This window comes from Haliotis rubra, unplaced genomic scaffold (assembly GCF_003918875.1).
Source record: "Haliotis rubra isolate DU_JTF1 unplaced genomic scaffold, ASM391887v1 Scf3, whole genome shotgun sequence".
NCBI lineage: Eukaryota > Metazoa > Mollusca > Gastropoda > Lepetellida > Haliotidae > Haliotis > Haliotis rubra.
In genome coordinates, this window is record NW_025766968.1 from 2,228,533 (window position 1) to 2,295,123 (window position 66,591).

Consider the following 66,591-nt stretch of genomic DNA (forward strand, 5'->3'; position numbering starts at 1 on the left):
TGTTCATCTACTGTGTTGCTGCCTTCAGTGCTGGAAGACCGCGTAAACACCTCAATTTTTAATTCGATTATTCTCTCGGCATGTAAAGGCCAGGGACGGAACGGATTTGATGTCTCATAGCCTCTTCTTTAAGAAACTTGCACGTTCGGTGGGAGCCCCCGAGCTGGCTAATCATGTTTCTGTTTGGCAAATTGTGGAGCTTTGAAACAAGACTATTGGGGAAATGGCAATATTGGCTTTAAGGTGATCATTATGGGAAATAGATGCGCTGGAGCTGTCAATAAAACGTGTAAAAATGTGCTTCTATTGATGAGGATTCCGATTCGTGCGTGTTTGTGATAATTAATTGGAACTGGCACAAAAGTACTTGCATTATTTATAGTACAACACCCCGGCAAGGGAGCCCTGATTCTCCACTATCAGTTGGATGTATTACAGACGGGTTTATCACATTCGGTGGAGATGCTAGACTGTTTACGATCTCTTTTCGTAATGTTAGTTACGTGTGTTTTTGTGTTAGTTTCTATCGGCGGAAGTGCTGTGTCGGCCATCTTTGATAAGAACGGATGTGCCTATACTTTCAGCGTTTGGCACCCGGATGAGGATATACTACGACAGGTGAAGGATTTACAGGTGCAATTTTCGAACTTCACAAATTACGCCGAAGCGCAGGTTTCACGGATTCAACGAAATGTGATCCACGAGATGAGAAAGTACGACAATTCTACGTCGCATCTGGAATCTGAACTCCTGCAGATGAAACTGGACGACATGCAAGCCAAGATGAAACACAACCATCTATCGGCGGAGGTAAATATTATGAGAAGGGATATGGAGGACATTAATCGCAAAGTTGACGATCTTGAGATGGATTATTTTAGCTTAAAAGCTCGTGGTCGGGAACCGAGAAACGATTCTGTGAGGAAGGGCCATCGATCAATGAGTAAAGATTTTATTGGCATGATGAAAAACAGTGTTGGTGACCTCAAGGCAGAATGGTTGTTGATGAAACGGGAGATGGACGACATCAGAGGGGAAAATTTGCAGTTGAAACATGGACAGAACAACTTGAAAAACGATACCTCGTCCTTACGGCAAGTGATGCGATCTTTATCTGGAGAGATCCAGGCTGTAGAGGGTCGGGACTGGAGGGTCCCACAAAGCTCACAGCAGGTCCAAAGTGAGATGTCTGGTCTTAAGAGGGACCTGAAACGAATTAAAGACGAACAAAGTGATATTAAATCTGAATCGACTGAAATGAGGAACGAAATAGCAACTTTACATACTAGTAACATCCGGGTACTAAAGGATCTTCACGAGCTGCAGCTCGATGGTACGAGATTCCGCGAGAAACTCGAGTCCCTGAGACGAGAGGAGAGACGTGGAGGAGAGACCGAAGTTACCCGAGAAAGACTGGAATCCAACCTCCCCAGCACTGACGATGTAGTCCCAAGAGGTAATTATTACTGCCCCAGATACCTCCCTGCATCTTAGTAGCACTGTAGTCGTAGAAATCTTCCCGTACGTCTTTTTGTATACTATGTCATTGAAGAGAATAACAGGGAAAAGTTGGTGGTAGACAAGTTAGTTTTCACTGTTAGTTTTCACCGTGGTTCGACATTGACCCCACTGAAAATCAAAGTGTACCCCCTACAGCATGAAAATTAATTCTGTCTGTCTGTCTGTCTGTTCTGTTCTGTCTGTCTGTTCTCTCTGTCTGTCGGTCTGTCGGTCTGCCGGTCTGTCTGTTTCTAAATACTAATTACTGTTGCATCTGATTCAGTAAATCCTTGCATTACCATCAAATTATACATTACAACAGAACATACATCTTTGGGAGGATTAGCCATTATTGAGTGCCATTTACGTCGCCTTCAGCTCTATTCGTGCCACTGTACCCTAACGGGCCCTGCACATTGTTCACCGAACACCACGCCCACCCTACACTGACCACTAACATATAACCATGACAAAGACAGGGAATGGAACCATGGTCATTTACATTCCCGCGGACGATTTAAGTTTAAAGTAGTCAGACTTCTCTTCCTAGGTCCATTTATTCGCGTGTCAAGTCACAGGGCGTCCAGTCATACATTCGTCTGTGCAGAGTTGCGTCCCTTTGACAATCCAGAAAGCTATGATCATGAGTTCGAATCCCGGTTTGCTCCCATTATGGTTTGTGGGCTTCTCGTGGGTTTCACAAAGGTGTTAAACGTCTGAAACCTGCGCCACGTCGGCCCTCAACCCACATTAAGCCGCCACGCCATGATACAACTGGATTACTGCTTAAAACGACGCGAAACCCAAATTACTGATGCACTCACTAATAAAGGAACACAATGTATTTGGATTTTATAACTGAAAGCTGAATAAGCCCTGGGTTTGAACACAAACCGCGTTCAAATTTCAACAACAATGATAAATCCCAGTTAATATTTTAAAAGGAATGTAAGTCAGGTAGGTAAAGTAGGGCGTACGACTAAAGCCAGTTGATTGTAACGTGACACCAGGCACTATACTGTCTCACGAACAACCTTTACAACATCGATCCTTCTCTTCATTATTGTGTCAGGACGGAGTGAGATCCATTAAAGGAACATATATATTCTGGACTGGCTCGGAGCCGTGTAAGATCATTTTGTTGGAGTTACAAGTACTGCTAATCTTTGTAACCAGACCGGTGGTAGAATATAGAATATAGTGTTTGACTGTCATGCCTGACTCGGGTTCGAATCCCGAATCCTGGGACAACTATACTACCCATCAAAGTTTAGACTCACTAGTGTAAATGTAGCCACTTTCTTCAGTCTACTGTTGTATACTAAATTTTGCAAAATATTCCATTCTGTTTAAAGGTATTGTTTACACATGAACTGATGTATTGTAAAACAAATTCGTAACGTTGAAAAGTTTATTGTCATGAGTTCAATAAATGATGAAACTCAGTGAAAATTGGTGAATTCTTAACATAACTTTACACCAAAACGCAGCTGTCTACATGCACGATATTTGCACATGCTTTTCTGCAATTTGATGCATGATCCTCGTGCAATTTATCTGCATAAGGTTTGCAGTTGGTTCCCCAAGTTAGTGGAGAAATTCATCTTCGATGTAACCTCATATATATACATAACCTTTGATGGGTAGTATATAGTGAGTGCTTTAAGTGAGTGTAAACTTTTGATGGATAGTATATTATCCATGCATCAATGTTAGGGTTGGCGGTTAGATGCGGTGCTTAGGACACTGTGGGTGGACAGGATGTGGATGTGTGGTAGTGGACACTGTGGGTGGACAGGATGTGGATGTGTGGTAGTGGACACTGTGGGTGGACAGGATGTGGATGTGTGCTAGTGGACAGTGTGGGAATGCAGATCAAACAGTTGGAAATGTCACGTTATGATTGTGGACTGGGTGTGAATATGAGTGAGAGAGATGTGCGTAGCGCACGCGGACAGGATGCGGATGTGTGTGTGTGTGGACAGGATGTGAGAGAGTGTTGGGATGTGTTATGGTTGTGTGTGTGTGTGTGTGTGTGTGTATGTGTGCGCGCGCGCGCGTGTGTGTGTGTGTAGTGTACACTTGCAGTGTGTTAGTGGCGAGTGTTGGGGGTACGTGTTATGGTTGTGGACTGTAAGGTCTGTGTGTGTATGTGTGGAAGGAGAGTGTTGGAATGTCGCGTGATTGTAAACTGTGCGTGCGTGCGTGCGTGCGTGCGTGCGTGCGTGCGTGTGTGTGTGTGTTGGAAGTGTTGTGATGTCGATATGTGAAGTGAAGTAGGTGTGTGTGTATATATCTAATAGTCGGCAGTGTGTGTGTGTAGTGGAAGCGTTGTGATGTCGATATGCGTCAGTGAACTCTGTGTGTGTGTGTGTGTGTGTATCTGATAGTCGGCAGTGTGTGTGTATGCGCTAGTCGGGAGTGTAGGTACACGTATGTGTGTGAAGCGGACAGCGTGTGTCTACCTACGTGTGTAAATATACTTACGTCAGTGTACTTGTCGTTTGCACGTGTTTACACATGTGTGTACATTTACATCAGGAAGACATTTGTACCATGTCCGGAGGAGATTCAAACGAAAATTTACACTGAATAATATCTAATTAATATGTCTTTCCATTTGGCAACAGGGAACAAATTAACAATACACGTATTCTGTATTCTGAAGTTGACGCTGTTTAATATGCAGCAATATCAACATTTATGTGGACATTCAGAGCTGGGCGGGGGAGACAGGGAGTTGACATATGTACATTTCAAACGTATGTTGTTTCTTTGCGAAGACTTCTGTAAGGTAACTCTTCTCCAAGGCTCCAGATAAAGGCCATATCGGCGTATGTACGGCTAAAAAATATTGCACGATACGATAGGAAATAATTTAGGAAACGTAGCAGATACGCACCACAGCAATGGTGTACGGTCTTAGAATCATTTACAGACGTATTTATCTGAAAAAGTATTGTTTTATTGTTTATTGACCTGTTTACACAAGACTAGCAATGTTGTGGTGCATATATGAAACCAAACACAAGATTACTGATACGCCATTAAATTCCATTCAGTACTCTAAATGTACTCTTAAGTTTTTCCAGTACTCCTGTATTGACAAAATAAGGAGTACGTACTCCTGATGTTGAAAAGTTATCTGGAGCCCTGACTTCTCAATAGATTTGTATTGGAAATCGAGAGTTTCATGTTGAAAGTCGTGAACGAACTAATGATAATGTGTTCCTTGCACTATTTACATACCTTAGATACACAACTTAGTTAATGTTTAAGTGAAGCATGGTAAAGTTATGTATACACATTACATACTGATATATGTGCAACATAATTTACTTATGTAAGTGAACACTGTGTGGTTGTGGAGGTGTGCAAGTGAACATAGTCTGTCTCACAGTCCCTGAACCACAGTATTTTCCCTACTGCCAAGCTCTCTCTGCAGTGCTAAAGCCCTAAATAAAGCAAGTCTGGATTTCCTCAGGTTCAGAATCTCTTGTCTCCTTTTCAATTTAAATGGGCTTGTTTGTTATTATCAAAATTATATATATTCAGAGATTAAGATTAGTCTAAAGTCAACACAGTGGGTTGTGTATGTGGGTGGGTGGGAGATGTGTTTTGACAGTGAGTTTGGAGACTGTGTGGGTGTGGACTGTGTGAGGGAGGAGGTTCCCACAGGTTTGGGTTCCCAGAATGGGGTGAGAATATGAAGATATGACCGTTGTCCGTGAGTTCGGAGACTGTGTGGGTGTGGACTGTTTGAGGGAGGAGGTTCCCACAGGTTTTCATTCCCAGAATGGGATAAGAATATAAAAATATGAACGTTGTCGGAGACTTGAATATAGGTGTAAGACAATGTTGTGCATGGTGTAAAATGGTGTCCAATCTATCACCCCCAGGAATAAACACCAATCACACATGCCTCCAACTGTCTGGCTGGTTTAAGATTTTAGACATGTAAAGTTCCTCCACGATGCTGCTAATCGGTGCTAGATGTACACAATCATCACGTGACGTTAACATCTTAAACACAGTGCGGACGTTATCTGAATAAAGGATAGGCATGTTTCCCATTGTTACTTGCCTTCTTGATGAACGCGTCCACACCTACTGACATAAATATTTAATGACCATCCTCCGTCTAACGTATGTTGTCAGACAAAACAACGGGCATTATGCTGTTTCTTAGAATTGTTTTCGATAGGTCATCAATATCATCGTAGATTTGAGTATTGGAGGTTGGTACTTTTATACGTGTTCTCGGTAAATATGTTGTTTACGAGGAGTCTAAAATATGCCAGATATTATTAATCTATTGAGTGTTTTTCTAAATGTGAATGATTACTAATATCCGTCATGGGAGAAGAGGCCATGTTAGCTAGGGCACGCATTTCGTTATTTTCGGGCGTGTCAGTCAGGGGTGATGGGTAGCCTAGTGGTTAAAGTGTTCGCGGCTCGTCACGCCGAAGACCGGGTTCGATTCCCCACATGGGTACAATGTGTGAAGCCCATTTCTGGTGTTCCTCGCTGTGATACTGCTGGAATATTTCTAAAAGCAGCGTAAAACTAAACTCACTCACTCAGGCGTGTCAGAATCCCAGTCTTACCCTGACTGTATTTCTAGGTTTGCCAGCATTATATCCGGGCTCATGGCTGTCACTAACGTGGTTTCACCAGTCCGGCATCACTTCATTCTTACCTTCCACTTCAAGATGTCATGCCGTGATATAACTTGAATACTTCTCCAAGTGGCATTGGGGCGGTAGGGTAGCCTGATGGTTAAAGCGTTAGCTCGTCACGCCGAAGACCTGGGTTCGATTCCCCACATGGGTACAATGTGTGAAGCTCATTTCTGGTGTCCCCCGCCGTGATATTGCAAAAAGCGGCGTAAAACCAAACTCACTCACTCCAAGTGGCATTACACCAATCCCACCTACCCCAGCTTCATACATCGATCTTATTCAAAGAAATAAAAAATATAGATTTTACGGCATACGACAGAGAAACCCATAAATTGTTTTTGCCGCAGCATATTACTCTTAAGACAGACATCATCCATCAACTTTGACACGTCGCCATTTCACTGAAATATTTCTGTGCGACGATAAATCCCGTTTTTACTCTCCTCACCTCACAAATTGATTGATCGAGTAGTGTGATCCGCTGATACTATATGGATATTGAGACAAACATGAGTTCGAATCCAAGATTAACTCAAAATCCGTCAAACTATACCCGCACTGGCGATAAACGTTTTCGCCATCATACTTCGTCAAGACGCAAAAGCTACATGGGCTTTCAAAAGAATCGCACTCGAAGCGACAGTCCTAAAAGAACAGAAAAAACCCCAGACTATCTTATTGTTTGCATGTGCATGTTTAGGGGCCTGTTATTGACAGGCAAAATTGTAAGGAGCGTAATTCATTACGACCGTCATAAATTGCTTTGTGGAGCCGGTCTATAGTTCTGACGTAGATGTACTGTTGAAGGCGCTTCTTATGATCGTATGTCGTAAAGTAGGCAATCTAATGCCGTGATTCATTGTGAAGAGTTGCTTCCCTTTATTGTGTCAGAGGCCTGCGTCATTTAGGGCTTTACTCTCTAATTTAACTGACAGGTCGTGATACTGGAATATTGTTTTATAGCGGTGTTAAACCCAACTCACTCACTCACCTACTCATGGGTTGCTTCGGGCTTTCCTAATACATTTCTTCACTGGGCTCAAGGCCAAGTTAACTCACTCACTCACTCTACTGGGAACGTGACGCCTCTCCATCGTTTCACAATTTAAACGTTTTCTGCTTTACAGTTAATAATTGAATAGTACACTACTACGCGAAGTGGGGGTACGGGTAGTATGTCTCACAGTCTCTGAACCACATTATTTTCCCTACTGCCAAGCCCTCTCTGCAATGCTAAAGCCCTAAATAAAGCAAGTCTAGATTTCCTCTAGTTCTGAATCTCTGGTCTCCCTAGGGCTCCTTTTCAATTTAAATGTTACTATCAAAATTATATATACATGTATTCAAAGACTAAGCCTTAGTCTAGGGCACGGGAGGCTCAATTGTTTAAGGCAATTCGCTGTGCATCAAAAACCTTGAGCGTTCGAATCTCGGTTGGCCCCGAAAATGTTTGACTGCATCATACCCCATTCGTAACTACTCGTGTCATTCTGGCAAGCCGGATGGCGTCTCGTACCCTTCCATTCGTAACTACTCGCCTCTTTCCGTGACCTACAAGAAGAGGGGTACGAGACGCCATCCGGCTTGCCGGAATGACACGAGTAGTTACGAATGGTACCCTTCTCGTGGCCATATTTACGACTGGGCCCTGTCTAAGCGCAAACGGGAATGGAGATTAAAATAGTCTAGTACTATTGCCAAGGAAAGATAACTCTGAATTTCCAAACATGGCTCCTAGAATATCCTATATCCCGTGGACAAAACAGCAATACAGTCATTCCCTTTGTAAATATGTTTCAGTGTTTAAAGTTTCTGATCCTTTAGCTCAAAGTTTATGTTTAAATTGTGCTTTGCATAGTTTAGCGAAGTTTCAAACTTCAAAGGTGCCGCCTTTTTCATGCTTCGAAATGCGTTTTACTACGCGCGATTTGATTGGTTTGCCACGATTCTTGGCAATAATGGCGTACGATAGGGGTACGAGTCTTCTTGTAGGTCACGGAAAGAGGCGAGTAGTTACGAATGCATCATAGCCGTGCTCCATTCGTAACTACTCAACCCTTCCGTGACCTACAAGAAGATCCGGCTTGCCGGAATGACACGAGTAGTTACGAATGACTCGTGCTCGTGGGTTTTACCAAAGTGGGGATCATTCAAAGCTGGCTCGCTCACTCACTCACTCACTCGACATACATAGCGACATGATACCGTCCCCATAGTCCCCACACATGTTCTTTCGGACACAATTAGCCATTGCCCCGTGGTAGGGGAAGTGGAAGGGCCACAGACGCGTCACGACCGCCTGAAGGAGGTATGGGACAGACGCTATAGTGGGGAATCTATTCTCACCAGCTCTCTTTGGAATTGGCTGACGGCAGTCTAATCATTCATATGGCGTTGTGACGGGTTCTAATTGTTACAGCGCCGTGAGATCCGTTCCAACACGGCGACTGCGACGGAGGGCGCTACATGTGCAGTTACTGGTCACGTGTCATGGCCACCAACAACCAAACCCCCAACCCCTCCCCGCGCGATAAAAAATCAATTACTATACCTGACCCAAGTAGATTAGATGTTAAAGGGGCACTGATCGCTGGCTTCAGCCTGGCTTTCTAACCCTGCCACCTAGGATATTAGCTGTCGGGAGCCGTTGAACTGGCTTTAACGCAAATTTGCGTGGCAAGAGACTGGGCTACCGTCTGCAAGGACAGCGTAACAAATTTTGAGAACATCGATAGTTTCGCAACACATTAGATCTAATATTTTGCGGTGAAGTTGGGATGGAGGAATTCCTTTCAGAGTAAGAACATTGTTTCCGCGACTGCTTACATACTTACAACATTTCCCTTTGTAAGATAACAGTTACTGTAACGGGTTAGGCGGCTGACTTTGTGTGCTGGCGATTAGGTGCCTGACTCTGAGGGTATGGGTTCGAATCCCGAATGACTCATTTGAATGACTCCATCCCTTAACATTTAACAAGCTATTGGAGCATGGGCGTGGCCTTGATGTTATACCGTTCGTTGGTTACGTTGAACTCGATTTCGATTCCCCTTATGGCAATAACGTGTGAAGCCCATTTTCCGTGTCCCCGTCCCGAAATTATAGGAATATTGCTAGCCTAACATTTAACATAGGTTAAATGAAATATTTTACAGAACAAAACTGCTATAAACCATACTCACTCACTCACTCACTCACAGACAGGGTACATTTTAACACCCATCATTCATACTTCGGACAATGCATTCCGGATTAACAGGGTTTCATTATATAGAGAGTCTATTGTACTGAATATTCCAGTATAGAGGCTTGATCTATGCATTTGGTATATGTATTTGGTAAATGTTTGACCAGTTAAACGCATTTGTGAGTGAGTGAGTATGGTTTTACGCCGCTTTTAGCAATATTCCAGCAATATCACGGTGGGGAACACCAGAAATGGGCTTCACACATTGTACCCATGTGGGGAATCGAACCCGGGCCTTCAGCGTGACGAGCGAACGCTTTAACCACTAGGCTACCCCACCGCCCTGAACGCATTTGTAATATGTTTTCATCTTAGGGGGTATCATGAGAACCAGGTATATTTGTTCAATGGATAAAAGAGAACCCATTATCATTGTTCATATCACATGATGTTTGTCACAGGAGAATAACAAGATTGTTGTTTTACATTATTTTGCAGATTTTATTATTAATAAGGTTATAAAATCAATGAGAATATACAAACAAGTATGTGGGCTGCATCAAACGACAAAGTATAATGCCACCAAAGTCACTCAAAAATCACCTCGATACATATTTTCTACTTCCATTCGTTTTCAATTTATTTTATAAACTATTTATACAGTGAAAGTGTATCCTTGAGATAAGCCAATATATTTCGATCGTATGTACCCTAGGAACACTACACCTGTCACTTACAATTGAGTGTATACGTTTCAAGAACAAGAATAATCAGAACCACTTGTGCTTACCAATTTATTGTCTTCAAATTATATACTCATGCCAATAATGGTTGTCACCCCACTCCCCACCCCAACCCCACACACACCCCCACCCCAACCCCACACACACCCACACCCCTCTCCAATGAAAAAAATTGAAGGGGGTGACAATCATTATTGCTAGTATTTATATATGTACCTATGTATGTATCTAAGTGTGTATATATGTCAACAATCTTTTCATATTTTTTATACGCTTTTTAAATATTGCTAATATTCTTTTTTAAGGTGTCATTGCGGCCTCTCGAGGCCTGGTGTTTGCATTTTATATGCTGTACTATGCTGTCCCATCATTTATAACACATGACACTATAATAAACTACTACTATATTATTGGCATGAGTATACATATCAGAAAATAACGCAACTTGTGACTTTGTCCCGATATTGTTAGTTTCAAAATACACAACACTAAGTCTCCCACATTCTATTTCGCATGTTCAATTTGCCATCACACACTCCCACAGTTCATAAATATCTAAAATGGAAGATTTTTTGCCAATTAAAAAACCCATTTGTAACCGTCTGGGTCTAATACAAAGCAACACATTATATATATTATGAATAGAAACCTTTACTTCTGAAAGAAAGAGATATTGGAAAGTTTGAAATGTCAAAACCACCACGTTCGTTAATGCACAAAACACCACTGGTAATTGCCCATGAATCTTTTATGATTTCCATATGCATTCCTGTCGAGAGCTTTCATCAGCGCTACAGTTCTGCGATACAATCACCGATAGTGTACAGTTAAAGCCGACTCTGACTGGCCAGTCATCCGTCTTGCTTAATCGGAGAGTGCGATGATCTTCCGCGCTAGATTACAGTGTTAAAATAATTGGGAACTGCATTGTCATCGATTTTGAAGGTTCTGCAACTTCGACAAGAACTTAATTACACCTTCTAAAATAAAACGTCAAATTAAGGTCTGATCTGGCACGTCTAATGATAATAAACGAGAAATCTGCTTCAGGCAATGTGTTTTTCGCTGACCATGCACTGAAGTGAAGCTGTGGAAGTGAACGAAAAGTATGTGGTTCTGATCCAACATCAACTGGACATGAGCTGACTAATAACATATATTGTTTCTGTCTGTGTGTGTTAAGGCAACTGATCGTTTAAAACAGTCGGTTTCCCAAGAGTTTGTAATTATATATAGTCACCATTCGATCAGCGGTCGGTTTCAGACGTAGGGCGGACGCAGCGTTCGGGAAGTAATAATGCTAAGATTAGTGCTCTTTTACGTGAATTGCGAAAATACTTTCAGTGTTTATATAGCCGACAGCACCAATTTATCAGCTTTCAGCGACGTTGTACTTGGAAGCTATTAACTAGCATTTGTTCTGCAAACAGAAATTGACAATGCTTACAATACACGGCAATATAATTATTTGTGTATATTTGCTCTTGGATCAGGAAAGAAGATTTAATTTAGATGATTTGCGCTAAGATGTGCCTAATCAAAATGTATTTCACTCAAACACAAACGTAAATTATCCGTAATTACTACATTAATGCCTTCAGGTTTTGCTTGGAATCAACCCAGGGTTTCGTCTTGTTATATTTCGTTAGACTGTGTATGAATTTTGTGTAATGTGTTGATTGAATCATGTTGTCGAAGTTAAAGGAGTATTTAGTGGAGAGTTGTGTACCTTGGATGTGTAAGGATTCCGAATCTTATTCCTGAGCATGTTTCTAAGCATCATACCTTTAGGGGGGGGGGGATCAACTCAACGTTCTAACGTATACATCAACAGCAACAACAAAGACAACAACTCACTCACTCACTCACTCACTGTTTTCCTTATTTGTAACCCGTGAAGCTACGGGTTCAGTAACCCAAGCTTGTCTATGAGGCGACTAACGGGATCGGGCGGTCAAGCTCGCTTACTTGGTTGACGCATGTCATTGTATCCTAATTGCGTAGATCGATGCTCACGGTGTTAATCACTGGATTGTCTGATTCAGACTCGATTATTTACAGACCGCCAAAATATAATTGGAATATTTAGTTGGCGTGCTTCATTATACAATTAACAAACAACATCTTGATTCGTATTTCTAAAGAACTTCTGTTTCTATGTCCCCAGATTGCCATGAAATTTACCAATCTGGGTACCGAACGAATGGACTCTATAAGATCCATGCGAAGGGCGCCCGACTGATGACAGCAGTGTACTGTGAAATGGTCAACAAGACTGGCTACCTTGTCCTTCAGCGTCGCATAGACGGGCTTCTCAACTTCAACAGACGCTGGCTGGAGTACAAACACGGCTTCGGCAACCCTTACGGCGAGTTCTACATCGGCAACGAGTTACTCCACCTTCTTACCAAACAGAAGCAGTACATCCTCAGAGTAGACATGTGGGACTGGGAAGGGAACAAGGCTTATGCTGAGTACAACGTCTTCGCCGTCGAGGGTGAGGCCAACCATTATCGTCTCCATGTCAACGGTTACCGTGGTGACGCAGGTGACTCGTTGAATTTACATGACAACATGGCCTTCAGCACAGAGGACGTGGACAACGACCTCCACGCCCGGCACTGTGCGGCGGAAAACAAGGGAGGATGGTGGTTCAACAGCTGTTACTCCAGCAATTTGAACGGCGTCTTCCACACGGCGTGGTACTCGCAGTCGCGCTCCAAGTATGCCGACGGCGTCGTGTGGTACACGTGGAAGGGGTCTGAGTTCTACTCCCTGAAACAGACAGAGATGAAGATACGACCTAAAGTACCCTAACTGAAGAACACCAAGAGATAGAAATGAAGGAAAAAACATAAGAAAAGGAAAAAGACTCACATCCGGCGTTTTAAACCGCCCGCAGCAATCATAACATAGGAAAATGTGTCTTTGTGTCGAGATATGTTGTGAGTAAGATTTCGAGAAAGGGATAATATAAGTTGTTTGAAATTCAAGTGGAAGAAAATACTTTGTTTTGGACGTGAGCCTTTGTAGAAGGTAAGCTTTATTTGTTGAAAAGAAACGACACTTAAGGGGTGGTTTTCTGTGACGTAGATCAATGGCGCTCAGAACTGTAAGAATTTACACCCGTCTTCATGAGAATATTGAAACTGTTGTTAAATTTGATTATGTCTGTTCAACCATATCCCATTTTTGTAACATTTTGTGAAGGGTCGGGGGTGAATTTTGCGTTAAAATAAATTGGTTAAATTAAAGACGGGGCTGAGAAAGGAATCTGCAAACACACGACCTCTACCATGTTTCAAATGTAAATTTGTGCTGAGAACAGAAAATTTATTGATTTTCAAAGATCAGATGTCAAAAATACCCATTCGTAATTGTGCATTATGCGAAAACATGTAGAATTATTATTTAAGTTCTGACTGATCGTCATATCATTTCATTTTTAAGATAATATCAATAACTTCAGATATTTCCAATTCAAAATATAACATAATATAAAAACAACTGAACGATATGGTTTTCTTTTCCCCTTATGTCAGGTAAAATTTAATTTTATTACTGTTTTCTTTTTTAACTTTAACATAATAGAATACAAACATGTATGCATTTACAAACATATACGATTGACATAATAGGTTTCTGTATATTGAGCTTCATATTCGCCTTCATATGCAGATGTACATCATTTGTTCAGTTTTTGTGGTATATAGAAAGATCAAGTAAAAGAGATTGTTTGGCTAAAGCGATTATTTGGAGCATTCGTGTTGTATAAGAGATATTGTCAAGGACCTTTTAAAGAACGAAAATATTGTGTATACGTATCTATACCAATCAATATTGATCTGTGGAAGATTTTGAAAGCTTACTCACGCTTTATAGAACCAGGAAAACACCGTGTCGGTCAGGTCTGTCCTTTTTGTATATTTAATTATACAGATTAATTGACAAGATTAATTACGTGTTACATAGAACGTGGCAAGTATTCCGGCTTGTTAACATAAGAAAAATAGGTCTCATTGAACGTTATTCCATGTATAAAGGCGATCTGTAAATAATCGACACAATCCAGTGATTGAAATCATGAGCATCAATACACGCAGTAGGATTCGATGACATGCATCAACCAAGTTAACGAGCTTGTCAACCTGATCCCGTTATTTGTCCCTTACAACAAGCGGTCGTAACCCATCTATAATGGAGTTCGATATAATTATTATATATGACACCGTATTAGTGTATTTGTAATCTGAACAAATGTTTATTGGTTTCATTGGTGAGGTGAGGTGAAATTGGGTTTAACGTCGTGCCTGGGAATATTTCGCTCATATGACGACGTGCATGCGTGTGTATGTGTATGTGTGGCTGCCTGTACTAGCCCAGACTGAAGCTGGTTTTATAGTGCTAGCCCACTGAGGTACCATGCCGCAGTGAAGCATGAATTCCCCACTCAGACACAAGCCGACTCAGACACAAGCCGACCAGTCCTTGCTGTACCCATTTATGCCGATCGTCAGGCAGGGACCAACAAGTAGCATATTTTAACGTCTTTTGGTATGACGCGGTCGGGGATCGAACCCGCGACCTTCCGCTCTCCGGGCGGACGCTCTAACCACTACACCACGGAGGCGGTCGGTTTCATTGGGAACATGTTAGAATAATGTGTGTTTTTTTCTGGTTTTACAAAGCTTACACCTCTCAACAGAATCTCGTGACACTCCAGGGACGGTGGGGTAGCCTGGTGGTTAAAGCGTTCGCTCGTCACGCCGCAGACCCGAGTTCGATTCCCCACATGGGTATAATGTGTGAAGCCCATTTCCGGTGCCCCCGCCGTGATATTGCTGGAATATTGCTAAGAGCGGCGTAAAACCATACTCACTCACTCTTGACACTCCTGTATGATACATAATGGTGTGTATACTTTATTTTGCCCGACACTGTACGAAACGCCGTTTGTAATCTACATAGATTCACTTTAACGATAGAGTAACAGTGAATGTAATTACCGTCTTTCTTGATTAATATTGTTGAGTATTGTATATTGTGAATATATGTGTTGAAGTTTTGCCATTTACACTGCACGTGTGTACAGTCGTGTTTTAAGTATTACAAACTGTGATAATTAGGCTTTGTTGAGGCACAATATTTTGTGAGCAGTCCTGTTTGTTGTGTATAAAACATGTTAAGCGGTTCTAAATATTATTTCAAATTTTACCTTTACAGGTTTGAGTTTTGTCGCTGGGGATACCACGCATGTACAAATGCATATGCTTGTTTGTTTGTTGATAATGTGTATAAATGTTAAGCTGTTAATGTTATTTGAAATCTTCCCTTTGCAGGTTTGAGTTTGGTACATGTATAGTCGTATAGAGGTTTCCGGCAAATACATTCGTCAAGTGTTAAAAATTCCAAAGGTTTAGAAATTTATTCTTATTCATGCATACCATAATGAATACGGATCATTTATGAGAAAAGACTGCGTATTATGTTTCTGAAACCAACATTTGGACTCGAGAATGTTTTCTTAACTTTAGTATAAGTGCTACAGTACTCCAACAGTTAAAGCAGGGTGCTTTATGTCACTACATCAACATTCCTAGTCATTGTACAGGTGACAGCAACAATTCTTTTTAAATTTGTTTTCGATTACATCTGAACCCATGGCTTAAAAAATGAGCATCTTGTTAAATCGCTTTTATTACTTGTGAATTTGATTCCTCGCATAACTCGTGTTGCTTGTCATATATATCTATATATAGTACTTTCTTTATAATTTACAATGGATTAATTAATATTCATATTTCACACAATATTTCACATGATGTACTGCAGCCATGCAAATTTCAATTTTCTGCCATTCCAAGTCAATGCGAAATTTCGATTGCAATCGCAACCTAAAAATGCCACACTTACATGTATCAAAATATTGTTTTTGTTAATAAAAGATTCAAAGATGATGTTTCTTAGTTTTATTTCATATACATACATTACATTGTATTTAAAGGAAAGAATCAGTCAGAACACACGCCTCCATGACTGTACATTGTGTGTATGGAGTAGCTACAGGTTTGCCCGTCCTAGAACATTGAAGGAAACACAATGAGGACTATCACAGATTGACATTTAATTAAAACTGTCTACAACGGATATTAAAAATATGAAATTACAATGTCTGCTTATTGTTGAAATTGCAAATATATCGAAAAGTATTTAATTGAATACGCAGCCATATGAACAAAGGCCCCTCTGAAACGAGAGCAAAGACGGTGCAAATTGAATATTCAGTAAAGAAAATGTAGATTGTAGTTTAAGCATCGTTTTCCCAGTATAATAAATACTTCATTTTATTTATGAAAAACGATGAAAATGTGAGGAATGTGCTATCGATACTGAAAAATCATTGATAAAACATGGGTTTACAAGCACACACTACAGCAGTCGATATTAGATATATATTTTGCTCTATTGTAGACCTTTCACAACGTGCTATGTAATAACACTAATAACTAGAGTAATAACTATAACATATAAAACCCATGTCCTGTGTTCTCTGTCCACCGTTCATTAAGGGTCAGTAAACACCACAAAATCGGATGTTAAGAAGTATTCAGTCAAAATCTGTTTTCATGAGTCATAAATATTATCAGATTATTGCTAAAGGTCACATGCAACCAAAAAATCAAACATAATTAAAACACAATTATCACTTATTCATGAGATATAATATACATTGCTGGTTATGAAAAAACATATAAACAAAATTATAAGCGTACAATCGCAAATCAAAAGTGCAATATTGTGTACTTCGGTTTACTTCCCTAGAAACGAAGCAGCCGGGATACCGAACCCAGTCAGAGCGGGTGGGTCTGCACTCAAGTGTAACGGCTGGTTCATTTGCAGATGCCCTCACGGCTCACTGTGTGTGTATATATAGAGATGTTGGGTTTTGTAAATACATGCTCATTTTTTGTGTATAACATTTTGCAATCAACAGACATCATAACATGTCATGTGTTCAAGTATCACCCCTGCCTGTCTGTGTAATTACATAATGTGACAAAGACCGAACTCGGACCAGAAATTAATGCATTTTGTTTATGGTGTATAGCCTGTTTGGTGTTAAGTTCAAATTGCATGTGGTCAGTGATAGCAGCTGTGTATTGAATATTGTCATTAGCAGACAGGCAGGCAGACACACAGGTGTCAATAAAACAAGACATTGAGTTTTGTCTGTGACAACGACATATCTATATCACAGTGAGAAATTCTGTCAACGCTGAATAATGATATTGCTTTTAAGTATCGAACTGAGAAGTGACTCGGTAAGAAGAACGTGTGGTGAAATAGACAAATGAAATTGTATAAACAGTTTATTTACTGTCATAAATATAAAAAAGCTCGCGCCTGTGAGATATCAACAAAACATTAGAAAAAAAGCTCACACCAAAGCCTTCACCGAGTATTCACCGGACAACCCGTTTCCAAGCTGCGCGAACCTATTTCACTGCGCACATGCTATGAGCGCAGCCCAGCTGTTGAAACCCGTTTTCCCCAGAAAAGTCTGGGGAAATTTAGTGAAACGTTTGAACTCCGATTTCGCGCGTTTTTTTTCATCGCGTTATTTTTCAACTTTATAAGTTGAATTTGCATTTTTTGACGATTTGTTTCGGTAAGTCCATACCGAAAGGTATCAGAATCTGCAAAGTTGTGTTTTACGTTGCATGTGACCTTTAACATATTATCATGAAGCCACTTGTTCGTGACCGAGGTATCATGTTGACAATTCGTGCTATGATACAATTGTTACAACTTTGCGCTGTTCTTGTCGGGTCATGTCCCAGGCAGTTAGTTATTTCATTGTCATGGAAATGCTGCAAGTAACGGCTGAACGGGATGACATGACATTGCTGAAGTAGAAGTCTTATTGCTGCCATGACATGTCTCCAGGAACTGAGTTTTCTTGTTGTCATGGCATTGCTGAAAGTAACGGTTGTTCCTGAAGCCGGCACATGTTTGCCAGTAACCATTGTTCTTTTCTTACAAATAACGGTTGTTCAATTCTTGTCATACAAACATGAATTGCACTTGAACATCACATCTTGACACTGTTACAAGAAAGGAAAGTTTATGGTACTATATTGTTCCAAGAAGGAGATTGTTGTCGTTGTCATGACATTGTTCCAAGTAAGGTGTATTCTTTCTGCTGTACCATTTTACATCATCGAACATGACAATAGCCTAAGTACCAAAAAGGCCTTGCTGTCTAACAAATGTTCCAAGCAAGGTGTGCTCTTGGTGCTGTACCATTTTACATCACCTTTACACCGAAACCTGACAATACCACAAGTATTTAAAGGCCCTGTTGCCTAGCCAAAGTTGAAGTGAGGAGTTTCTTCCTGCCTAGCCAAAGTTGAAGTTTGGAGTTTCCTCGTTGACATGACCTCAGTAAGGAGTGTCCTTGTGATCACCGACATGCAAGTTATTGCTGTCATGCATGAAGTATTTACAGCCATGATCGAAGCATCCTGTCTGAAGTGCTCTATTTACAGGATGGGAGAAGAACGGATTCTGGCATGTGTCGTGACAGCCGCTGGAGAAGTTGGCGAGTCTCTGAAAACAGGAATCAATAATGTACTGGGGAAGTTGAAAGTGAATGAACTGATTGTGCCATGGGATATTGGGAACTATTGCCTGACCCCCCATCCCAGATACATATATAATACGGCACCGTTGGCTAACATGATTGAGAACCGGATTAATCGATGACATTCAGTACTCCGAGAATACATCGGCTGTTAATGGTGGTGTACCTTTCAGTTTTTCTTCCAGAGCCCCCTTGGCGGTCCTCTCCTGTTCGATCTCCGACCACAGGTTCTCTACAAGGGAGCGGAACAGTAAAGTATTAGCTTACAGCATCTCAACAGTTGTATTATTGTGTACATCAGACAAGATTAACGCAAACATCATTTGAAACAGTTACACCTCTTGTAAATGAGCGCTTTCACCGGGGTGCTTCTCAATCGAATTTTCTTTGATCCGAGAATTCGTTAATAATCTGGATGAAGACACTTCGCCTGAGTTAGTGGGTGAGTGGATGGGTGAGTGAGTGCATGGGTTGGTGAGTGAGAGAGTTGTGGCATTGGCTGAGTGAGCGAGCGAGCCAGATTAAGGTGGAACAAGTCTTACACGTTTATCACCCGTCTAGATCCGGGTTAGAATTGATCTTCAGTAACCCATGCTTGTCGTACGAGGCGTCTAACGGGATCGGGTGGTCAGGCTCGCTGACTTGGTTGACATCGTATCCCAACTGCGTACATTGATACTCATGCTGTTGATCACTGGATTGTCTGGTCCAGACTCGATTATTTACAGACAGCCGCCATATAACTGGAATATTGCTGGGTGCGGCGTAAAACTAAACTCACTCACTCACTCACTTAGACGTTTATCACTCTGAAGCTGACAAACCTGGAAACATAATCGGGCTTAACCGGGATTCGAACCTATAAACACCGGTCCCTGGCGAGCCTTAAGCCCACTACTCGAATCACCTAAAACGACTGTGCCACCGGTGTCCCCACTTAACGTAACAGTGTTAAAATATGCAATGTAAATCATGGAATTAAATTTGTAAGACGATGGTGTGATGTCGTGTTCCCAGTACTTGATCTTACACATGATACAGTCTCCAAACATGAACTTTACACACTTATACCTAGGTCAACAGATCTTTACACATTGGCTGTGCATTCTCAACTCCTTTTTATTACATCATGGACAGGACCGCTGTGGCTCCTGATGTGTAGAGGACAAGTGGGACGAACTGGATGAATGAGTTTGGGAGGTTTAACACCGCTCCAGACAGTGTCATATAACGGCGAGCATAATGTAGATGCCATTCTTGAGGCAAGGGGCGAACTTCTACCAATTCTGTGAAAACTACGGAGAAAGGTGTAAAAACAAGTCCATACCGTAGACGTGAACCATTGGAGGAAGCCCACCTTAAATGTCAGTTGTGCATTACGATAAGTTTGCAAATGGATTACGTGACAGTGTTGACACATTTCTAGCATACAAACAGATACTTCGGCATCTCGACCTGGACCCTAGTCTACTAAGTTATCGTGTCACTTTAACTATGTCTAACCTTTGATCGAGCAGAACTGCCTGGCAAATTCCTCTCTCAGTTCCAGTTCCTTCAGGGCTCTGAGCCGCAGCATGTCTACAAAATACGAATGAGTGAGTGAGTTTAATTTTACGCCGCACTCGGGATGCTCTTTCTCCGGCATGACCTAGTGGACCAAGGCGTCGGGTTCGAATCCGAATTGTCAATGTGTGATTTGCAGTTGGTTTGGTTGGTCTGTTGTTTAACACCACTCTCAGCAATATTCCAGCTATATGGCGGCGGTCTGTAAATAATCGTGTCTGGACCAGACAATCCAGTGATCAACAGCCTGAGCAGCGATCTGCGCAATTGGGAACCGATGACATGTGTCAACCAAGTCAGCGAGCCTGACCACCCGATCCCGTTAGTCGCCTCTTACACAAAAAATGAATGAATTATATTTAACGCCGCTTTGAATATCAAGTATATCATGGCGTGTTTGCTAAATGTGGAATTGGAATGAGTGAGTGAATTTAGTTTTACGACGCTTTTAGCAATATTCCTGCAATATCATGGCGGGCCTTGGGAAATCAGATTCTGTTAAAAAAACGTTACGTTGGTGGGCGTTTAAGGGTAAAATATAATTCAACTTAACTCAGTTATCACTGAAGATGGTTTTCAAACTCACTCTGAATCTTTTTGTGATCTTTCTCAGCAACTCTCCGCTGAGTCATCGCCTTTGAAACGGCGTTCCGCAGAGAATCTGTGATAATAAAATAGAAACGGCTTGGTGTTTATTACTGATATTTTGAAAACGCATTTAGAATTAATGAATAGAAAAATGAATATGTGGCATTTGATTTTTCAGAGATCCATGTGCGCATATTTTATGAGTGCCTGTTAATGGTAGTTTTGCGTGTACAGTACAACAGCCCAGAGCTTGACACAGTTGTGAAATACACAATGCCATTTAGAAAGTGGTCAAATGTAACACGTTATATTTGGGATTACACTTTCTTAGTTAAGTACAAATTCTAGCACTTTTGTTAGGTTGAGTCCCCTACAGGATTCGAACCCTCATCCTAGTCAGGAACCTAATCGCCAGCACACAAAGTCAGCCGTCTAACCCGCTCAGCTACCGCGACTTCCACAAAATGGAAGTCAGACAACTGGTAGTCTAGACTGCGGACTTTGTGTACCCCTCTTATAAATGTAAATTGGCACGGGTCCCACGGCCGAAAGCTATGAACGCACAATGCCATTTAGAAAGTGGTCAAATGTAATACATATTATATTTGGGATTACATTTTCTCAGTAAAGTATAGAGTTGGTTGCCTGGAAATTTAGAAACTCTTTCGTTGTTAATTGTTAGTACGAATTAAGCGGTTGACTGAGATGTGTGTACATCGTATTATTTCACAGTATTTCTCTTGTATCACGGTGTGTCAGTATGTGGGAGGACAGCCTTAGCTGCACAGGTCATAGATTGTTTCCACTATTGTGAAACCCAAGATCAATCTATAGGGTGCTGGGAAACAAATGATTACATTGTAGGTTCCTGAAACACCTAAGGGAGCCAACTCTGCACAAGGAAGCAACGCTGTTATGGCGATGACAAACCTAGGATCATAATTACGAAGAATTCAGGAGTCGAGCCAAAGATAAGCCGGTCCCAGCGAAACAGAACGGAAAACATTAATATAACACATGAATGTATTCTGGAAAAGGTTGTCTTCTCTTGAAAATATAACCACATGAGTTGGGATTGACATAATAGGTTCGAGACATCGTTATCTTCGAGAAAAGTCAGTTCAACACAGAAAATAATTTATTTCTAACCAAGAATTGGTGAGCTAAGTTCAACGCCGTTTTTCATGATTCCAGAAATAGCATGGTGGAGAAACCAGAAATTGGCTTCAAACCTATACGCAATCGATGAAACCCCGTCCTTAAGAATATCCCAACCGCCCTTTAAGTGTTTAGCGCAGTTAAGGAAACGTATCCTAAACACGTACAATATTGTGAATCCCAGTACACTGACATTTAAGGTGTAAGTTTACAGATCTCTATTGATGGATGAGGCCAATATTCCATCCCGTGGTGTTACATAGACAAGCTATTAATACCTGCTGCGTACTTCTAGTTCAGCTGGGGACTTTCACACATACAATGTTCGTTCCAAACAGACAAATATTTAAGTGCCAGGATCAAGCCTTGGACATATAACCTATAGTGTTTTGACGTGTCCATTTCGACGTATATTATTTATAAGTGGATCTTCGCAAGGTATCTGAGTCTCTGTGTTAGCTTATTTAAATGTAGGAAACAAATAACGTAGTGTCGTAGAACAAGGCTACGTGTGGGTTTAAGCACACTAAGTTGTATTTGAAATCGAACGCGCAGCATAAGGTTTCAAATGTGTAATTTAGCGCTGCTAAATCGACAGGGAAACAAGCACTCAATTGAACACGTTGGGAGTTCCCACCTCAGATACTTTCCAACAAATCTAAACTTCCTCTCTGATATGAATTAACGTCAAATAATCTGCTTGAAAAATCTCAGGTAGTTATTGTGATTTGAAACATCTAATTTAGAAATACGACCTGAGCAGTTTCCACTTCATGGTTTGTTTGGTTCTTGTTTTACGCCGCACTCAGCAATATTCCAGCTATACGGCAGCGGTCTGTAAATAATCGACCGGAGAGTCCAGTGATCAACAGCATGAGCATCGATCTACGCAATTGGGATACGATGACATGTGTCAACCAAGTCAGCGAGCCTGACCACCCGATCCCGTTAGTTGCTTCTTATGACAAGCATAAGATGCTGAAGACCAATTCTAACCCGGACCTTCAGGGGTTTTATACATTAGCATACACCAGGGAGGTATCACCTATTGGCATCAGCTGGAGGTGCTCTGTGTCCAGGCCCCCATCCAAGTCAACTTCAGCAGCTGCCATGTCTGAAAAAAAAGCAAAGTGTTGATAATGTGCCCACATAATGCCATGTCTATATCAATATATTTTAGACAAGCTGATTGTTTTTGTTATTAAATTAGAATCTTAAACGACATCAGTGTGCAGTGTATGTCCGTGTTTGACTGTGATTAAAAATGAGTGAGTATGGTTTTACGCTGCTTTTAGCAATATTCCAGCAATATCACGGCGGAGGTATTGAACATGAATCAAACAATAAAATGATTATTAAATGTTGATGCGTGTGATACGGGTATTTATAACCTTAAGTTATCAATGATTCGGTGACTGTTATCAACCAAGTAACTTTTGAATAACGATTGCAATGTTTAAGTGGAATTTAATTTTTGAGTGTATACATTCTTTAGCCCGGCGATGATACATAATGAATTCCCTTCACCCTATTCCGTATTTTGTTGTCAGGATTAACGAATTTCCGGATTACGGATTTGTAGGTTCCAAAATATTGTCCCTTATATTACATCATGTCGAAGTTCCCGAACGTATTTATTTGGAAAGTGTATTCTCGCAAATACAAACATAGGTTTCCCGTAAATAATTCATTATCTACTTCCTATCATATGGATACTTTGTCTCTGCCAAATAATTCGTACAAATTAAAAGTGCTATATTTGAGAAGTTTTCATTTCAAGAGATCAAAGATTTATAGCTGTCTCTAAAGTTAATTATTCATGGCTTTGAAAGTAAAGCTGTTTTGTTCAACATTATCGTGATCTCAGACCTGACAAGTTTCGCTCATTTATAAACCCATTATCTTTAACTCGAGAACAGAGATCAACTCCAAGCTCTTTACAATAGTCCGTTCACGAACCTCTGCTGACTCACGAAGCGCCGAATAGTCTTTCCTGAAAGAACTGTTTTTGTTTGTATGTTTGAAAATCACGTTTTATTTTAAGTATGATGTAATGTTGAAGTTTGTGTTGTTTTGTTTGTTTTATTGTTTATTGCAATATTCCAGCTATATGACGGCAGTCTGTAAATAATCGAGTCTGAACCAGACTATCCCGTGATTGACATTATGAGCATCGATCTACGCAATTAGGACACGATGACATGCATCGCCTGACCACCGGATTCTGTTAGCTACCTCCTGGTGGGGTCTGGACGGGACTTGGGGTTTTACTAGGGGAGAGGAGGGTAAGGTTGGGGAATGGTTAGGTGGGTTGGTAGCATTTGGTCACTAATGGTTGTCATATTATTTTAATGCCCCACTCCATGCCATTTTATTATTAAATGTCAATTTTTACACGACTCTCCCCAAGTATGTGGACTGTTATTTTCTTATATCGACAAAATACCAGAAATACCAAATCACCCACAAAACTTTTTCCTTATTCACTGTCGTGGCATTCCCACCGACAAGATGGTACTCGGTGTGAGGGGTCCAGTGTAATATCCTTGTAATGACTGCGTCCATACTGGTGGATGCTATGATAAATGGTGGTTGTCGCGCGATCGGAGCATCCCCTCTCAAGGGAGATAACCCAGAGACGGGGGTCGACTTCGTTATTGCACGCTTGATGCCGCAGGCGTTTCATAGGAAAATAGGTCATAGTTGCATTTACATATATATTTGAAATAATATAGAATAACGGTAGATATGGGTTTTCACATACACACAGGAATCCCCTAGATGATTCCTCGGGATGCTCTTTCTCCAGCATGACCTAGTGGACCAAGGCGTCGGGTTCGAATCCGAATTGTCAATGTGTGATTCGTAGTTGGATTGGTATGTTTTGTTGTTAACACCACTCTCAGCAATATTTCAGCTATATGGAGGCGGTCTCTAAATAATCGAGTCTGGGCCAGACAATCCAGTGATCATCAGCATGAGCATCGATCTACACAATTGGGATACGATGACATGTGTCAACCAAGTCAGCGAGCCTGACCACCGGATCCTGTTAGTCGCCTCATACAAGCATGGGGCACTGAAGACCAATTCTAACCCGGATCTTCACGGGTCGTGTGATTTGTAGTAAACACAGCAATAGGCTGACACACCTGTGATATACTGTTCAATACGGGAAGAACAAATCCAACTCATTCACATCCATTAGACACGTTATTTTATCTGGGGCTAATACGGGCCCAAGTCTCCAGAGTAACTAGGCTCGTTCTCTCGCACAATGGTTTATTTTGTTCTGGCATCATGGCCAAATGTTATTTGATAATTATTCCAGGAATAATCGCCAAATGACATCTGTTGGAACGTTAATGTGTGATGCCGTGTTTGCTTCATGCGCCTTGGGATTTGCGGAACTGTGAAAGTGTTCTCCTAATCCGATTATGGTGTACGACATGCAACGGTTCCTGGGAAAATTCACGCGCTCGGAGTGTTAGTTACATTACTGGGTGTCACTGTCTGGAAACAGCAAACACTGCTACAAGTCGGTTAATCCGTGAAGCCGACATTAGAGTTTAGTTGGTTGGTTTGGTTGGTTTGTTGTTTTACGCCGCACTCAGCAATATTCCAGCTATATAGCGGCGGTCTGTAAATAATCGTGTTTGAACCAGACAGTCCAGTGATCATCAGCATGAGCATGGATCTACGCAATTGGGAACCGATGACATGTCAACCAAGTCAGCGAGCCTGACCGCCCGATCCCGTTAGTCGCCTCTTACGACAAGCATGGGTTACTGAAGACCAATTCTAACCCGGATCTTCACGGAAGAGGTGCAGTTAGAAAGACAAGTGTGATGAAAAACCATCTTCTGTAACACATTTTTCCTTAGTTATAAATTCTACAGACGTTTAGCCATACTTCTGTACTGTAACGTTTGACAAATGCAAAACTTGAAAGTGACAATGACGAATATGGTGTCCGACAACATTCATGACTATGTAGTTGAAAGGTTTTTCTTAAATAAATTTGGTGACAACATTCCTTATACTTGATACTTTACAAATCGTGGCTACATGAGTTATAGGTTTCTGAGTTACCAGAATCCGGATTAATGGGGGTTCAGTGTAATCGATAAAAGATTTATGGTAGAAATACACACTCGTTACATCCTCCTCCGTCGGTTCTTTAGATTTTGCCTCCTCCTCCTGAAACAAAACATGGCTTAGTTTTACGCATCGGAATGTACCAAGTATATAACAATACTTGAAGTAAAGATACCAAGTAGGGACAACGGAAAACTTGACAAAGGTAAGCTATAAGATATAGTAAATCTATGTGTGTATATGTTAGTGAGTGAGTGGATGAGTGGGTGGGTGGTTTTGAGTGAGTGAGTGGGTGAGTGGGTGGGTGGGTGGTTTTGAGGAGTGAGTGAGTGAGTGAGGAGTGAGTGGGTGGGTGGGTGGTTTTGAGTGAGTGAGTGGATGGGTGTGTGGGTGGGTTTGAGTGGAGTGAGTGATTGAGTGGGTGGGTGGGTGGTTTTGAGTGAGTGAGCGGGTGGATGGGTTTGATTGAGTGCTTGAATGAGTGAAGGCGAGTAAGTGGGTGGGTGGGTGGGTTTGAGTGAGTTATTGAGTGGGTGGGTGGGTGGGTTTGAGTGAGTTATTGAGTGAGTGGGTGGGTGGGTGGTTGGGTTTGATTGATTGATTGATTGATTGGGTGGGTGGTGAGTGAGTGGTTGGGTGAGTGAGTGAGTGAGTATGCATTATAAACGTGGTTAGGCGAAGTTCTTTAAATATATGTAACTGTGTGTGTATCGTTTTATGCAATACTCATAAAATACATAGAAACTAAAGATGTACCACGTATACATGTACCATATATGCTTCACACGTTTTATTTCAAGACCTTGATGCATATAAATATAGACCTCGGACTTTGACGTGACGAATGCCATATAGAGGAACAATTGGATTTATCATCCAAAACTGTGTTCCACAGGAGATATCGCTTGTGTGAGATCAAACGATATCTCCTAGGAGATATCGTTTTGACAGTAGATTTTGTACAATGCCCTGACAATGCTATGACGTCATGTACTTGATGACGTCACAATGCTATGACATCGTTGCACTGCAAGTCTAATGGCAGTACCATGTTCAGAGATGTACATTTTTCATTGAAAATTAATGAAGAGTGATTTTGGATGATAAATAGAATCTCACCCTCGTGTCTTCTGATATCAAATATATCAACACTCGTTGATAAAGTAAAATATCCTCGGCAAGCCTCGGATATTTGTAACTTTATCAACTCGTGTTGATATAATTGATATCAGAAGACACTGAGTAATTCTCTATTTATCAGAATACCATAAACAGTAACCCGTTTATAACAAATAGGGGGATATAACGAGCTGTTCTTTGGAGCCTCGGCGTTTTGCTGGACATTTTAGTCGAAATGCGTATAACGAACTACTGTTATAACGAACTAAATTCAGTGATCTCTTCGAATTCATCATAAGCGTAGTTACCTGTAGTTGACCCATACATTGCATACATCAATCCGATACATCACATGGATATGCCACGCATACCATGTCGCTGTACCAGAGGTATGATGAATGCCACACGCAAGGTATCAAAATTCATGTATTTTTGTTTGTTTGTTTGTCGTTTAAGGCCTCACTGAGCAATATTCCAGCTACATGGCGGCGGTCTGTAAATATTCGAATCTGGACCAAGCAATCTAGTGATCAACATCATGAGCATCGCCCTATGTAATTCGGATACAACATACAGTGGTCCCATGTATTTTTACATGCCTACCTACCATACTGTTAAAGCGTTATGGGGGGCAGGAACAAATTCCCTGGCTAAGCATTCCGCTGGTCCCACGCGGTGACACACTGACCGTTAGACCAGCGGTCAGTCATATTTTCACATGCCTGCCATGGTTTCTTCTGTGGCAATCTTGCATGAGAATAACCTCAAATGCCTAACAACATATGCAGAGTAAATCCACCAACGGTGATAATGCTACCGTTACACAGAAAATGCCCAAACAGGCATTTAACGATCGCTGTTAGAACAATGTTACCACTGTGTACAAGTTTGGACTGACAAAGACCGGGTTTCCTCATTAATGTGATGTACTGATATTACAAAGCGCACTAATGAGATGGTTTAGACAAGGCCGTGAGGACCGGACCGGGGACAGGAGTCAAGTCGGAAATGTCCCTGGAGGTTCTTTATCTTGGAGGAACATCCCTCATACTGCTGAACCGGTAATACGGTGTAGTGGGTAGCTGAGCGGTTAAAGCGTTCGCTCGTCAGCCGTAAACTCGGGGTCGAATCTATGCAGATGGTTCATATTTCCTCTACCACATGGGTACAATGTGTGAAGCTCATTTCTGGTGTCCCCCGCCGTGATATTGCTGGAATATTGCTAAAAGCGGCGTAAAACTAAACTCACTCACTCCCTCACTCATATTTCCTCTCTTTAGCATCTATCACCTGGGATCACAATGTATTATGATACCCGTCTTTTGTATGACATGTGCAAAGAAGCTAAATGGTCAATGTAGAATCTGTATTGGCAATATGATTTTATATTGGTATCACTTCAGTCGAACTATGTATATCTTGACATAATCTGCAGGGCCAAAAAAACTTGGATTTGACCAAGAATTGTTTATATCAAAATGTAACTAAGCTGAAAACAGGTCCTGAAACACAGCAAACGTAAGGTCCAAATCAAAACAATGATGCTCGCATCAAATAAATACACGCTTTTGGTTTGTATTAAACCATTAAACATAACAATCTTTAAACATAACAGCCTTTAATGATAAGAACCTTTAATCATAACAACCATTAAACACGGATGTATACTTTCTTTTTTCCGTCAGCGTATATTGATTTTCAACATATTTCGGTTTGGTTTCATTCTGTATGACAAACACATTGGTGTCACCTTATATTAAAATTAACAATTTATTTATTAGTTACCTCTTTGACATTTCCGCTAAACTATATCAGTCAGCTAGGAAGAATTTATGTTATTTATCTTTTATCATCAGTTTAAAATTCCTGCGAATAATATGGGTCATGTGACATGGGACGAATTGTTCGGATGTAACGGTATGTCACATTGCACTTTAATACGGCGTAAATCAATTTGAAATGTCAACCAAGCTCCTGAGACATGAGGACCTTTTGATTAATGGACAGGTTGCATTATGGAATAGGCAGCGGAATGATACCAACACTGAGACTGGACACCGAGGTTATGGAATCCTATACGGAACATTGTCGCGTCGCTTTGTCGCATCGCTTTGTCGCATCGCATTGTCAAGTTGTCAAAAATATGCAAAACGTTGTCACATTGCCGCGTTGAGGCTATGTCGAGTTTTCACTACTATTTAAATTTACACCAAATGATGTCAAAGCAACAAGGTGAAAATATGTCGTATTTAATGAGTAATGTGCGGCAACGCAACATCGTGATAGACGACATATCGGGGAGGTGCATTTATTTCGATTATTTCTTACATATGGTGACGTTTAAGTCAATTTATCAAAGCGTGCACAAAAATGGTTATATCTCCTTTCCAAACACAAGTGCTCTTTTCTACATCTATTCAACTGATAGGAATGCCAAAGGCAATATGGATTGTTTTTCTCCACTGGAAAACCTATTTTAGAAATTATTCCATATATCTTTATTGCTTAAATCGACGGTATCCTTTAGAAAGTAAAAATTAAGTGCTAAATACATGAGACACGTGAAGATCCGTGTTAGAATTGGTCTTCAGTAACCAATGCTTGTCGTAAGAGGCGACTAACGGGATCGGGTGGTCAGGCTCGCTGATTTGAATGACACGTCATCGTATCCCAATTACGTAGACCGATGCTCTTGCTGATGATCACTGGATTGTCTGTTCCAGACTGGATTATTTACAGACCGCCGCCATATAACTGGAATATTGCTGAGTGCGGCGTTAAACAACAGTCAACCAATCTAAGTATATGAACATGACGTTTTCATTGTGAGAAGACAAACTATTGCTATGGGTACTAGAATTGTTTAGAATAATTGGAGTTCACAAACACAGGACAAACACTGAAAAAGATTGTAACCAGTTATTCGCAACGTAGTTTAGTTCACTTACGACACAATTTGACAACGCGACAATGTCCCTTATAGGTTTCCATAGAAGGTACAGCGATCACCCGACGACTGTGGATTATTTTACAAGGTAAAACCTCAGTAATCCGACAGGTGAATGTCTTCAACTCCATCAGAACAGCGGCAATGTATCGTTACGGGATCCTGTGAATAGTTTTACTATTTTGTTTGGTACCTGGGTATTCCGTTCATAGCTTGTAACAGTATGCTTCAGTAGGTGCAATGAGATTTAACGGAATTATGGTTCCCGGACTATAGAGATCCTCGGTGTTGCTGCGACCACCTCAGTTAGAATATATGTAATAATTCAGTCTTATTGAGAGTATTTTCCGTACGCTTCTCTCAGCTGCAAATCATTTGCGGTACGCCAAGGGGGTAATTGTTCATACATAGCTTCTCATGTTCTGGGGGCGGTGGGGTAGCCTAATGGTTAAAGCGTTGGCTCGTCACGCCGAGGACCCGGGTTCGAATCCCCACATGGGTACAATGTGTGAAGCCCATTTCTGGTGTCCCCCGCCGTGATGTTGCTGGAATATTGCTAAAAGCGGCGTAAAACCAAAACTCAGTCAGTCAGTCAGTCTCATGTTCTGTGCTTGATTCAGTTTGTAATAACTACTTATCTGCATCAGGCGATACACTGCTTTTGCATTGACCACACATACATGGTCAGTGAGTGAAATTTAAGGCGCATTTTGGGGGCTGGATGTAAGCACAATGATTGGTCTCCGATGCTGTGCCCCATTTCAATGGTTGAGGCCGAGCTACACTGTAACCGGTGTACCCACAATATCATCCCGACCCCGAGTTTAGTTTTACGCCGCACTCAGAAATATTCCAGCTATATGGCGGCGGTCTGTAAATGATCGAGTCTGGACCAGACAATCAAGTGATCAAAAGCATGAGCATCGATCTGCGCAATTGGGAAACGATGACATGAGCCAACCATGACAGCGAGCCTGACCACCCGATCCCGTTAGTCGCTTCTTACGACAAGCACGGGTTACTGAAGATCAATTCTAACCCGGACCGTCACGGGCCACCCACTCTATCAGACAGGTACACTGGGTGCGTTAATTACAATATTTCAGCATTTTGTCTAAGCCAAGGACTAATACACAGTTTGTTGTTTAACGCCACACTCAGCAATACTCCAGCTACATGACGGCCGCCTGTAAATAAACGAGTCTGGACCAGACAATCCTGTGACTGACATTATGAACATCGATCTACGCAACTGGGATACCAAGTTAACCAAGTGAGCGAGTCTGGCCACCCAATTCCGTTACTTGCCTCTTATTATTACGACAAGCATGGTTGCTGAAACCAATTCGAATCCGAATGTTCATGGGTGATTAATACACAGAATATGATAGATACACTACCGATCAATAGAGAGTACACCAATTCCGGTGATGGCTGAATATAACCTAAACATGAAAATTGTTTTTGAATGGTATTGTATTTATTACAGGTGTCATAGTGGGTTTTGGACCTTGAGTTTTGTGTTTTGGCGACTGTTTCCAGTATTGTAATGTTTTTGGTCGAATCAAATCCCCGAATCTATACTTTCGTTTACCAGGCATTCTATTTCAGTAACAGTTCAATCTTACCTTTGCATCAGTTGTTTCAACATCAATTACATCTTTGTCATCACTTGCACTTTCATCAGTGACGTTATCGGCAAAACGCGCCCCAGGGTCGAGGTCATTCTTCTCCACGTCGATGCTGCTGTCAGGTTCTGTAGTGGTCAGTCTCTGTTTCTTGGCCGGTGATGGTTCCTCACTCCCTAAGTCTGTGCTTTCAGTACTTGATTCAGGCTCGACTTCTATTTTGTTCGACGGCTCAACCCTTTTCTTGTTGGCTAGCTCGACTTTCTCCGGAAAACACGGCTGTGACGGCAGCGCCGACATTGACGTCATTGATGATGACACGGGAGCCATGCCCGAAGGCGCTGGCAGGAGGTGTCCATCAGGCCAGTTCCTGGGGGCGGGGTAAGGGATATTCAATGGTAGACAGGAACCGTGTCCTGGTAGTCCATACTGTTCGGGTTTGCCACCATGAGCCGGAACGTTATGGGGTGACTGAGGAAAATCCAATTTTCCTGTCCACGGATTGTTGTAAGGGAGGCTCAGAGATCTCAAATAGTCTCCGTATGAGGTGATCCTTCCGAACATGGGGTTCGGGAAAGCTGAATGTGTCCGGCTTGTTGGTGGGACGAAGGCACCAAAATATGGATTACTACCTAGTCGTTGGAAAGGTGAATCTGTAGGGCCAACATCAGCAACTTCAGACCGGGGCATGAACGATGACGATAACGACCTACTGCTGCTGGAGAACCTCTTCCTACAACCGCCATTAAACATAGCTTTCACATCCTCCCATGCATGCATTAATGTCTCAGACGGGTTGTCGTCTGCCAAAACAAGATGGCGGCGCCACGAATTAAAGTTGGCTGCATCCGGGTGTTTGTATTCTCCTCCTGCAAGTTTGTGATAATGGAATATGAACTTATTGGGCGAGAAATATGCGTCGCAGGTGAGGCACTTAATGCACTTTGCTCGGGAGCTGTTGTATCGGGAAGGCATGAAGAGTCCTTTAGATCCCCATCCACAAGCGTGACTCACTTTGAAGGCAAAGTCCTCAGGAAGTCTTGGGGGTGGAATGTCCTCAATGAAAGATTTGACTAGCCTCTCCGCCTCCCGTTTCGTGATGAGCCCACACCGGCGGGATGACACTGGCATGGCTCCTGTGCGTCTGAGGATCTCTAGTTGTGAGGGAGAACACTGCATACATGTGATGCCCAGAGCAACACGGCGGTTATGGATCTCGTTGTAACTGAAATCCCGCAAGATTGTGTTGGAAATTTGAGCAAGACAGAGTCTTTCTTTGTTGTCAATATGTAAGCAAACAATAGGAACGCTAAACAACATGACAGTGCCGACACGATCCTCTCCCATCTGTTTCTCGGAGTTGTTCCCCTTGTCCCGTGGTGACGCCATTGTAAGCATGGAAAGTGAAGTGTCAATAAAGTTTGAAATTTGTGAAGAACCGAGACTATCCTTCTGACTCTGAAGAAGGCCTCTGACACCACACTGATCTGAATGCAAAGAAAACAGATTGAGCAAATAGACTGTGTGTTGTTTTTCTGTTTATTGATAAACACATATAAATTATAAATCCAAATAACGTATAAGTTGAATGTCGGCTAATATATGATCAAGTCGAAGACAATACACAACTGTCAATAATATTATCTATGATTAGAGCCGTCGGCGTACAATAAACATCGTCAGTCAATCCCCATTTCGTGACCACCTAATCAACATCAAGTATTCTGATGACAATATCCATGCGATCCCCTTCCAAACCCTTTTCAACTAAAACGTAGGCCCCATTTCACAACGCGATCGTAGCGTTAAGACTACCGTAAGTTACGATAGTCTTAGCGCTAAGACTGCTTTCTGAAACGACGGACTTCAGGTACAAAGAGGTTTCTGTAACGCCGGAACGCCGAACAACGCGTGTGAAACATACTCCAGGGGCGGAGGACCCGAGGCTGAAGCAGGTAACAGGAGATCGTCATCCAACAATGTTATAAGATTAGTCATTCAGAGAGCAGGAGAAAACAGCTTCCGGGAAAGGCAGATGTCTCAAATAGCATTTTGTCACGCAGTGAAACAGTAGAGACGAGGTGTTAGTTGCAGGTTAAACAAGCGGGTCACGGACACCGGGTTTTGTTTTACAACTTGACAATGTATCAGTGACATCGCTTGAGCAATAAGGTCACAACTTCATTCATTCATTCATTCATTCATTCAATATTTTCTGTTCCGATGTTATGTCAATACTTTCATTCTGAATCGTAAAAAGCATTTAACTATTACAAAATGAGTTAACCATTTTTGTTTAGCAATTTATAAATTTATTATTCCATGACAACACTTGAGCAATATGGAAACAGTTTCATTCATTCATTCATTCATTCATTCATTCAATAATTTCTGTTCCAATGGTATGTTTATTCTTCATTCATATCTTCATCTAATATCTTTCTGAACCGTCAAAAAAGCATTTAACTATTCAAAATGAGTTAAGCATTTAACTATTCAAAATGAGTTAAGCATTTAACTATTCAAAATGAGTTAAGCATTTAACTATTCAAAATGAGTTAAGCATTTAACTATTCAAAATGAGTTAAGCATTTAACTATTCAAAATGAGTTAACCATTTTATGTTTATTCCTCCTGTTCATTATATTTTTTCAATTCCTCTTTCATTCATTCATTTATCTGCTCATGTAAATATGTAAAATATTGCTTTCTTATTTGTCATTTATATACATTATGCTTTTAGAAAGAAATAAGTATATAATGTCAAATGACTTAATGTATTATTATCTTGTTTCAAATGAGAAACGTTATGTTATACACATTTATATCATTGCACTTGATATACGCTTCTATCACTGTAAGACAATATGCCTTTGAAAGCTCCTAATAGCTTTTCGGACCACAAGTGACTATTATTTTCAATTAAATTATGTATCAAGATAGACAATCAAATCAATAAAAACCATCAGTCGACGACAACAGATGAAGTGAACACTTTAGAACTGATGTGTTTATGTAAGATTTCATATTCCATGAATATTGCAGAGAGATTAATTCTGTGTTGAGTAATATCTTCAACTATCGCAACAAAAAGCTTAAAACATGATGTTACTTGTAGCGCGTCTTGGGAAGACATTAATAATTTAACCCGAAGAATTCCCATCCTTCATAATCAAGACTCGTAAAATACTAACAGCATCATAGACAAAACATTCATTAATGCAATTTATATTTATTGACTTTTCAAGCCATTTGTTTTAAACACGTGCCATGAAATGAAAAACGCCCTGTGAAAATAAAGAATACTATAAAGAGGAGAGTTGACAATAGAGGCTGTTAAACCATATGACCAGATCTCCGCCACGTGTTGTTTATATGAATTACTAAACACCTGGTGGTCACGTGGGAGTTACTGACAATAGCATGATGATTATCTGTCTGTCGTGATGAAATCTACGTGTCAAAATCTCCGCGCCGCATCAGGTAAATATAACCTAGGACAAAACAAAGACGTTCAAGTTTAAAATCAATTTTTAAACAGCAGTTGTAATAATATACGTGTATTGACCAGAGCAGATTTGCTACAACCAGGTGTCCCCGTGTTATAACTAGTACCTAAAAAGCTGTTTTTGAATTAATCTTGTGTTGATTTGTATTTAAAATGATATAATTTAATTCTTTATTATTTTAATTAGTAGTTAAATTATTTTGCTCTAGGCGCTCTATGTTCACCAGCGAGAAACAGTTATTCGTCATCATCGTCATCGTCGTCATCATTATCATCACCATCATTTGCAAAAACTATTATTATTACTGGTTGTATTAAATAATTATTTTTTATTTTATTTTTAAATAATGATTAAATTATAATCTTTTCAAGATACCAGTGCCTAAGCGGCAGATAACTTTATGAAGATCTTATTATATCTTATTATTTACATATGCCAAAATGGGGCATTTTAGCAAATGGATGAGAAATGTCTCCTGTAGATACTCGCGATGGAACCTGTACAAACTTTATGAACAACTTTCTACACATCTCTTGAATTCAACAAAGTCTCCGAGCTTGATCACCTGCTCCACATACTCCACGTCAAGTATAGGTTTCCGAGGGCCTATTGTAAACCGAATGACTACGACAAGTCATATAACACATAACAAGCGATAAGGTCTGGTCAAATGGGATTTACCGTCGGGTTTAAGACTATTCCACTTATATTGAAACGTGCATTCATGTGCGTGCGCGGCTGTTTGTACCGGTCAGACCTCAGGCCAGTTTTACAATGTATGCTGTTTAACGCCGCAACTGGGATACAATGACATGTGTCAACCAAGTCAGCCAGTCTCTGACCACCCGATCCCGTTAGTCGCTTCTTACGACAAGCATGGGTTACTGGAGTCAGTAATAGAGCGGACATCTACAACGTTAGCCTAATGAGATACCATACATGGATACTTCACTCAGATACATTATACTGATCCGATCCGACAATTCTTGTTTTATCCCCTTAGTGTCGAGGGTCAACCATGGGAAAACAGGTGCAATCCTTTCACGTCTTTATGTATGAAGCGTCAGGGAACCGAACCACAGACCTATCACTCACCAGGAAGACACTTCATCCATGAGACCAAGGAGGTGGTATAAAAGGTGAAAAAGATATTAACGGACCCAGACGGACTATTGCATTTCAGCGTTAAAACATCTGTTTTAAGATATATTATTAAGTAGAAAATACATTTGACCTAACATTACATGCCAATATTAAAATCCCGATACCTTTCAACAGTTAGCTCATTCATAGCAAACTATGAATTTCTCTGTTAAAACATGTTACAAACGGAAAAGCTTTTCAACTTTCCAGACAGATATGCATTTATTTTAAAAATATATATTTTAATCAATATATGTGCAACTTGATGAAATATACCTCAACTTACCACATGTATAAATGTCATATACTCCGGAGAATGTCACTCCGAAAAACACGTCAATTTGTATGAAACATTGCAAGAAACCATTCCGTAATCCATTTGGCTTTTAAAACTGTTAAATACTGGAAATATACACAATGATCGTCTCCCACTGAAGATGCTCCAAAACCTCACCGAACTGTACAAACCCCTTAAAGATACACCTTTAAGCTAACCAGTCCATCACAAACTGAAAAAATGATTAAACCAGAAACATCAGACCTGCTTCAACAAACTATATCAACAGTGTACAGATATCGTCTCAGCGATACCACACCTTAATATCAGTAATGGGTTTGACATTTCACTTCACTAATGATATAAAAATGATAGCTTTATTCAATTAGTCAATACTGGCTCATATCACTTTTCTGACTCCAAACACCAAAACACTATCGACTGGCTACTAATCTCTATCTGCTGTCCGTGTAAGTACCACAGAACGAGTACACCGTACGCGTTAGGTTTAGTAAGGCGATATGGTATCAGCCAAGGGGCAGTCTTATCTCCCTGTCTAATTACCACCGACGCCACTCAAGCAAGAGTCGTATCTTTGATAGTCTAAACTGTGATACTACATTACTGAATGAGTATTCAACCAGGAAGGTTAACTCCTAAAACGTATATACTTTCACAAGTTACAATCTTCACTTTTTTATCTAGACTAGATATGCTGGAAGTATCTTCTATCAATAGGTTTAAACTTTTATGTGAAATACTATATCGCCGTTTGTGTTGGATATCTGGTCTCTCTGAAGAAGATGCTGCATCTTACATTTTGTATATTGATTTTAAATGATATTGACGCGATGATGGGAAGAGGGGGTTTATATGTTTTAGATTATCTTAGATTAATATAACTTGATTTGCAGGAAAGATGTAATATTAGACGTTCGTGTTATATTCGAGTATTGATGTTTGATTCTACTGTAACGCCTACGGTAATTGGGAAACTTTCGATTTCGAAAGCAGGTTTGTGTTTTTAAACACCACGGCTTTTCGGAGATTAATAATGTCCATATATGGATTCATATATAAATACACTACCACGCAAAAGAAAGTGTATACTTCAAATTGATTTGACCAAACAATTACAAAAGTTATCAAAATGCTACAGAATTACTCCAAACTTAAGGACACACCTGTGATACTCGTATAAAATACATCACTGTCGTATAAACTCGTATGAAATACTTCACTATCATATAAACTTGTATAAAATACATCACTATCATATAACCATATGACTGATTTCTTTAATTTCGAACCACCATTAAACATGGATGTATACTCTTTGCCCCACAGTGCCTTAACCTATCGAAGCTATCGGGTACAAGTATTATGGTGAGAGCGCTATTTCAAAGTGATGTGTTCGTTTTGGTAAATTTGAACTAATATGCCTAATATTATTCACATGCAAAAGTAACCGATCATATTATTAAACAAAATAGTTTTTGATGTAGTTTTTCAAACGCACGATTCAAACCTGACCAATTTGCAAACAAATATTTTGACATGTAATTGAGTTGGGAAATGTCTTTTAATTGTTGCAACTTAAATCGGAGTAAAATCAAACACTAACAAGCAAAGTTTGCGATCAGCCCACGTCATGGTTGATATCTGATTCCTTTCATTATGATTGAATATATTCATACGTCAGTCACTGTGTTCCAATAAACTATGCACAAACTATATTTTTTACGTTACATACTTTCATTTCTGTGGTTTGTGGTATCAATAAAACTTGCAGAAACACGTTAATGTCACTGAACAAAAGATGCAGTTGCACGTGTTCCCAAGTATAGTTGTCGTGAGAGAATCCGATACATCGCCGCCTTACAGCCACAACCCTGTGTGTAAGTGCCTCTAAGTATCGTGAATAACGACAAACGTTTCACTAGTTGGCAGCCGACCGCGACTCTTGGCAGGGCTTGCAGGAATTTGGGAGATAGGTTTACAGATCAAACATACATTCCTAAGTTGCAATATTAAAATTTGAATGATTAATTGATATAGAATTTGACTACAATCATGCGGCAAATAAACTGAAAAAGAAAATTGCACGGAAGATTTAGATAGAGCAACTAGTTGGTATCCTTTCTTTTGTTCGTGAAAGAAAAGGTAGCAATATCAGAAGAAACTTATTTGTATAAAGTAACATTACTATTTCAGACCTTTGTCCTAAAGAGGGTCATCGTTAGTGTGAAAAGGCACTACTGTTACAGACCTATGTCCTAGAGAGGGTCACCATTGGTATCAAATGACACTACTGTTACAGACCTATGTCCTGGAGAGGGTCGTCATTGGTATCAAAAGACACTACTGTTACAGACCTATGTCCTAGAGAGGGTCACCATTGGTATCAAATGACACTACTCTTACAGACCTATGTCCCAGAGAGGGTCACCATTGGTATCAAATGACACTACTGTTACAGACCTATGTCCTAGAGAGGGTCACCATTGGTATCAAATGACACTACTGTTACAGACCTATGCCCTAGAGAGGGTCGTCATAAGTATCAAAAGACACTACTGTTACATACCTATGTCCTAGAGAGGGTCGTCATCAGTATCAAAAGACACTACTGTTACATACCTATGTCCTAGAGAGGGTCACCATTGGTATCAAAAGACACTACTGTTACAGATCTATGTCCTAGAGAGGGTCGTCATTGGTATCAAATGACACTACTGTTACAGACCTATGTCCTAGAGAGGGTCGTCATCAGTATCAAAAGACACTACTGTTACAGACCTATGTCCTAGAGACGGTCGTCATTAGTATCAAAAGGCACTACTGTTACAGACCTATGTCTTAGAGAGGGTCGTCATCAGTATCAAAAGACACTACTGTTACAGACCTATGTCCTAGAGAGGGTCGTCATCAGTATCAAAAGACACTACTGTTACAGACCTATGTCCTAGAGAGGGTCGTCATAAGTATCAAAAGACACTACTGTTACAGACCTATGTCCTAGAGAGGGTCGTCATAAGTATCAAAAGACACTACTGTTACAGACCTATGTCCTAGAGAGGGTCGTCATAAGTATCAAAAGACACTACTGTTACAGACCTATGTCCTAGAGAGGGTCGCCATAAGTATCAAAAGACACTACTGTTACAGACCTATGTCCTAGAGAGGGTCGTCATAAGTATCAAAAGACACTACTGTTACAGACCTATGTCCTAGAGAGGGTCGTCATAAGTATCAAAAGACACTACTGTTACAGACCTATGTCCTAGAGACGGTCGTCATTAGTATCAAATGACACTACTCTTACAGACCTATGCCCCAGAGAGGGTCACCATTGGTATCAAATGACACTACTGTTACAGACCTATGTCCTAGAGAGGGTCGTCATAAGTATCAAAAGACACTACTGTTACATACCTATGTCCTAGAGAGGGTCGTCATTAGTATCAAAAGGCACTACTGTTACAGACCTATGCCCTAGAGAGGGTCGTCATAAGTATCAAATGACACTGCTGTTACAGACCTATGTCCTAGAGAGGGTCGTCATAAGTATCAAAAGACACTACTGTTACATACCTATGTCCTAGAGAGGGTCGTCATCAGTATCAAAAGACACTACTGTTACAGACCTATGTCCTAGAGAGAGTCGTCATAAGTATCAAAAGACACTACTGTTACAGACCTATGTCCTAGAGAGGGTCGTCATTAGTATCAAAAGACACTACTGTTACAGACCTATGTCCTAGAGAGGGTCGTCATGGATATCAAATCACTCTTATACTGTTGCAATCATATAACCTAAAAAGGTATTGGGTTATCGAAATGACACAAGTACTGCAACTGCCATATGCCCTAAACATGGGTTTAAGGGGTATCCAATGGCACGAAATGAATGGTTGAGTGTTTCAACGGGCCAAGCGCTTCGGGGAGACAACTGGTAGAGTGAGGTTTTGAAAAAGTGGAGAGAAACAATGTTGATTCAGGGTGCTGAATGGTTGGGAAGTTGGGTGAGGTGGTAGAGTGAGATTTTTGAATGAGTGTGAGTTTGGGTGAGGTGTAGTGTGCGGTTTTGAATGAATGCTACAAAGGGGTTGGGGCGACATGGATGTTAGGGTTATAAAAAATCCCGGAGAGAAAATGGTGACATAGTGATAAACGAGAAAAGGCACGTAGATCACGGAGGGAATTACTTCCACCAACTATTGTTTTACATGCTCACAGTTACGATGCACGACCATGCTTATATTACCATTTCAGGGTCACACTGTATTTTGCCATGTTTACCATTTCAGGGACACACTGTATGCTGCCATATTTACCATGTCAGGGTCACACTGTATATATATTGCCATGTTTACCATTTCAGGGTCACACTGTATATATATTGCCATGTTTACCATTTCAGGGTCACACTGTATGCTGCCATATTTACCATGTCAGGGTCACACTGTATATATATTGCCATATTTACCATGTCAGGGTCACACTGTATATATATTGCCATGTTTACCATTTCAGGGTCACACTGTATATATATTGCCATATTTACCATGTCAAGGTCACACTGTATGCTGTCATATTTACCATGTCAGGGTCACACTGTATGCTGCCATATTTACCATGTCAGGGTCACACTGTATATATATTGCCATGTTTACCATGTCAGGGTCACACTGTATATATATTGCCATGTTTACCATTTCAGGGTCACACTGTATATATATTGCCATATTTACCATGTCAGGGTCACACTGTATGCTGCCATATTTACCATGTCAGGGTCACACTGTATATTGCCATGTTTACCATGTTCAGGGTCACACTGTATATATATTGCCATGTTTACCATTTCAGGGTCACACTGTATATATATTGCCATATCTTACCATGTCAGGGTCACACTGTATGCTGCCATGTTTACCATGTCAGGGTCACACTGTATATATATTGCCATGTTTACCAGTTCAGGGTCACACTGTATATATATTGCCATATTTACCATGTCAGGGTCACACTGTATATATATTGCCATATTTACCATGTCAGGGTCACACTGTATGCTGCCATATTTACCATGTCAGGGTCACACTGTATATATATTGCCATGTTTACCATGTCAGGGTCACACTGTGCTATGCTGCCATGTTTACCACACACTGTATGCTTCCATGTTTACTATTTCAGGGTCACACTGTACTGCCATATATACCATTCAGGGTCACGCTGTATTTTGCCATATTTACCAGTTCAGGGTCACACACTGTATGCTGCTGCCATGTTTACCATGTCAGGTTCACCATTTCAGGGTCACACTGTATTTCGTATGCATGCCATGTTTACCATGTCATTTCAGGGTCACACTGTATATATATTTCAGGCAATATGTACCATGTCAGGGTCAGGGTCACACTGTATGCTATATGGTCACACTACCCATATTTACCATTTTCACACTGTATGCTGCCATATTTACCATGTCACACTGTATGCTGGTCATTTACCATGTTCACCTGCCATATTTACCATGTCAAGGTCACATTGTATGCTGCCATATTTACCGTGTCAGGGTAACACTGTATATATTTTGCCATATTTACCATGTCAGGGTCACACTGTATGCTTCCATGTTTACCATGTTCAGGGTCACACTGTATACTGCCATGTTTACCATTTCAGGGTCACGCTGTATTTTGCAATTTTTACCATGTCAGGGTCACACTGTATATGTATTGCCATATTTACCATGTCAGGGTCACACTGTATGCTGCCATATATACCATGTCTGGGTCACACTTATACTGCCATGTTTACCATTTCAGGGTCACACTGTATTTCGCCATATTTACCATGTCAAGGTCACACTGTATGCTGCCATGTTTACCATTTCAGAGTCACACCGTATTTTACCATATCTACCATTTCAGGATCACACTGCATGCTGCCATATTTACCATGTCAGGGTCACACTGTATGCTACCATTATCATTTCATGGTCACACTATGCCATATTTACCATTTTCACACTGTATGCTGCCATATTTACCACCTTCACACTGTATGCTGCCATATTTACCATCTTCACACTGTATGCTGCCATATTTACCATTTCACGGTCAAACTGTATGCTACCATTATCATTTCATGACCATATTGTATGCTTTCACGTTTACCATTTCATGACCATATTTTATGCTGGCAGTTTTATCATTTCATGATCATAGTCTATGTTACCATGTTTACCATTTCATGGTCACACTGTATGCTGCTATGTTTACAATCCTTTTGTCATACAGCACACTTATACGTTTTACACGGTCACAATTGCAATACAGATTTGTTACCAGTTTGGAAATATTCACCATTATAATACACAATTCCTAAGTTTGCTTTTACTTTTAACCTATTCATGATCAAACTATATTTGTACCCTCATTTACACGAACGTTTGTTTACATGTGTACGCACAATCAAACTATCTTGTACCTTCATCTCCACGAACGTGTGTTTAAATATGTATGATTAATCGAACTATATTTATACAATCATCGTCAAGAAAACTTTTTTAAATGTGTACGCACAATCAAACTATTTTTCTACATCAACTCCACGAACGTTTGTTTAAACGTGCATGCATAATCAAATTATATTTGTACACTCAACTCCTCGAACGTATGTTTAAACGTGTATGATTAATCAAACTATTTTTGCACATCAACTCCACGAACATTTGTTTAAACGTGCATGCATAATCATATTATATTTGTACACTCAACTCCTCGAACGTATGTTTAAACGTGCATGCATAATCAAATTATATTTGTACATCATCTTCACGAATATTTGTTAAAATGTGTATGATTAATCAAACTATTTTTGCACATCAACTCCACGAACGTTTGTTTAAACGTGCATGCATAGTCAAATTATATTTGTACACTCAACTTCTCGAACGTATGTTTAAACGTGCATGCATAAGCAAATTACATTTGTACACTCAACTCCACAAAAGTTTGTTTCAATGTGTACGCATAATCAAACTGTTTTTGTACACTGACCTCATCGATATCTTTGTTTCATGGGTATGTGCATGCATCACATGTGCATGCAAGATAACGTTTTACTGTTATAAGCATATCCGCGAATGTTATTTTAAATTAGTTTTCTGTATCGTAGACTGGGGACCTGTATAGACTAGCGAGGTTTTATTCCGTCGTAACTTGAAGGGAATATGTATAATGGGGACCTGTATAGACTAGCGAGGTTTTATTCCGTCGTAACTTGAAGGGAATATGTATAATGGGGACCTGTATAGACTAGCGAGGTTTTATTCCGTCGTAACTTGAAGGGAATATGTATAATGGGGACCTGTATAGACTAGCGAGGTTTTATTCCGTCGTACCTTGAAGGGAATATGTATAATGGGGACCTGTATAGACTAGCGAGGTTTTATTCCGTCATACCTTGAAGGGAATATGTATAATGGGGACCTGTATAGACTAGCGAGGTTTTATTCCGTCATACCTTGAAGGGAATATGTATAATGGGGGCCTGTATAGACTAGCGAGGTTATATTCCGTCGTAACTTGAAGGGAATATGTATAATGGGGACCTGTATAGACTAGCGAGGTTTTATTCCGTCGTAACTTGAAGGGAATATGTATAATGGGGACCTGTATAGACTAGCGAGGTTTTATTCCGTCGTAACTTGAAGGGAATATGTATAATGGGGACCTGTATAGACTAGCGAGGTTTTATTCCGTCATACCTTGAAGGGAATATGTATAATGGGGACCTGTATAGACTAGCGAGGTTTTATTCCGTCGTACCTTGAAGGAATATGTATAATGGGGACCTGTATAGACTAGCGAGGTTATATTCCGTCGTACCTTGAAGGGAATATGTATAATGGGGACCTGTATAGACTAGCGAGGTTTTATTCCGTCGTACCTTGAAGGGAATATGTATAATGGGGACCTGTATAGACTAGCGAGGTTTTATTCCGTCGTACCTTGAAGGGAATATGTATAATGGGGACCTGTATAGACTAGCGAGGTTTTATTCCGTCATACCTTGAAGGGAATATGTATAATGGGGACCTGTATAGACTAGCGAGGTTTTATTCCGTCATACCTTGAAGGGAATATGTATAATGGGGACCTGTATAGACTAGCGAGGTTTTATTCCGTCGTAACTTGAAGGGAATATGTATAATGGGGACCTGTATAGACTAGCGAGGTTTTATTCCGTCGTAACTTGAAGGGAATATGTATAATGGGGACCTGTATAGACTAGCGAGGTTTTATTCCGTCGTAACTTGAAGGGAATATGTATAATGGGGACCTGTATAGACTAGCGAGGTTTTATTCCGTCATACCTTGAAGGGAATATGTATAATGGGGGCCTGTATAGACTAGCGAGGTTATATTCCGTCATACCTTGAAGGGAATATGTATAATGGGGACCTGTATAGACTAGCGAGGTTTTATTCCGTCATACCTTGAAGGGAATATGTATAATGGGGACCTGTATAGACTAGCGAGGTTTTATTCCGTCGTACCTTGAAGGGAATACGTATAATGGGGACCTGTATAGACTAGCGAGGTTATATTCCGTCGTAACTTGAAGGGAATATGTATAATGGGGACCTGTATAGACTAGCGAGGTTTTATTCCGTCATACCTTGAAGGGAATATGTATAATGGGGACCTGTATAGACTAGCGAGGTTTATTCCGTCGTACCTTGAAGGGAATATGTATAATGGGGACCTGTATAGACTAGCGAGGTTTTATTCCGTCATAACTTGAAGGGAATATGTATAATGGGGACCTGTATAGACTAGCGAGGTTATATTCCGTCATAACTTGAAGGGAATATGTATAATGTGACGACTGTCATTCACTGGAACATAAAATGAAAAATGCCGCTCAATAAAAAATTAACATAGTCATTATTTTACACACCTAAGAATGTCTTTGTCAAATTTGTATCGTGATCTGGCTGATTACAAGCAGAAATGCCAAGTGTGAGTGGGCGACATTAATTTCGGTACGTTTAGGAATTTTGAACATTTAACAACTTTTAAACTGTTACTTTTTACTGGGAGAAAGAAAAAAAAACATGACTACTTCATCCGTGTAAGAAAAGTGATAATAATCTGCACTTTTTTTAATTACTCTCCATACAGATATTAATATGAGGACAAGGCATGGGAAGTGACGTTAATATATTCTGGAGTTTCATTAAAGGGTTCAGGAAACAAATATTTCGATACATGTATTGTGTGCATATAACAAAGGAAGAGTATTTGTCTCAATACCACTGTATTCTAACACCTTGTCGTAGCATAGTTGTAGGGGAAACGATTTAATTAGAGAAAATGTTTCAGTTATTAAAAGGCCACACGCAGTGTTTATCAGTTTTGTCAAAGTAACAAAGTAAAAATAATACCCATAATGGTGTGAGGTAGCACTGGAGCCAATACCTGTTGTTGTACTTAACTCACCCTAACAACCCCTATCAACTGGAACTTCCCCTGCAGCTTAGTATTTGCAATTGTAATTGTTGCCATGACAACTCAAAGACAAAAACTAGTAATAACAAACTTTGTGATTTATGAAATGAAACTAACTATGTTTTTCAGGGAAAGAACATATTCTGTAGACCTTTTTATGAATTAAAGTGTTTTCTTAGATTCGCTGTACTGCTTCCATTGAGAGAAGAGGAAACGGCTTGCATTATTGATGAACTGCACTATTGTCAGGTAGAAGTCCTTCGTGCATACAAATGAGGTTAAATCAAGTTGCTTGTCATCTGGGTGTACGACTGGTGGGCAAGTAAAGGTTATTCGAAGTTAATTTGTGTTTACGACTTGCAAAGGACATACCCTCGAACGAACTGGCTGTTGAACACCACAGATCGTTTAGATGAGATACAAGCAACGACAAGAGGCAGGCAGAAATGCACAGACGCGGGTAGAGAGAAACACGTGCATTTAATATTGAGTTATAGTAAGGCTGTTAGTATGAAACAGATGCATGTTTGACGCTAGGTAAGAGAAAAGTCTGTAATAAAGGCAATGGTAACAAAGATTTAGTGAAAGGGAAAGGAATCTGGAAACGAAGAAGTGAACATTTAGAGCGAGGTAACACAGAAGTGGGTACCTCAAGAACGACAGATAAAAAAGTGTGGAAATAGTGAGCCAGGTAATATAGAGTGTGAAAATGGTGAGCCAGGTAATATAGAGTGTGAAACTGGTGAGCCAGGTAATATAGAGTGTGAAAATGGTGAGCCAGGTAATATAGAGTGTGAAAACGGTGAGCCAGGTAATATAGAGTGTGAAAGTACTGAGCCAGGTAATATAGAGTGTGAAAACGGTGAGCCAGGTAATATAGAGTGTGAAAGTACTGAGCCAGGTAATATGGAGCGCGGAAAAGATCGAGCCAGATAACATGGAGTGTCGGGTAACAAAGAAGTTGGAAATGCGAGGTAACATAGTAGGTGGAAATGAAGAAAATGATAAGTTAATGTACACGGTTGAAATCGAGAGGTAAAATCAGGTACAATTGAGGATGTATATTAAGAGCGAAGAAAAATAGAGGGTAAAAGTGTGGCGAGAGGGATATGTATAGGGCGCAAAAGGAAGGCCAGGTAAAAGCTGGAAATGGAGATTCAGGTAACATTGACAGAAACATATATTCTGGTGACGCAGAGGTAGGTAAAAGACACGATTGTGAGCAATCAGCTGAGAAAGGGAAAGAAAGCGATTGGTAACATAGAATCGTCTAAAGAAGAAACAGGTAGAAACATACCGGACAGGTAAGTAGGTAACCAAGAACCAGGTAACGTACTCTAATAACAGAAGGAAGGTAACATGTACTCTAATAAGGGCAGGTAACGAGTATGTGCAGGGTAACCAAACCTGGAGACATGCGTGACGATGGAAAATAACAAGCTGGAAGTAAGGGGAAAGCTGGAACACAGTGACAAGTACGGAACTTTTCTCTTTCTCACGTCGCGAAGTAAAGTAGGCGAGAGACTGCACACGGTGTCTTGGATTTATAATAACGGAGAGTGTTTAGACAACAGCGGACTGTTGTTTGCAGAGAATATATCAGTAATGCTGTTTCAAAAATGAATATTATACATCGTAACACGGGCATTAACACGAGATTAATGTATGAACTCGTTATAGCAGACCTCTTGTACAGACCAACCCACACAATACAACAGGAGCTATGTGAATAAAGCCAACTTGAAATAACAGAGCCTATTAACGTCTACAATCAATTATAGATATAAATAGATATATCCTGATACAATGCAATGATCATGATACAGAAGGATTTTCAGTGTTTGATAAATTATAATCATCAACAGAAAGTGTCAAAAGTTGCGATTATCCCCCGAAACAGATTCCACAGGGCTCTAAAGCCAAATAGTGATGGATATAATGTGAAGTGATCACTGAAGCTTTCTCATTACACCAGATTACTTAAGCATGCAACATAGAACATGTACTATCTGCAAAGATAGTCCTTTTTCTATCATATTCTTCATGCAGTAACATGAGATGGAATATAATTTACATAAAATTTACTTTACCCAGTACGTATCTGTGTGGGGCTCCATTGAATGGTTTCTCTAACATAGAGACTAGGTTCTACATATAGACATCACGCGTTGCTTACCTCAGTGAACATAGAAACAGTTTATCATTCAGCCACAGAACCGTCCACAGACAAACCGTCCTCCGTATTTATACATATATCCATTCTAGTAATTGCAGGAAAGATCTGATTTAATCAGAATATGATGTTGTGAATTTTACTTAGTTATTTCAGCAGAATTGCTTAATTTATTATAATTACACGATGTATTGTACATGTGATTTCACAGATTCATAATGTTATAGATCCCGATAGTGGTGTTTACGTATTAAATTTGTTGCATAACTCTATCGGACTAATATAACATGGGATACTGACCCTGAATTGTGTACAGATGGCGCTATCAATGTGACTCGTTGGATATATAATATTGGAACGTGTTCTATCAGTTTATAGCATTCCCTTATTTCATAATGGGTGTACATGTACTTTCTAACCACACCCATTCCCCACATGGGCACAATATGTGAAGCCCATTTGTGGTATCCCCGTCATGACATTGCTGGAATATTGCTAAAAGCGGCGTAAAACTAAACTCACTCACTCTAACCACACCCATTCCCCACATGGGCACAATATGTGAAGCCCATTTGTGGTATCCCCGTCATGACATTGCTGGAATATTGCTAAAAGCGGCGTAAAACTAAACTCACTCACTCTAACCACTAGATTTCCCCACATGGGCACAATATGAAGCCCATATGTGAATCCCATTTGTGGTATCCCTAAAAGCGGCGAAATTGCTGGAATATTGCTAAAAGCGGCGTAAAACTAAACTCACTCACTCTAACAACACCCAATTCCACATACTAGTATATCGTGTATATCCTTATGAACTAGCAGGAGAATAATGTCCAATCTTAACATTAGAAACGGGTCATGTAAATAGCATGTATGTCACTAACGTATGACATCTTGAATAGTTTCGTGGTGACCGGTTATACGTAGTAAACGTGATTAGCTGAGGTGATCTACTATTACAACCTTCTAAACTTACAAAACGTTGTGCAATTCCTAAAGAGTGAGTGAGTGAGTTAAGTTTTACGCCGCTTTTAGCAATATTCCAGCAATATCACGACGGGGAACACCAGAAATGGGCTTCACACATTGTACCCATGTGGGGATCGAACCCGGGTCTTTAGCGTGACGAGCGAACGCTCTAACCACTAGGCTACCCCACCGCCCTATGTAATTGTTAACATTTATGTCGTCAATTATTCTATTGGAATAAATCATAATATATAAATAGGACAACAGAAACAAAGGATTATCGTAGTGTCCAACCTTTAGCTTTTTTCGTCTACATCCCAAAAGGGAGGAATTATTATATTGATTATCTTACATGGAAATGAGATTAGAATAGATGTTGAGATATATATGAGCGGATCAATTCACTAACAACACCATGCTTTCACAGAAATGGTAAGCATACCCTTCTCTGCCGGTAACATAAAATGGAAAACAAATTCTGATAGCGTCATATATTTTTACAGAGGGGATGCCAAGCAATTTTCTTGCAGCTGAAAGATTTCAAAGCGCGTTTTTGCTTGGAATTTGTTCGATCAAGTCTACGACATTTAAAGCCTAAACAAAGCTTTCAACAAGTTTATGATAGACATGTGAAGGACATTACGAAATAGGACTCGTCAGTGACAAAAAATTATGTCCGACGCGAACGTCTAGTTTCACTTGTACCACATGTTCCTGAATGTTTTCAGGTGAGCAATTCACTTGCTTTTATAAATGGTGCTACTATTGGCGTAGGATACGCTCACCTTTTCGCTTTTAGCAGACTTTTCTTAGGGACGTGAATAGAGTTTTGTTGCTTTTATGTGTTAAGATACAGGGTTGAGGTGAAGTGAAATGGTCACGTATATATTCTGAATTACAGATATGAAAAGTACTCATTTGTGATAAACGTACAATTCGTGGAAGTTAGTCTCTAAAAATGTAACGTATATTTATAGTCTGTTTGCAACGAAAACGTACCGATGAATTTCAATTTAAACCAAAAAGTAAAACAAATAAAGTGAAATTAAGACTGCGAATCCTCATAATTTTACCGTGTCAATTGAACATTTAAATCTCAGAATTTTATTCAACTTAGGATAAAAGTTGTTTAACAAACGATCATAGTTTCACATCGCTATTATTGGTTTGTATTACAAGGGGGTATGCACATCAAATGAAACACCGAGAACGACAAGGGTTGTTCTAAGTTAACGCTCTTCACGTACCCGGGTGCATTTGTTTCACTGTTCGAACTACTGCGCTTACCCCATTGTAATACAAACCAGTAATAGCGATTTGAATCTATGGTCGTTTGTTAAATAACTTTTATCCTAAGTTGAATAAAATTCTGAGATTTAAATGTTCAATTGGCAAGGTAAAATTATGAGGATATTTCACTTTGATTGATTTACTTTTTTGTTTAAAGTGAAATTCATCGGTAAGTTTTCACTGCAAACAGACTATACATACAAATGAAGAAAATTTATTTCCCAGCAGAATATATATAATAGTGAGTGAGCGAGTGAGTTGAGTTTTACGCTGTTTTTAGCAATATTCCAGCAAATATCATGACGGGGGACACCAGAAATGGGCTTCACACATTGCACCCATGTGGAGAATAGAACCCACATCTTCGGCTTGAGGAGTGAACGCTTTAACCACAAGGCTACCCCACCGCCCCAGATTATATAGTGACCCAAGGATATGAGAGAAGTCATGAAATATTATATAAATACATATATGTTGGAAATAGAGTAACTACGTATATGGCGAGCACGCTTCTAACGAACTGACGAATATAACCGACTGTTGTTGTTTTGCTGCTGTAAATGACTTATAGACCAACTACGTATATAACGAACTGTAAACTACGTATATAACGAACTTTAATTGTTGTACTCTTGAGTTCGTTATAACCGTAGTTTACTATGTATCATGAAATTAGTTGTACGCTCGTAATTGTATTCGTTGTACGCGCGTAATTTTATTCAGTGATGTTCTATACAACCGATCACCTCTGAAATCTTCAAATGCGGATTTGAGTATATCATAATGACAAACCTGCTGACCAGAATTAGCCCGAAAACTAAATTATGTGTGAGGGAGTACAGTATGCTCAATTAGTTTCCAATAATGTAACCAAAAGCAGCAGCGAGCAGCAACTTGAGCGTACTCAATAACCTAACCTAAAGGCAATATCCTTCTCGAGCATCAACCAATAGTTCATGATGAAAATCAATAAAGGTGTTAATTGTACACTTAACAAGACGATTTTGCCGCTGAACAACACTTATTGATAATATGTTCTGTTATATCTAATGACCCAAAGGGACTTATTGTTCTCTCTAGAGAATGTTACCACGCCTTCGAAGGCAGTTGTTACAAACACATCGAGTCTCATGTTTCGATTTCCACGACCACATCAACGCAAGTTATAACAAAGGATTTAAACCACTATTCATTTGTTGTGTATTCATCAACGTCTAATTTTTCTCTACACTTGGAAAGTCATGTCGGTCATATATAGGAGAAAAAATAGACTGAATGAAGATGGTAACATCAGTAGGATCAATGTATAATTTCGACTTTCATGTTCAATGCAAGATTTTCATGTTTTCAACGCCAGGAGTCGTTTTTTCAAAGTTTGCATATCTTGTTTCATAAACTGTCAGTAGGGCAAGTATCATGTATAAAAGATTCACAACAGTCCAAGATGGGTTGGCAAAATACAGGCCGAGATAATTAATTGTTCCGGGTCATATATCATTTTGTCCACCATCAGATTGTCAGAAGATGTTTCAAACAAAGGACACGAAATTAAAACCTCTGCAAACACGTTTCATCTCATCAACAGCACAATCGAACACCGAGTTTTTTAATCGTTTTAATATCCTCGAGGCCAAGTGGCTCTTCAATGTTCAATTCACAAGAGTCGGGTTGTACCAATGTGGAAATCAAATAGCGCAGAAGCTGCAAGACCTGAAGGCCAGTAAAATGTCAGAGAAAATTAATTGCTGACATGTACCCTTCTTCCATGATATATCATGTCTCACTTGGTTAACCCAGCAGCCTCCTACCCCCCCCCCCCCTCGCTCCTACAACCACCCTAGCTACCACCCCCAGTGAAGACAAAACTAAGGGTCACTGACAGACCATTGTTATTAGGGGGAGAAATACACGATGGTTTTAATAACACACTTGTGCAGTTTTTACAGTTTTAACATAATGCTTCCGAGCAATTTGTTTCAAGAAAAAAATAACTGATCAAAATGTGGCATTTGTTAATATGAGCATAGAACCGTAAGAAATATCCCCAAACGTTTTAATCTGTCTCACGTTCGCCAGGCAAAGTGTGTATACTGATACATGGAATGACGTGACCAAATGTGAATTTCTTGAAATATCTTGGTGTTTTTTTGGTGCCATTGCATGCACATATCACGTGAGTGTGAATATGATTTTGAAAGCTACAGAACCATTTTGTTCGAATAGTTACGTACGATTAAATATCGCACACTCCAAAACAATTTCAATATAAGTATGATTATGATTATGAAAGTTACAGTCCTGTTTTGATTGAATATTTACATATGATTTAATATCACTAACTCAAAAACAATTTTAATATGAGTATGATTATGATTATAAAAGTTACAGAACCGTTTTGTTCGAATATTTACATATGATTTAATATCACATACTCAAAAACAATTTCAATATGATTATTATTATTATGAAAGTTACCGTTTTGCACGTATATCTATAAATGATTTAATATCACAGACTCAAAAACGATTGCCATGTGTATATGGTTATGATTGTGAAAGCTATAGAACCGTTTTGCACGTATATCTAAATCTGATTCAATATCACACACTCAAAACGTTTAAAACAATTTCAATATCAACATGATTATGATTTTGAAAGCTACAGAACCGTTTAGCACGTATATCTATCATTTAATATCACATACTCACATACTAAAAATATTCATGTAATATGTAATATCGAAGTGTTCATATCCAAAAAGGTCTGTTTGTGCGTTCGTGTGATACAAGACATTTGGTAGACGATTGTCGCAGTATAATTTCATAGGAGATCTGTAACTGCTCCATTGTTAATAACACTATTTGCTACTCACTTAGCACTCTACTGTTTACCTCAACAGCGTTAAATACAAGGCCATAAAACAGCATTTGAATCTTGCGGTTAACAACTAAATCGCATGTGTTGATTCTGTTTCCAAAACAGAAATAAACACGAATTTATCATTTTACCAATCAAACGTTTGCCTCAAGAACGTAACTGACAGGTGGACTACATGTACCATCTTTGTGATTGTCATCATTAATTATATCTATTTAAAGCACGTTTTCTATCATAAAAGTTATGTTGGTTGGCTTCTTTTTACGAAGGATTATAAAGGATTGGATTATAAAGGATTGGATTATTTGAAACTGTTTTCTATCAAACATAATTTGCTCGAGTCAGACCTCGTTAAAATCGAAACCAGTGCAGGGCAACATTCATAGACAAACATACGTTGCCAAGAGTAATACGCTTTGCTGTATAAATATTGAACTGATTAAACATTTACAATATTAAGTAACGTTATGTTGGTAAGCGTTAATTAGAATTATGAATGACTCATATTTACAGCACATCGACAAATTGCCAAAATTAAATCAAATTAACTACAGTTGTGAAAAAACGAAGCCTGCAGTGTTATTTCCTTAATTATTCATGTAAAGTAACACATTTCAGTCTATAGTGACTGGAAATGAAGAGAATTTCTAAAATATAACCTAATTGCTTTTACTGATATTTATCATTTATCTCGTTTTCCAATCGAGGAAGTAAGAAGGAACATTTAAAACATGACTTCGGTACTCAGGAAAAAATGAAATTCTTTAATAATTCATTCCACCATTTCCCGAGTTACATTAGCATTATGTCCAGTTTATAGCTTGGGGTTTGATTTATTACAATAAAAATTACGTTATATGACTTGTATTTGAATTACAAGTATGTTGATAGTTAACCAAAACCACCAGGACATATATTTTATATGTCATATTTGTTACATGTTTCGATGTTAATAAGTGTAAAGTATATGGCGGTAGCGTAACATAACTTTACATATGTGACTAGGCTTTGCGTGTGTTTGTGATGCGTGCCACCTTTGGGGAAGGATGCGTCCACCTTTTCGCGAACACCCGGTGTCATCACTGTTTGATAGTGATTCACAAACACGTCCTCGTAATATATTCGCAACCGTATAGTGGTGTTCCCATAAACTGAAATAATCGAAGAGACCAAACAACCAAGCAATCGAACACATTTTCTCATAATCGAACACAAAATATTTGGAACTATTGATTTAGTGCTTGAAACACTTGACGATGGAACTTATCTTAGAAGTTGTGAGGGCCTGAAAACGTGTTTAATTCTTAGAAAACTCACTTCACTTACTGAAAAGTCCTGACTGAATATTTCTTGAAGACTCTAGGATGTTTATGTTCATGATATATTAGTCATCACTTTAAAGTAGCAAGTTGAATCATTTTACATTGGATGGGAAATTTGCATATGCAATTTGCAGTTTGTAAATAAAACAAAAAACAACAGAGAACCACGTCATATCTAAAAATGGATATCGTTTTGTCGCATGTATTTAAATCACATTGAAATCTGCTATGGCTACAAACATACACATTGAGGTTGCAGGAGAAGGAAGATATGAGGTGGTCACCAACAGCTGAAATAACTATCACTAACGCTACTAAACAAAATCATTGACGGGTATTTAACCCGATGAATCTAAATACTAGTAATAAACATATATAGTGTGTTCAATGTCACTTGGTGAGATAAGTGCTTGTTCTTGCGACATGGTGTGTATTTCAAGTATGAACCCCTCGTCTAAATATGACTTGATTCACATACGCGATTGTTGCATCATTTTTTTATGCTTAGAAGAATAATCTTATCTAGCAATTTGAGCATGTCGTAAAATAGAACAGGTACATAACTAAATAGTCTGAATGACATCATCTGATGTGAAGTCGACGTAATTTAAAATAACGTAAACTAAAATACATTTGACGTTTGTTAATGACCAATGTACAAATAAACTGTAGGGCAAAGTAATATACACCCGAGTTTGATGGTGGCTACAATTGAAACAAACAAGGATACGTTATTCGGCGGTGATGTATTTCAAAAGGGTGTCGTGGTTATGTTTTGGACCTTAAGTGTGGCGTTTTCATTTCCTGTTTTCATGTTAATAACGTCTTTTTGTTCATTTTTAATTTTTAAGTGTATACCTTCTAATGCCAGACAGTTTATCTTCTTCAAAAGCATTACCTGACAAGCGTATCCAATTGGTTTTTACAATCCAGCAGACTCCATGCTATTTGGAATGCGGGCACTAAAGATAATGATTTATTACTTTTGAAAATCGAAATCATTATACGTTTTAGGATCTTTTGTTGAATCAGTAAGTTTAAGTTTTGCTAAATATGATCAACTATCCTGCTAAGTGGTTCAATTCTGATGCAAAGAGTAAACAACATACCATGGATTTGATATTTAAGAATGTAAACAAATTTGTACTGTCGTGTGTGCCCGATAGAATGTGTGAAACAAATATTGATATGACGTTAACACAATAGGGCAACACCTAAAACCAACCTGGAAAAAAATACAATTGGATGACAGCGCCGGACTTCCTTAAGCTTTAATGAGCATTTTCAGAAGCAGTTAAGGAGTTCAGTACACCAGTGTATCGGGTTCTCGAGATATTGAACATTATATCGTGTTTGAAAAATTGTATCATATTAACAAAAATAGCAAGGTTATCGTGTCATATGAGAAATATTAATGATTAAGTTCTTTGTTGATTTAATGATTATTAGAATATGTAGAGGTAGGCTCAGCTTTGCATGAAATTTGATAATAATGACACCAGTTAAACATTTCAATCGGCTATCGCCGGGATATTTAATCTGGTTAAGGAACATATTAGTATCTTAAATGGCAATGTTGACATTATCCATATGGAATATTGCTGTATAACTTATTCTTTGTTAGGTACATATCATTACAAAACATAACTCTTTAAAATATATTTTGAAAAAATATTTCTAAGAGGATATTGTAACTGATTACAATTATATAAATGCCTATATGTGGCTTAAAAGGAGGCTCCCGGCACGCCTATATATGCATTTCTTATAAGAAACATTTAAATACCAAAATACCAAAACATATATTTGGTTATTGCGATTAAAAGTAAAAATGACATCATTAATGAAATGATACACGTTAAGAGTAATTGAGTTTTGATAAATTACAACAGAAACCGCAGATCCTGCAATGTGTACTTATTTGAACAAAAAGTTCATTGATACGTTATCACTTTGTGATGGAGTGTACGTGAATTAGACTTCTTATCAAATTTGAACAAATACATGCAAAAATCTTACTTGGGTCCGAGTCTGTCCCTTCCCCAGGTGTGAGGACCGGTTAACTGCCGATATCGTCACGGCAACGAAAGTCCATCTGTCGCGCAGCAATATCTAAATCGTCAGTCGAAACAGATTGGAAGCTGCAAACACTAAAACGGACAAGGAATAATATGATGTCAGCTAACGGCACCTCCTCTGGGGGTTATAACAACTCATTAACAAAGTGGTTTCAATTTCATCAACCAATGAGAGTGAGCGATTTCATATTGAAAGCCACGTGACATGTATCCCGCAGAGAATACAATATTATTGATCGAGCAGACGACAGGAAGGTTGTCGACTTTCGAACCGTGAAATGGGAGGGATTAAAATTTGATGAGTAAGTAATTAATTAGGGTGACGAACGTTTCTTTGCTCTTTTGTGGGACGATGTGATTGCTCTGATACTGGCTACGGTACTAGAATTGCATACTGTTCGTCTAATTTGTCAGCCGGAAAATGTAGAATCTTTCCATCAGTACTTTAGCCGGCATTAGTGACACGAACAACCCTCTCTCATGCGAAATTTAAGACTTTTGTTTTGTGAAGCGAGTCGTCTAGGATTATTCGTAGGTGTATAAAGACACTGCTTTGAAGCAGCTGAATGCGTTATGATTCCTTTAGAGAATGTAGTAAATCAATCAAAAGTCGTACGTCTCTTGAAGTTCTAACACGACAGACAGAAGAAGGCACGGCGCCGTATGAAACAACGCGCTCATGTGAACGTAAACAAAGACAAATTAACCTCCTTCACGCCGAAGACCCGGGTTCGATTCCCCATATGGATACAATGTGTGAAGCCCATTTCTGGTGTCCCCCGTCGTGATATTGCTGGAATATTGCTAAAAGCGGCGTAAACCCTTACTCACTCGTTTAAGGTACCCAGTCATCTGAAACGCCGCAATGCAGAGTTGCGTCCCTTCCGGCACACCAGGAACCTATGATAGTGACAAACGAACATAGGATATGTAAAATGCGTAAATTGAATGTAATGAAGATGAGTATCATTTTCTTTGTATATGTCCAGCCTATTATTTGTTGAGAAATAAGTATATTAAGAGCTACTACTTTGTACATCCATTTATAAATTCAAATCCCTTTTAACCAATTCTAGTAAAGTAAAATGTAGAAAGATTATGTATGTATATCTATTACGCTACCACATACAGAAAACATTACATTCTTAAAAATTCTACTAACTGATCAATTGTTATTCAATGTATTTGTACTATAGGCCTGAGGCCTCCTGAGTACGGAAATAAATAAATAAAGATAAAAGAAAGTTAGTGGGTCCAAATCATGGTTCGCCCCGATTCAAAGCGTGCAAATGTTTGCCCCTGACTGCCCACGCATCCCAAAATTAGCAAAACTGTGTCAAAGAGAAACACAAGTAGTGGTCCTTGATGTAATTTGTTCAAATAGCTATGTTTGCCCGGGCGTTGAATATCATATCATACAATATGATATGATATGATATATCATATACCCTACCATGTTATGCCATACTGTGCTCTAGAGATCAAGGTATAATTAAATGAGAATACACTGAAACGACATTGACAGGGATTCAAACACACGAGGAAAATCTATTACCATAGATGGCTAAACCACTATTTGACAAGACAATAGATCACTAGATGCATAGACAGACAATTAACACAGCTGTGTCAAATTATCACACGGGAGTTAATTAACTCAACGAGAGGGATAGACTAACAACTAGTCTCTGAAATGAACATATTTTACTGAAAAAAAGTTCTTAGTAAAAAAATATATATATATAATGAAAAGGAGCCCTGAGACTTTCTTCATTTTCAGAAGCTGTGGAAATCTAGACTTGCTACATTTTCTAGACTTGCGTGGGCTTTCTTGGATATATTTGCTTCAGTGTCTGTATGACAGACTACGAGAGGGTGTAACCTCGGTTTATCTATATTAGTTAGGATGAAATGAACACTGAAGGCCTGCCCCTAAATTATGAAAGTTGGACAATGAATAAAACCCTAGTGTTACATAATAAAGTCGTATATACTGAACAACTGAATCCGAGAAATAGATGATACATACACTTGACCAATAGAGTAACTTCACCCACGACAATAAAACGCCACTTGACCTAAAAGAGGCAATCCTGGATAAATTGGTTACCCACGACTTACTAGAAATAAGGGGGATACAATATAACCCTACAGCCACTACGTTTTGATCAGTAGCACCAGAAGTAAGTCAAGATCAAAATTGTCCCTTAATTGCTCAGTAGGGAAACTTCCCCTGTGGCAGTACGGGCCGTTACGGTCCAGAAATGCCTGGCGATGATTACGCTTGAAAGTCCCAAGGGTTTACACCCAGGGACCGACGTTGGAAAGTGCAGCCTCCGCTTGTTGTAAGGATCCCTTAACTGAACCCGAGAACAACTGGAATTGGGTTTTCTGAACTAAGTGAGTGAGTGAGTATGGTTTTACCCTGCCTTTAGCAACATTCCAGCACGGCGGGAGACACCAGAAACATAAGCTACCAGAGGTATCAATAAACATTTACAACCAAGCATGTACAATTCGTAAAGTGGCAAAATTGACCACAAAAATAGGGGAAATTTCTGCACTTACAAGATAATCTCGTGCCCGAAATTCATAGTAACTAAACATTTTCAATGAATGAATAAGCTTGTTTACCTATATGAGATAACGTATATTTGACAATGCATGATGAAAGTATCTAATTAATCAGTTTGTAAAATGTATCGCCAACAAATTCCCTAATGAATTTAAAGATGCCGAAGTCAGCCGAGTGATGCCGACGGTGTGACAACAACGAGCAGGGCAAGGAGTAGCCTTGCTCCAAGACTGTACTGAAGGCTAAGCCCATGGATGTATAGCAATTCTAACCTTTAAATGGGCAAGTCTAGATAAACGAACAGTACACGTGTCTTAGAGGGAGATTGTTTTGGAAATTATCATTTAAACTATAAATGATTACCTTAGAAACTTGTGCAAGTCTAGGGAAGAACCTACGGGGTATTGGACCGTGAAGAACCTTGTACGACCCAGTGGCAGCAAGCTCGGTTCACCTACATGTTCAAGACTCGCAGAAGCCGAAGGTGCAATAAATATGAATTAATTATCAATCTTAAATCCCAGATTACATCAGTATTAGTAAGTGAGTGAGTATGGTTTTACGCTGCTTTTAGCAATATTCCAGCAATATCACGGCGGGGGACACCAGAAATGGGCTTCACACATTGTATCCATGTCGGGAATCGAACACGGGTCTTCGCTTTAACCACTAGGCTACCCCACATCAGTATTAAGTTGAACAAGTTGAATACATGACACGTTTTATGAAGAACAACTTCAATCTTTTTATTCTTTATATTCAGAGCGTATTCTTGCAAGTCGTTTCCTTAAACGTCTATCATCCTTAATCTAGACTCGCCTAGTGTATGGATAGAATTACTATGCGCCCATTGCATTATAATTCAGTACAGCTTTAAAGCAAGGCTAGTTTAAGACTAACACGATACATTTACATTGCTATCTAAAGTAACTCCAGAGAGGATCGCTAATGTGATACTTATTACTAGCATTACAGTGGTGAAGTATTTTAATGGGTGAAGCCATCCGTTAGGGGAATAGGATCTAGGCAGATGGATCCAACATTCCGGAGGCTTAGACACACCAGTGTGCTCTTACCTGCAGACAACCATTAGAGATATCTGCCAAACGCAGATACCATTGTACGATCCCGAGTATATCATATGCACGTGCTTATGAATCACCATCGTATGATGAAGATACCAGGTGTTACCAGCAGTGTGCGAAATAGTTTTTAATTTTGCTAGCCAGTCGCTCTAGCTGTGCCTGAAAGTTACAAGCACACAAAATAATTCACAAGCCCGAAATTTGAATGTAGACACGGGTTTCATTTTTAAGCTGCTAATATGAAGAACATTTTTATCATGCCATAATCTTGCATGATTTAAAAGTGTGTTATAACTTAACAAGTCGGAGAGAGTGATATATTTACAAAATGAACCCATGAAAATTCACTAGCCAGTAGTACCCGTGACTGTGGCCCGACTGAATTTTTACTAGCCACGGGCTAGGGGGGCCAGTGGCTATTTCGCACACTGGTTACCAGGTGTTGCCCAAATGGTGAGCATAACCAGCCACTCCTGCGGCTCTCGTCACGGACAAATGCACGTGCATGCGAATTTTGCAGTATGAAACAGAGAAGTGCATGGGATATATTTTTCATCATTTCAGTCAAATTTTGAAATGTGCTCGACTATTTGCCAAACATCACTTATTTTATTATTCATTTTATGTTTTGCATGAAATTGTTTGAACTCAGAATTATTGGATCAAACAAATACGATAATGCACGTAATGACCGATAACATACAGATAATGCAAACTAATAATGCCAGTTCGCACTGATCATCGCAAGTTTGTTTAGTAATTCCCAGTATTATGTGAAACCTGTCCTATTAATCATTGCGTGGTGTCCGGATTAAAGGAGTTTAAGTAAACGTTTATATGACGTGACCCGTATTTTATAAACACGATTATCCAAATCGATACCTGTACCCTGGCTGTTTAGGGTTTGTCGAGGTTAACACGGCATGCATTATTGGGAAGCATACACGACGTGGTGTGTGACTAAGTTTAGCGAGAAAAGGTGGTGTAATGGATATAGCGTTTGCTCGGGAGGGAGGTCGCTGGTTCGATCCCCGACCACGTCACACCATAGGATGTTACGTACCTTCAGTTACTACACGTGAAGATCTGGGTTAGAATGGGTCTTCAACAACCTATCCTTGTCGTAAAAGGGTAGACTGTATGTAATTTACCAATTTTCCGTGAATTTTTTCTTCAGCTACCCTTTCTTGCAACCCATGCTTGTGTAACTAACGGAATCGAGTGTTTTCCTGCATTAAGTTATTCGCATCTTCAACCACTTATTAATCCACCATTTCAAAGTTCGACATATTTAAGTGGCTTGTCACTTAGTATTGGGACGGCTGATGAGGGTGGTGCGGTTAGGACTGTACCATATTTTATGTGCCCCCTTTCCCGAATGTTACATGTTTTCGTGTCGCCTGAACACCCACAAATTAATCACTTATATTATTGCCACCCCCGCACCCTCACCCCTTATAATAAATGACCCGAAACTTCCACTGAAATGTGTTGAGGATGGGAATTGAACCATATACTTATAAAAGTGTTTTCATATTGAATACCTTCTTTAACATACAATTGTCAATATATCTGCCCAAGTATGTTGTCGTTCTTTCAGTTGTAACGGAAACGTGAACATTCATAAGTCAGTCATATTTTATTCCGAATAATTTCAACGAAAACCACAGGAATAATCAATAGTGAATTATTACAAAAAAGTAGCCAGTATTACGTCAGGACATCTGAAGGTATCAGTAGCCTTAAAGAGATCCCCTAACCTGTAAAAACATGCGATGCTCGTCATCTTCATCAAGCTTCTTCGGTATTAAGGTGTGGTTCTCAAACAATCCTAAAAGACTTCGCTCCTTGGAAGGAAAATTAATATATTTTTCTCAAGTGCTGTAAAAAGCACGTGTCTATGGTGATCGATTGCATGTGTACATATGGTCGGACCACATGAATGCCCTGAGCACATCCCAACACACGTTTTTAGCTAAGAAACAAGGTGATGCTGGCTATTGAATTTCATACCATATGCTCGCAGGAAAATGCTCCCTCTTACCTGCAGCTTCATAAATCATTTCTAATTAGTGGTTTGCGACAGCAATCGGCATGTTGACTCTAAGTATGGCCTCGATAGAGCCAACTACAATCAGGAAATCGGATCGATGGTGACACCAAGCTATCTTGGAATTGTAATATAGTGGCGTACTATGACAGACCGTGATAGCGAAAGGAGCCGATTAAACGGGCAATTGAGCGCGATGGTCAAGATAAACAAGATTAAAAGATTAGTTCACCTGAGCAGGTGCGCTGTTGGGATAATGAGGAAGGCGGGGCATCAAATTACCGGTGGGAAAGAGCATAGATACAGAGGCAGGACCCCGTAGGGATGGAGATTGTCTGGCATCAAGTCGGGCTTGTCAAGAGGGAAATCGGGAGGTAATTAGCTTCGCATCTTCGACAAGGGAAATATATGGGGCTTTGATTTCTTGTATTACTCTAATAGTTGATATAGATTGTTGGCATTGTATAAGACAATGTCTTTTCTGATAAAATCAACAACAATGTTAACATTCCGCGTGCCTGAAATCGATGGAAGATTGCGATCTGTATTTGTCTTTGGGGAACGTGATTGATTTCGTAGTTGCCCTGTTAGTCTGTGGCATTTGATTGTCGGTTTGTAGGAGGAATTTTAATGATCTAATATACACAAGAGGCTTTAAAGTATTTGTACCGAACACACAGCGTGGATGACAGTGACAAAGAACAGGCGTAAGGTAATACGATCGAAATGTCGCCTCATTTCTTGTTTGGTTGTGAAGACTTCTCAAAGTAATTGTTATAGTATTAAGATTAACGCAAGTGATATGTTTGAAAAGATGAAAACATTAGCAAGCATTTGATAAAATGAGCAAACTTATACTAAGTTACTTTCTCTAGACATTTCAAAGTAATTGTTACAGTTATAAAATTAACGCAAGTGATATGTGTGAAAAAATTAAACTATTAGCAAGCATTTGATAAAATAAGCAAACTTATACTTTTGTTTTTCTATGACAGGTTTGATTAGCAGGAATTAACGCCGCACACGATCATGCCACATATGAGGGTCTCAAATGAAAAACAATTTCAGTCAATGTGAAAGAGCTGGGATATGGAGTGAACGTGTATAATGAATAGCTTCTCCAGAGAAAATTCCAAAAGGAATAGATTGTTGACATGACTGAAGATATGATACGTATTGTTTTTTGAAAATATCCCAAAGCGTCTACTTTTGTGTTACGAAATAGATGGTGCTCAGTAATAGTGTGTCGGGTACCCATGGAAACTCACTCCCTACAAATCATTCTGAACGGAGCTCCACGTTGCTGCTTATAACAGCATTTCACTTAAATGTATGTAAAGGCGTAACCGAGAAATGTGAGTGAGTGAGTGAGTGAGTGAGTGAGTATGGCTTCAGAATATTCAAGTAATATTACCGCGCGGAACAACGGAAATGGGTTTCACACATTGCACCTACATGGGAATCGAACCCGGGTCTTCGGGCCACCGCTTTAACCACTATCCTACTCACCACCCAGATATGTATAAGAAAAACCAAAAGTAATATAAAAGTAAACAGGACATGTTCAGATCTTTACTAATTTGTTCAAAATGGAATCCACATTTCTTGTTTTCATGTGCTGAGATATCATTTTGCAACGAACAGCGATCTGAAGAGAACAAGGATTTATCGTGCTAACATCTGAGAAACTACGCCGCAGTTTAAGATGTAGCCCCGCTCAGACACAGTATACTGATTCCGAGCTTACCATTCCTTGTTTTTGTCCCTTTATTCGTGCACGAGAGCGCCATGATAGGTAACAACAAGTACCACCTTACAGTGAGTGAGTGTGTTGGGTTTTACGCCGCTTTTAGCAATATTCCAGCAAAATCACTGCGGGGGACACCAGAAATGGGCTTCACACATTGTACCCATGTAGGGAATCGAACCCGGGTCCTCGGCGTGACGAGCGAACGCTTTAACCACGGGGCTACCCCACCGCCCCAGTACCACTTTACAAAGCCACTTGGTATAACGCTAGTAGGAATAGAACAGTGACCTGGTGACGGCAGAGTTCAGTACAGTACCCTGTCGTAATTGAGTGTCCAGTTACATACACTTAAAGAAGGCTTATAAACACTGTTGCCAAATTGTCTTTGATCCTTTCTATATATTGCGGTTATTATTTCCTTAGAAAACACACACGGATTAGACTAGTTTACATTTTTACATCAAAGCAAACGAAGAGAGGAAACAATATAAACACGAAATCCCCGAATTAACCATATTTTGATGGACATTGATACCCTCATATATGAGGGTTGACATAAAATTTAAAAAGTTTTCGAAATGAACAGTGTGTCAGCTTAAGCGCGTCTGTGTGTTTAACAATTCATTTGACATTTGAAAATTTTACGAGAAATGTCTAATTTCGATTTAACAAAACACGTTTAAATCTGAATTAACTGAATGATTTTGAGAGCTAGAGGAAATATGTACATTGAGGAAGAGGAACACGATGATTTTACATTTCGTGCCTTCATTTTAAATGTCCACTTTTCAACATCACCCCAGACCGAAAACATAGATGGGACATGTCTGGGTGAGGTTAACCAACGATCGATATTATGGGGCAACTTCGCACACCATTGCGCACTTTAGAATTTCCTCTGCTAATTGGCTGGGCTTTTCATTGTGTAACACTGTTCCAAGCGTAATACCAAGTGATATTTAGTGAAGGACAGTGGTGTTCTGTATTTAAATTTGTACTTTATGTATACAGATCAGGAAAAGCTACAAGGAGCTTATTCCAGAATCCTCTTGCTAAGAGTAGAATCTTCCAGCATAGTCTTCTTAGATATACGAGGGGGGTTAAGGCATGCCTCTCATCTCACATAACATCTAAGGTGAGGTGAAAGTGGGTTTAACGTCGTGCTTGAGAATATTTCGCTCATATGACGACGTGCATGCGTGTGTGTATGTGCGGCTGCTTGTACTAGCCCAGACTGAAGCTGGTTTTATAGTGCTAGCTCACTGAGATACCATGCCGCAGTGAAGCATGAATACCCCACTCAGACACATTATACTGACTCCGAGCCGACCAGTCCTTGTTGTACCCATTAAAGCCGAGCGCCAGGCAGGGACCAACAAGTACCATATTTTAACGTCTTTTGGTATGAAGCGGTCGGGGATCGAACCCGCGACCTTCTGCACTCCGGGCGGACGCTCTAACCACTACACCACGGAGACCGCCGCCATATAGCTGGAATATTACTGGAGTGCAGCTGCGAAATAGGTTTCTCATATTAGTTTTGTGTTGCCATAGTGCTGCAATTGTAATATTCCAACTGGTTTGTGAACTTTGTTATTGTTCATTACACCACTTATCATTTAGGGGTGGATTTTGGTGATGGTGGCGTGCGTGCGTGCATAAATCATGAAGTCCAAAGGTTTGGGGGAAATGCTCCCCAGGGAAACATTTCCGGGAGTGGGGTGGGGCTGTGCGCACCCACTTCTGGGTCCGCCACTGTTGGTTTCACACCGAATGCTTTAGTTTCAATTTAGGAATCAACGCGCAACATCTGTGACATGTCAATGACCGAGACCGATACATGTCCTCTTGAAGGCAGAATTCTCTTTATGTGTTTTCCGTAGCCACCATGATCTAGACTTGGTCGGTCGTTGAAATCTACACGCACACTCGCACGCACGCATGCATGCACGCAGTTTGTTGTAAAATTTGTATAGAGAATAACAAAATAGACTGAATGAGTGAGTTTAGTTTTACGCCGCACTCAGCAATATTCCAGCTATAAGGCGGCGGTCTGTAAATAATGGAGTCTGGACCAGACAATCCAGTGATCAACAGCATGAA

The 66,591-nt window shown here is 39.8% G+C and overlaps 2 protein-coding genes across 2 annotated transcripts in view; one reads left to right on the top strand and one right to left on the bottom strand.

Moving 5' to 3' along the window:
• The window catches only part of LOC124282413 (angiopoietin-related protein 7-like), a 14,224-nt gene extending 55 nt beyond the window's left edge, over positions 1-14,169 (top strand). Inside the window, exons 1-2 of the mRNA XM_046718396.1 lie at positions 1-1,456; positions 12,280-14,169. The exon at positions 1-1,456 is cut by the window's left edge and continues 55 nt beyond it. Of these exons, the coding sequence (XP_046574352.1) occupies positions 463-1,456; positions 12,280-12,929 (1,644 nt within the window). The 5' untranslated portion in view covers positions 1-462 and the 3' untranslated portion in view covers positions 12,930-14,169. The remainder of the gene's footprint in view (positions 1,457-12,279) is intronic.
• A 3,679-nt stretch (positions 14,170-17,848) lies between these two features.
• On the bottom strand, positions 17,849-57,108 carry LOC124282415 (SKI family transcriptional corepressor 1 homolog-B-like). The gene is made up of 8 exons (XM_046718404.1): positions 56,970-57,108; positions 31,858-33,344; positions 26,220-26,265; positions 23,111-23,179; positions 20,906-20,980; positions 20,260-20,334; positions 18,923-18,988; positions 17,849-18,722 (listed from the first exon to the last, which is right to left on the bottom strand). Exons 2-8 carry the CDS (start codon positions 33,253-33,255, stop codon positions 18,652-18,654), a joined length of 1,800 nt encoding a protein of 599 aa, XP_046574360.1. The 5' UTR covers positions 33,256-33,344; positions 56,970-57,108; the 3' UTR covers positions 17,849-18,651.
• Positions 57,109-66,591: the final 9,483 nt, after the last annotated feature.

Excerpts from the sequence above, each read along its gene's own strand:
- LOC124282415 (XM_046718404.1), bottom strand. The coding sequence starts at position 33,255 with ATGCTTACAATGGCGTCACCACGGGACAAGGGGAACAACTCCGAGAAA. Across the intron at positions 26,266-31,857 it reads TTGAAACAACTGATGCAAAG|GAGGAGGAGGCAAAATCTAA; the intron begins GTAAGATTGAAC and ends GTTTTGTTTCAG. Across the intron at positions 20,335-20,905 it reads AGATCACAAAAAGATTCAGA|ACATGCTGCGGCTCAGAGCC; the intron begins GTGAGTTTGAAA and ends CGTATTTTGTAG.